The 72,089-nt window shown below is 36.8% G+C and overlaps 2 protein-coding genes across 3 annotated transcripts in view; one reads left to right on the top strand and one right to left on the bottom strand.

Annotated features, from left to right (window-relative positions):
- The window catches only part of ARG1 (arginase 1), a 19,744-nt gene extending 9,757 nt beyond the window's left edge, over nucleotides 1-9,987 (top strand). Inside the window, exons 3-8 of the mRNA XM_007535801.3 lie at nucleotides 632-806; nucleotides 6,155-6,314; nucleotides 8,216-8,310; nucleotides 8,990-9,094; nucleotides 9,275-9,411; nucleotides 9,605-9,987. Coding sequence (XP_007535863.1) covers nucleotides 632-806; nucleotides 6,155-6,314; nucleotides 8,216-8,310; nucleotides 8,990-9,094; nucleotides 9,275-9,411; nucleotides 9,605-9,771 — 839 coding nt within the window. The 3' untranslated portion in view covers nucleotides 9,772-9,987. The remainder of the gene's footprint in view (nucleotides 1-631; nucleotides 807-6,154; nucleotides 6,315-8,215; nucleotides 8,311-8,989; nucleotides 9,095-9,274; nucleotides 9,412-9,604) is intronic.
- A 2,407-nt stretch (nucleotides 9,988-12,394) lies between these two features.
- Nucleotides 12,395-69,357, bottom strand: MED23 (mediator complex subunit 23). 2 transcript variants are annotated; one of them, XM_060190445.1, is made up of 30 exons: nucleotides 69,150-69,357; nucleotides 68,115-68,146; nucleotides 67,894-67,981; nucleotides 63,547-63,671; nucleotides 61,009-61,120; nucleotides 58,707-58,805; nucleotides 58,042-58,143; nucleotides 57,532-57,601; nucleotides 55,474-55,586; nucleotides 54,115-54,210; nucleotides 53,524-53,541; nucleotides 48,511-48,711; nucleotides 45,960-46,103; nucleotides 40,856-41,001; nucleotides 39,975-40,220; nucleotides 38,485-38,627; nucleotides 36,795-36,969; nucleotides 34,369-34,532; nucleotides 30,868-30,992; nucleotides 29,279-29,484; nucleotides 29,006-29,186; nucleotides 26,500-26,670; nucleotides 25,666-25,882; nucleotides 23,085-23,321; nucleotides 21,302-21,467; nucleotides 19,885-19,957; nucleotides 18,482-18,696; nucleotides 17,249-17,369; nucleotides 16,071-16,202; nucleotides 12,395-13,572 (listed from the first exon to the last, which is right to left on the bottom strand). In XM_060190445.1, exons 1-30 carry the CDS (start codon nucleotides 69,195-69,197, stop codon nucleotides 13,405-13,407), a joined length of 4,134 nt encoding a protein of 1,377 aa, XP_060046428.1. In that variant the 5' UTR covers nucleotides 69,198-69,357; the 3' UTR covers nucleotides 12,395-13,404. The 2 variants fall into 2 exon arrangements, with proteins under 2 accessions (XP_060046428.1, XP_060046429.1); XM_060190446.1 differs by lacking the exon at nucleotides 53,524-53,541.
- Between the last annotated feature and the right edge of the window lie 2,732 nt (nucleotides 69,358-72,089).

Raw genomic sequence — 72,089 nt, 5'->3', positions numbered from 1 at the left:
TTTCCATTTCAAGATAATAGTAAAGCCTTTATTTGCTGAGTTCTCTGATTTTAGGTTCAGTACTAAGCACACATTCTTATTTAATTCTGACGATGCCACTAGAGGCAGGTTCAATGAACAAAGGAGGAAGTGAGCTGCTCCAGCAAGTTGCAGGGTAAACTAAAACCAAGAAATAAGAATTCAGGGAAAATACAGACTATTCATTGGTATATCTTCTGTGGATATATTTCTATTTTATTTTTAACTGTTAATCACAGTTATAAGACGTTTCCTATTAAAAGTGGAAAGTGCACACATAACCAGAGATAGAAAAAGTGATATTGCCCATAAATCTCCAACTAAAACCTTCCTATTGCTGTATTCTAGTGTGTAGTCAACTCGTGCAATACGTGTTTACTAAGCACCTGGTGCACAGTGAGCACCAGTGCCCAGCACTGGTGAGGTAATGCCAGGGAAAAGTAGACATGCCGTCTACCTTCATGGTGTTTAAAATCCGGAAGATATTTTCTTTTTGGCTTCACTTTTCTTTTGAACAGTTTGTAAGCACTATATATATATATATATATATATATATATAATCATATGATCTTTTTCCTAATTAGTAACCCAATACTTTTCATTTTAATTGTAGACTGTGATGTGAAAGATTATGGGGACTTGCCTTTTGCTGATGTTCCTAACGACAGTCCCTTTCAAATTGTGAAGAATCCAAGGGCTGTGGGGAAAGCCAGTGAGCAGCTGGCTGAAGTGGTGGCAGAAGTCAAGACGAATGGAAGGATCAGTCTGGTACTCGGTGGAGATCACAGGTCTTGTTGAGTGATTACCTCTCTGAGAGTTTGGTTCATATGACACATTAAAAAAAAAAAGTCTCAAGGGGCCAGGAGGTGGCACACCTGGTTAAGCACTCACATCACAGTGTGCGAGGACCCAGGTTCGAGCCCCTCGTCCCCGCCTGCAAGGGGAAAGCTTCACAAGAGGTGAAGCAGAGCTGTAGGTGTCTCTCTGTCTCTCGCCCTCTCTATCTCCCCTCCCCTCTCAATTTCTCTCTGTCTCTATGTAAGGATAAATAAATAAAATATTTTTAAAAGTTTTTTTTAAAAAGTCTCACTGAAATTAAGAAAAAAAGTGGGGGGGAATTTTTATCAGTCTTTAAAGCTATTTCCTGTCTTTATTATTTTTTTTAATTACTGCTTTATTTTGGAAACATGGACACCACTCTATTCAAAGTCTCACAATGCTGTATCTATTGAAGCAGAAACTATGCGACTGTGAATGAATTACAGAAAAAATACACACTATAGGATATGTTCCTAATTAAGCAGCAAGGAAATTCAAAACTTATGATATACAATTACTGAAAATAGAAACAAGTTACTTAGGTCAACATTGAACATGTTTTTAAAATTATTAATTAATTTATTTATCATTGAATAGAGACAGAGAAAATTGAGAGGGAAGGGGACGATAGAGAGGGAAAGAGACCAGGACCTGCAGCCCTGCTTCACTACTCATGAAGTTTTCCCTCTGTAGGTGGGGACCAAGGGTTTGAACCCAGTCCTTGTGCACTGTAATGTGTGTACTTAACCAGGTGAGCCACCACCTGGACCCCAACATTAAATATTTTTTATTATAACAATAATAATTATATATTTTGGAAATACACATATAGAAAAAGTGTTGTAGTTTTCCTATATAATTACTTATTTATTTACTGAGATAAGTTTTGCATATGAGACTACAAATGTTCAGAAATACAGTTTCACATATATTCAAAATGTTTTCTTTCAACACATCCACCAGCAAAGTGCTAAGATTCTTCAACCAAATTCTAATGGATCCTCTCTACCCTATCACCCTGTCCACCTTAGGAAATCTCACTTCTGCAGACTAAGAGGTTGTTTTTATTTGACTTTGCTTGTTTCTCTTGCTTTGTTTTATTACATAAGCTACAAGAATGTTATCACTTAGTATTTTCCAATAGCTTAGAAGATTTTTGGTTGGAGGCCTTTTCCACTCAATATTTTACATGTGTTATGCCATTTTCATCTTCTAACCTTAATAATTTCTATTTAGAACTCAACTGATTATCTTATAGGGGTTGCCTTATAGGTGACTCTGCTTTCATCTCAGTAGTTTTTGGATTTCTTTCATTGTCTTTGACCTTGGCCACTTTAATCATAATGTGTCTTGATGTGCACTGCTTTGGATTATTTTATATGCTAATGAACTTTCTGGATCAGGATGTCTCCTGGCTCAGTTTAGAGGAATTCTTAGTCCTCATTTTTTAAACCTGAATTCCATCCCTTTCTTTCTGTTCTCCCCTTGTAGAACTTCTATAATGCAAATGTTGCCCATTTTAATGTCTATCTCTTATATTATCTTTATGTTTTAGTTCTTTTTCTTTTTGCCGATTTATTTTAATATCTCCTTTATCCTCCAGCTCAAATTTTTGGCTTCTGATTTCCTGTTGTGTCCCTTTGCTATATATTTTTGTCAAACCAACATTTACTGCATTGTTAAGTTTTATGATTTTTGTTAGGACTTTTCTCACACTTTCTCTAATTTTGTTGAAGTTTTCCTTCATTTATCTCATTTCCGTGAATATCCTTGAAAATACTGATTTCAAGTTTAGGAAATTCACAGTTCTATTGTACTTGTATATTTTTAGGTTTTTGTCTTGATTCATCAGTACAGATGATTTTCTGGGTCTTTTCATTATCCTTAGTCTTCCATGAAAACCGGACTAGGAGTCCCTGCCTACACAAGCTTGTGTGGCAATGAAGGTGAAAACTAGGAGCTTGAGACCACTTGTGCCCACCAGCTTAGCTATGGGTATGTGGTTCAGATCTGAAAGACTGGAGTTTCAGTCCACCCTCCGGGACTGGCAGCGAATAGTCATGGATTAGCACGGGAGCACAGTAGAGAGTGTGCTGACTGACTTTGGGAGGTCTACAGGGTACTGGATGGCTGTAAGGGCACAGATTGTTTACTAACAATGAGATTCTGGTCTGGGTCTGTTCATCTGTCTGAAGTTAACATTTTTTTATATATAAAATAAAAATATCAACAAGAACACAGGATAAAAGGGATACAATTCCACACAATTCTCATTTACCAGAGTTCCATATCACATCTCCTCTTGAAAGCTTTCCTGTTCTTTATCCCTCTGGAAGCATGGACCCAGGATCATTGTGGAGTACAGAAAGTGAAAGGTCTGACTTCTGTAATTGCTTCTCAGATGGAGATGGATGTTGGCAGATTGATCCATACTCCCAACCTGTTCCTATGTTTTCCTAGTGGGGCTGGGTTCTGGAGAGGTGAGGTTCCAACTTAACATTCTTAATCAGTGTCTCAGTCCCCAGCTAAATCAGTTAATTGCTAGGGATGGAATCAAATCTACTTTGGGAATTTACCTCCAAGTTTTGGTTATTATGAAGACTGAATTTCAATATGCTGTCCACAGGCCTTACCCTCAAGGAAGCAGAAGTGGTAAACTCTCACCTAGTTTACAATCTGGAGTTTCTTTCCCATTCTAGTGTTAGAAATTTAGGATCCTGATAGGGTTGAGGTCCTGGGAGCTAGTTAACAACATTCTACCCTGCATTCTAAAGTTCTACACCTCAGAGATCTCTTCCAAATTATAGCTTAACCTCATGTGGTAGCATTGTCTCTGTGTTCTGGCCTTCTGGAAGGTGATCTTTTGTCCTTTGCTGTGGAAGCTTGCTCATGAGGAATTAAGCTGTATTTCTGTACAAGTTGTTCTGTTTTGGTGTAGCTTTGCTGTGATTGTGAAAGGAAGTATACACACATTTTCCTAATAACCATTCCAGATAAAAATTGAAAATCAATTTCCTTCCTGTCATTTTTCCCTATACAAAATTTTAATAGTTGTACTAGCCTATGTTTTGTTCTTAATCTACTATATTTATGCTACTTTTTGATATATCTAAGGATAATTTCCTGCTGCTACATAACCTTTCACTGAGGTAAAATATCAGTAAGTATGTCCATATAGTCAGATATTCAGATTATTTAAAAATTTGTTACCACTTCAAGTAATGTGAAAAAAATAATTTTTGTGCATGGGACCTTTTAATATTTACTCTCAGGATACAAGGATACATGACTAGAGATATAAATGGGTTACAATGTATATAAATACTACAATGGTTCATAGAGTTAATTCTATTTGTTCTGATCCCCCTTCAGATTTTTAGTCTACAGTCAGGGATTCTGTAACAAACCCACAACTGAGAAATAGACTCTCCATTTCTCTTCTTTTCCTTCCTTCCTGCCTTCCTTTCTTTTCTTCCTTTCTTTTTCCCTTTTCTTTCCCCTTCCTTTTTTTCTTTGCCAAGGTTATTGCTTACATGAAGAATCTGCCACTCCCAGTGGTAATTTATTCCTTTTAAAAATTACTACTTTTTTAATTGGTAATACAGAGTGTCAGGTTCCTTGGGGGGAACGAGCCAGCCCGGCTCCCACTTCTCCATCTAACCTGCTGGCCACCAGGAGACAGATGGAGATCGGGGAATCTTGGGCCAGCAGAGGCAGGGGTGAGCTCCCTGATGGGTCCCCCAGCGTACTGTGGCAGCGGACAGTAGGACAAACCTCCTCAGGGTACCATAGTGGAGGATGGAATGCTGTATTGTCTTAGTTACAAGTTTATAAAGTGGTAGCTGTGCAGGAGAAGTAGACAAGCTGGCCAATGAGACCAATATCTCCTTACAAGGGAAAAGAGAGCAAGACAGGGGAAGGTATGGATGGTGATGCAGGAATGGGGAAATAGAAATTTAAAGAAGGCAAAGCCCACCAAAGAGAGGAGAGGTGGGTTGATGCAGTGAGGCTGATAGGAAGGTTGGAATTTCCCCAAGTACTCTGGCCACATCTCGCTCGACCACAAGGCTGGGATGCCAATGGGAGTCTCATAGACAAGCTTCCAGTGTGTGTGTGGGGGTCAACCATCCATGCTCCAATACATTAGACCCACAAGAGAGAAATTGAAAATAGAGGAGAAATAGAGAGGGAGCCAGGCAGTGGCGCACCTACAGAGGGTCTACTTCACAAGTGGTGATGCAGATCTGCAGGTATCTATCTTTCTCTCATTTGCTATCTTCCCTCCTCGAGAGTGGATTCATAGTGCCAGCACTGAAATAACACTGGTGGCAATAAAAGGGAATGGGGAGAGAGAGAGAGAGAGAGAGAGAGAGAGAGAGAGAGAGACTGAGATTCCTAAGGTATTGCTTCACTGCTTGTGAAGAAGCAGGTAAGGAGTGGGGGGGTTTGAACCCTAGTCCTTGCATGTGGTAGCATGTACACTCATGGTGAATGGCCATAAAACAAGAAATCTGAAAGGAAAACAAAGCTGTGAAAAAAAAAAATCAGCGCTTCAGTGGAGGAAGATAGCATAATGAAGATAGCACAATGCTCGGGGGGGGGGGGGGGGGTTCCACACTGGAAGAAATCATGATGTTTAAGTGTTCTGTAAGAGATCACTGAGCTTTTCCATTCTGGCAAAACTTCTAAATCATGGAACATCTGCTGTGAATTTGGAGGGTCTGGACTAAAGAGTGAGTTTGCAGATGTTTGATCTAATTATAGGGGAAAAAAAAATTAAAGGAGAAGATCTGAATGTTGAACAGAATGAGATCTACCCAGATCTAGTGGCTGATGTCAACATGTGGATTTCTAAGTGAAGCTCTCAACAGCAATATAATTAAGATTTTTAAAAACAACTGAAAGACTCTGTCATAATTCAGCTGGAAGAACTAAGTATTTACTAAAAGATGACAGAGCAGAAAATGAATCAGATTGAACCCTAAAATTTAAGTATTAATTGCTTTATACTGAGTTTATGTGGCAAGCCCTTTTATAGACATTTGTTATTAAACTATAATTTGAAATTTTATTATAAGGTAATTTAGAAAAGTTACATTTTTAAAAGCAATGAAGCAATGCATCAGTATAAGCACATATTGTCAGTATTAAGTGTAAGCTATACTTAATCTGATGCTATAATTGTTTGATTAGTATCTCAGCTTATCAGAAACATCAGCCACTTTAAGCATAAAGGAAAAGTGAGAATATTAAATGAGTCAACAACATATACAATAATACTGTAAACCTGCTGCTCACACACTTTTTCTCCCCAAAGTTTGGCGATTGGAAGTATCTCTGGCCATGCCAAGGTCCACCCAGATCTCTGCGTCATTTGGGTAGATGCTCACACAGATATTAACACTCCACAGACCACCTCAAGTGGGAACTTGCATGGGCAACCTGTCTCTTTCCTTCTGAAGGAACTAAAAGGCAAGGTAAAAGGCTGAATGGTATTGTATTACAAACAAATAATCACTAAGGGATGTAAGAAAAATTGTGCGATTTTATTCTCGGTATAATCTCAAACCATGTCTCTGCAGTCAGTAAACAGGATTTGCAGATACAGGTGGTGGGGCTCTCTAACTCCTCCCTTGAACGCTTGCAAATTTGACTTCTTATCTATTAAAACATTTATTAAAACTTTTTTTTTCTAGTTCAACTGAGAGAGACCAAAACATCACTCTATTATCTACAGAGTTCCAACAGATTTATTTTTAGTGCTCATAAAAATGGGTTGGGTTGGGAATTGAACCAATGGCTTCATGCAAAAAAGAGATGTGGTCTCTTGAACACTACTGCCTAAGCAACAAGTCGTAAAAATTCCCAAACTACCTTTATTTTTTTTATTAAGTAAAGCAGAGTTACTCATTATAAGCAGTTAGGCAGAGGTCTAGAGGCTAACCACCTTGTCTAATACCACAAAGCAAATAGCAAACAAAAGCCAAGACTGATCTCTTAATGCCTACCTCTTTCCATGACATGCCAAAAAGCCTCTCATTTTTACCATGTATCCTTTTTACATCACTCAACCATTTTAAAGCTGGATTTTTGAAAATGAAGACCACAGTGACATTATTATTTTCATATCTTCACTATGAAAAGTACATATCTAAGTTATAAGAGGAAAAACTATCTACTTGTTCCCTGAAAATTCTTTTCAAGAAAAAGTAAGATAAAGCTTCAGATTAAATTTAATATTGTGATTCATAATTTTTGACATGCTATGGTTCAATAATAAAATGACTCTTATTGATATAACTGTAGTGTATTGATCTTTATGATAAACTTAAGGATTCAAACTTCCTCAGGTTAGATGCTCAGAAATAACATGTTTTGAAATGATGAATAAGTGGTAAGTTTGTAAACTTGCAAAGTGTCTAGTTAACACATGGAAACAAACTTGGCTGTAGAACACTCGAAAAGCAAAATTCTAGTAAAAGTTTTATTTCCTTGGTCATGTTAAGTTATTTTCTGGATTAAATATTCACATAGAGAAGTGAAGAAGAAGGAAGCACGAAAGTAATTAAGATGTAGTGATTGGGATGAGTGAAAAATGAAATAGAGCCCATCAACACTGACAAATGACTCAAGTTTGGTCTAGGTCACAGGGTGACAGAGGGTAAAGACAAAACAATTGGGAGTCAGTCAGCCGGTAGTGAAGCGGGTTTTAAGCACAGGTGGACAAGGACCAGCGTAAGGATCCTGGTTTAAGTCCCTGGCTCTGCACCTCCAGGGGAGACACTTCGCAAGCAAGCGGTGAAGCAGGTCTGCAGGTGTTTATCTTTCTCTCCCCCTCTCTGTCTTCCCCTCCTCTCTCCATTTCACTCTGTCTTATCCAACAACGACAACATCAATAGCAACAGCAATAATAACTACAACAATAAAAAAAGACAACAAAAGGAAATAAATATTTAAAAAAAGACAAAACAATCAAGGTCATACTAGGAGGCAGATTATGAAGTTTTGTATTGTACTTTAGTATTACTTTTAATATACTTATTTGTTATCAAATAAGAGACATAGAAATTGAGAGGGGAGGGGGAGACAGAGAGGGAAAAGGGACAGAGAGACACCTTCAGCCCTGCTTTACCCACCACTCATGAAGCTTTCCCCCTGCAGGTGGGGACGAGGGGCTTGAACCTGGGTCCTTGCACACTGTAATGTGAAAACTTTACCAGGTGTGCGTGCTACTGTCTGGCCCCTTATTGTATTTTAATTTCTCTCAAAATTTAAGTTCTGAATATAAGAAACAAGCAATTTGACAAGTGTCCTTAGCTTTTGATGTAAGATTTGCTCAAGAGAAACATATGATCAACTGGAAATATTGCAATTTTAGATCCCTGATCTACCAGGATTCTCCTGGGTGACTCCCTGCATATCCGCCAAAGATATCGTATACATTGGCCTGAGAGATGTGGACCCTGGGGAACAGTAAGTTTATTCTTAGGTGTGATTTACTTATTTTCATTTTTGTCTTTTTGAGTATGCTTTGTGAATCAGAGCAATGAGAAAATTTTAAGCACCAACTTTATACCTGTCCATCTACGTTTCTAATATTATCTAGAGATATAAATACGACAATAATAAAATCAACTCATACACATGTGCATACACATATATGCATGCATTCAGATGATTTTTTAATTTCTCTGTTATATATATATATATATTAATTTATTCCCTTTTGTTGTCCTTGTTGTTTTATTGTTGTAATTATTTTTGTTGTTTTTGATGTCATTGTTGTTGGATAGGACAGAGAGAAATGGAGAGAGGAGAGGAAGACAGAGAGGGGGAGAGAAAGACACCTGCAGACCTGCTTCACCACTTGTGAGGCAAACCCCCTGCAGGTGGGGAGCCAGGTGCTCGAACTGGGATCCTTACACTGGTCCTTGAGCTTTGCGCCTTGTGTGCTTAACCCACTGCGCTACTGCCCAATTCCCATTCAGGTAATTTTTATCTTGACTTACTGTAAAAAATATATACTCATAAATACAGTTCACCAATCTAAATAAAAAATCACCACAATGATTTTTCTTTAAAGGAATTAAGAATGTATTAAGTCAGCTTTCTTATTAATAGCAGACTTTCTTAATATTTTCTTTTTTCGTAGCTATATCTTGAAAACTCTGGGTATTAAATACTTTTCAATGACTGAAGTGGATAGACTGGGAATTGGCAAGGTGATGGAAGAAACATTCAGCTATTTACTAGGAAGGTATGATGCTTGTGTGATATAATTATTTAAGAGATCTGCTAATGACATTAATGATTTGTATTAAAGTCTTTATGTAAAATCATAGAATTTCATCTTTTATAAATCAAGATAAAAGGTGCATTTATTAGTAAATGTTAAACCACCATCTTTAAAGTGAATTTCTTTCCCACTACTTAACAGAAAGAAAAGACCAATTCATCTGAGCTTTGATGTTGATGGACTGGACCCATCTTTCACACCAGCTACTGGTACACCGGTCCCAGGAGGTCTGTCTTACAGGGAAGGTCTCTACATCACAGAAGAAATTTACAAAACAGGTAAGTAATTGTCTGAGTGAATAAAACAGCAAGTGTACACTAGGAATATCTGAAAATCCAGTCACAATTGACACTTCCACAATCACATGATGGATCAATGTGTTCTTGTTTATATTCCTGGATAGCATTTCAAATCAGTCTAAATTCATGTCAACTATTCAATAAATCACATCATTTCTATTCATTGTTACAGGGTTACTCTCAGGATTAGATATCATGGAAGTGAACCCATCTCTAGGGAAGACACCAGAAGAAGTAACTCGAACAGTGAACACCGCAGTTGCAGTAACCTTGGCTTGTTTTGGAGTTGCCCGGGAGGGTAATCATAAGCCTATTGACTACCTTAATCCACCTAAGTAAATTTAGAAGCATCACAGCACAACTACTAATTCATTTAAGCTTATAGTTATTCTCCAAAGCTTGCTGTCTTTCAGGAAAATACTTGACTTAAATATTGGTACAGTTTGTAAAAACTATTATCAATTCCTTCTTGATGTAAAATTCAAGATCTTGGGGGGGGGGAAATTGAGCATTTATAAAATAAAAAAAAAAATAAATACAATTTAAAAACTTTCATTTTGTCAAGATATTTATTAAAAAGAAATGTTTTTATTAATTTATATAAAATTTGCTGGCATTAAAGACAAGGGCTGGGGAGATAGCATAATGATTATGCAAGACTCTCATTGCCTGAGGCTCTGATGCCTCAAGTTCAATCTCCATTCCTACTATAAGCCAGAGCTGAGCAGTGCTCTGGTATCATCTCTCTCCTAATAATAATAATAATAAAATAATAATAATAATAATAATAAAGATAGCCACATACCTGTGTTTCTCACCCACCCCAAGAGATGCGTAACATCTGCAGATAATGCAACTCCAGAATTTTAAGCCATTTTAACCTTAATCCACTGTAGGCACTATGGATGCCCAAGATATTTTAATGAATTTAAGATAAGAACAATTATGGTGAAACTTAGAATTCCTTGTCTAATTCAAGATAAATGCCTACATGTTTCAAAATACATCTAAAATACAAGTATGTATATCTACTTTAAGGCTTCTACAAAGACTTTAAAAGCCACAGTGACATCATCCCTAAAATATTGCAAACTTGGTGAAATTTAACTGGCTCAGATCTCTTCATCTAAAATGAGCAACTGTAAGGCAACCTACTCATTAATGTTAGATGACTATGTGTACACATCCTTCTTGGTTGATATTTTAAGCAAGACTATCTATACAGTCTTTTGGGAGGTAGGAGAGAGAAATCAAATTACTATTTTTTCTTCAAGATCTGCCAATTCAGATAGGGATATCACCTCAAATTACCTGTGGCTTCCGAACACTTCATTCTTCCTAACTGCAATTACAGTTTTTATCTCATTAGATGAAATCCTTTAAGCATCCTAAAAACTCAACTTGGCTCTGGAACAGAGTGAAGAAAATAGAAAAAGAAAGTAAGAGTAAACTATAATTAAAAGAAGGGAAGCAAACTTCCTCCACCTCAACTTACAGAGGAAGTGGCCAGGGTTATAATGGTGAAGAGAGAGTTGGGTTGGGCAGTGTGCAGACACTGTCAGAGAGAAGAAACTACAACCATCCTGTAAACCATTACTTTCCCAATAAAATGGTTTGGGGGGGAGAATTTTAACTGTTGATGTCATAACAGTTACATGTCAAAGAGCCTTTACATTTGAATTTTCACATACAACCCCAGAATTTTAAAATTTTTAAAAAATATTTATTTTATTTATTTATTCCCTTTTATTGCCCTTGTTATTTTATTGTTATAGTTATTATTGTTGTCATTGCTGTTGGACAGGAGAGAAACGGAGCGAGGAGTGAAAGACAGAGGGGGAGAGAAAGATAGACACCTGCAGACCTGCTTCACCGCTTGTGAAGCGACTCCCCTGTAGTTGGGGAGCCAGAGGCTTAAACCGGATCCTTAACGCCAGTCCTTATGCTTTGCGCCACCTGCGCTTAACCTGCTGCGCTACAGCCGGACTCCCAAAACCCCAGAATTTTAAGTCATTGTAACCCTAAGTGTAGACACTATGGATACCCACAGTATTTTAATGGATTTAAGATATTAACATATGATGATAAATCTTGGAATTCCTTGTCTAATATAACAGCCACATGTGGTTATTTATATTAACTAAAGCTTAGTACAATTAAAATTTAGGTTTGCATTTCAGGTACAAGCAGTAGCTATCATATAGGCCAGAGGTACCTAGAATATTCCCATCACTGCAGAATCCATTGGACAGAATTGCTCAAACCATTAAAAGAAAACCTTTAAGGGTATAATAAACATGAAAGCATTTCTTTTCTTCTACTACATTCAAATCCAAAATTTGTCTTTGATTATAGACTGATGAATAATTCTTTAAAAAATCCATTTGGGAAATAAGCTCCCCTTTCTTGTTTTGTTTATTTTGTATTTTTTTTAAAATTATCTTTATTGGATAGAGACAGCCAGAAATCGAGAGGGTAAGGGAGATAGAGAGGGAGAGAGAGAGAGAGACACCTGCAGCACTGCTTCACCACTTGCAAAGCTTTCCCCTGCAGGTGGGAACCAGGGGCTCAAACCCGGGTCCTTGAGCATTGTAACATATGTACTCAACCAGGTGCGCACCCGGCCCAAGCTCCCCTTTCTTAAGCCACTTAAATTTTTAATAAATTACTTAGAACTTACATACCTTTAAAACAGTGATATTGATTTTTCATTTCTTCCACCCTACTTACATAATACTAGTTCTATAATTATTAACATTATAAGTTCTGTAAGTAGTATATTCCTTATGGCAGCAAGAATATACTGAGACTATGTTAGTAAAATACTTTAAATAATTTCTATCATGTTTTCTGAAGAATTTTTAGAACATATTACCTTATAAAATTATATACACATATCACTATATAATTTTTAAGTTTGATGTATATGGTAAAGATTAATTATAAAATGAATCACAAGATAAAAGTCTAAGAAGAATGTATTTATTCAAGATATTTTACTCATTTTTTGAGTCTTTTACAATCTTAATGCTGTTTCCCTCCCCAATAAATTAACAGTTTATCTCTCAAAAATCTACTAAGCCCCAAATAAGCCAAATGTATACTACATATAAAAATATAAATATATAAAGCTTTAAGATTACAAAAATTCAGAGAACACAGCTCTTTCCAAGTGAGAGTATCAGTCAGGAAAATCAATTATTAACATTTAAAAATAAGGATGGGAGAATCACTATTTAAACATAATTTTATTAAATTTATGTATTTCGGATGTTACTTTAATATGTGGCTCTCAACTCATTTTATGCATTAAATTCATGACCACAGGAAAGGCAAAAACTTGTCAAGCTATCTTGATAGCAGCAGTAGTCCACTAACTTAGAATCTAGAAGGTTTTTAAAGCTATTTAAAAATAGATACAACTGCATTTGCTCCTCTGTTTTATCTGGAGTCCTTGACAAAAAACAAAACAACAAAAAACCTCCTATCTCACAGCAAAAGAGAGAGATAAATGTCTAATAACTATTTTACATGTACAATGCTTTTAAAACAAACTATTATTATTATTTACTGGTGACTGTAAAACATTAATACCCCAATAAAGGGAAAAGTATTTTAAAAATTATTTGAAAATGGAGTCTGTCAATAATAAAAATCAGAGGCTAGCATAGGAAAGATTGAGAGTCTCGTGGAAGTCATTTGATCATATATGTGTTTCACTTTCTCAGTAGCTGTAATAAGTGGTTATGAATAAGAACATGTAACTTACTTGATCTCTTAGAGACAAATATATATGTAAGAGGGAGATGGGATTTTAAAAGTATCAATAGATTCACTATTTGAATCAAAATAAAGCAATCTGAACATTACTGCCTCTATTTATCGTCCTTCAGTATAGATGATGTTCAGATTTAACCGAGTTAACTTTCCGAGCTGAATGTACTTCTACTGTCACGACAGCAAATCCTGACTTCACTGAGTGACTGGTAAAGCCACTGGCACCTGACTAGACTGAGGTGCTGGAGACCCACTATTTATGGTTTGTGGAGGCACTGCTGCTGGTTCCATCTTGCTAATATGAGTGATGAATCGAAGACGTAGTTTCAAAGCTGGTTTTAAATTACAGATAATCTTCTCTACCTAAGAAATGAAAACACATAGGAAAAATAGGTGAGACAGAGAATTTCAATTTTTCACCTAAGGGAGTGATTTACTTGTATACTGTATACTGAGACAATAAGCTAGGTTGTAAGATGAAGAAATTTCTTTTAACTTGTCTTGAGGTTGTTTTTTTTTTCTTTTTCTTCTTATGATTTGTATTCTTTTTTTTTTTTTTAATTTTTTATTTAAGAAAGGATTAGTGAACAAAAGCATAAGGTAGGAGGGGTACAACTCCACACAATTCCCACCACCCAATCCCCATAACCCACCCCCTCCCATGATAGCCTTCCCATTCTCTAGCCCTCTGGGAGCATGGACCCAGGGTCGTTGAGGGTTGCAGAAGGTAGAGGGTCTGGCTTCTGTAATTGCTTCCCCGCTGAACATGGGCGTTGACTGGTCGGTCCATACTCCCAGTCTGCCTCTCTCTTTCCCTAGTAAGGTGTGTCTCTGGGGAAGCTGAGCTCCAGGACACATTGGTGGGGTCTTCTAACAAAAGTAGATAAGATGGTTTCTCTTCCTGAGACAAAACATATGCTCTCTCTCTCTCATACAAACACCAGACACACATGCGTATATGTATCTGAATATGCATATATTTATATTAACATACACACTCACCCAGGTAGCCATTTTTTACCAAATGCAAGAATAGTTTATATTGGAAATTTACCATCCTTATAAAATGCTATCTTCACAGAAGCATGATGTACAATTATATGTTGAAGGTCTTTGAACATATTATATCCACAAAGCTATTATTTTTGGTTTTGATTTACATTTAGAATTTCTTAAGTAGGTCTATTCTTACTTAAAATACTTTAAATAAATAAACACAGGAAGCAATTTCATTGCTTTTAAATTTTTGTTTTGTTTATTTATTTAATTCTTATTGGATAGATAGAAACTTAGAGGGGAAGGGGAACTAAGAAGGAGAGAGACAGAGAGACATCTGCAGCCCTGCTTCACCACTCGTGAAGCTTTCCCCCTGCAGGTAAGGACCAGGGGCTTGATCCTGCACACTATAATGTGTGTGCTTAACCAGGTGTGCCACCGCCTGGCCCCTCATTGCTCTCTTAGTCTTAACTCAGATGTCCTCTGATGTTCTCAGGAAATATTAGTTCACTATTAATTTTTCCTTTCTATATACCTCTGTGACAAAGTATCGTAAACCCACATATAAAAGAAATGCTAAATAAAAACATTTCTATACTGGTTACCATACAACTCTCCTTGACTACTGAGATAGAAATGAGTCACTGTAAGAAAGAACGAACCTTCTGTAAAGATCCCATTTCTCCAAAGAAACCAGAAGGCTAGGACTTATAAGATTATAGATCAATTTAACTTCATTTACCAACACAGAAAGAAGTAACATTAAAGCAGGGAGCCAAGTCACTTTGCTTTATTTACCTGTGCTAACTTTGTTCTTCTAACAGCTGAGAATTTTGTTTGCTATACACAGCAAACCCAGCTAAGACTTAAGGAGGTCCTTTGCATTTTTTTGACAGTTGTACAAAACAGTTCTTAATACTTTAAATTAAAGCATGCCTCCTTTTAACTCCATCATAGTTTATGTATCCTTTGAAGTGACAAAGAACAAATCTAATATTTATTTCAATTAAAAACTCTAAGAGTAAGAACATAATGCTCAAAATTCTCGTTAGTATGCCCCACTTCCTTCAGATGTCCATCCTAAGCTATTTTCCTGACCTTTCTATCTTTAGCCTTTTAGTCATGCTACACTCTGCTCAAGGGCTCCATGTTGTACACTAATCACAGTGAGGAATATAAGGACTCTTTCACTCACAGCACAACACACCTGGTCTTTTCAGTGACTATACTATGCTACTGCTTCCTAGTGATATTTCTGTTACTCAAACCATAGTTCTTTTTCACAAATATCCTATTGCAAATATCAATGGCAAAAAGTATGAGAAGTGATTACATATAACATTTATCTGCTTTTACTATAATGCCTAGGATAAAACCTAGAATAATACATTTATATAGCCTAAAAGGGTCCAACTATACCTTTCCTCCTTAAAAGAAAACACATGTTAAGTGAAAGGGAAATTCATGTTGAGTGAAATAAGTCAGAAACAGAAGGATGAATATGGGATGATCTCACTCTCAGACAGAAGTTAAAAAACAAGATCAGAAGAGAAAACACAAGCAGAACCTGAACTGGAATTGGCATATTGCACCAAAGTAAAAGACTCTGGGGTGACTGGGAGGGGGGTGGAGAATACAGGTCCAAGAAGGATGACAGAGGACCTAGCGGGGGTTGTATTGTTATGTGGAAAACTGAGAAATGTTTTGCATGTACAAACTATTGTATTTAACGTTGAATATAAAACAAAAATTCCCTAATAAATAAAAAAAACACACACAAACATATTTATCTAAACAAAAGATCGATCTCATATTCATGTTTGTATACACTAACTAGCATTTAACAGTAACTAAAGATAACTTACTTGCTCTTTTACGCTGTCACCGGTAAACATATACTTCATATGATACAGGAAGTCACAGATGGGATCCATGTAGTTTAAGTGGGTGCTACACTGGTCTACATTCAGTAGCATGTCATAAAATGCCACACCGATCTAATTTAAAAAATCATATAAATGGTTCAGTACTTTAGCATTATATAGCTGGGCCCTGCTACAAGGCTAGAAGATAGGCATACATGTTAAAAGGAACTGTCACTGACCATACAAACCTCTACAGATGAGACAGATAAAAGAAAACAGCAGAAATGGAATCCCTAGAATTAATGGGCTGTTGGCAAAGTGACGACACATTTTTTTAAATAAAAAGAAATATAGAAAAGCACATCATGACTTTTCCAACAACCCAATATAAAACACTATACTAGGTCTTAGTATTGGAATTTCTCTTTATAATTTAGTACTTTCTCAAAATCAGATAGACAACCCCCTTTCTAGCAATCACCTCTAAATTTCTGGGAGTAACTGTAGTCTCAGGGGCCATTATATTTTTTTCTTCTTCTCCTCTCTCTCTCTCTCTTTTTTTTTTTGGTCAAGTCAGGGCCTCATTCAGTGGTTCAAGCAAGATTTCACTACCTCCACCTGACTTTTCCACTCACAGAGAGACATCAGGAAAGAGACAGAAAGAGAAACAGAGCTTCCACTCTGTGTTGTGGCACCTTCCATGTAGTGCCAGGGTTCAAACATGGGCAAGGCATGTGCCCTACTGAATAAGCAGTCTTTCTGGCCTTGGGCCACAACTATTTCATGTTCATAAGAAATATTTCATAATTTAAAGTTTGATTCCTCATTCATTTCACTTTCTTGACACTTTCATTTTAGGTAACTTTATCCATTGCTTTGACTTTATTATTTATTTATTTTTATTTATTCCTCTGTACTACAGTGCATGCTCTTAAAACACATGGTTTCATTTTTACTGTATGTTCAACCCTGAGTATTTGTCCCTGCATCTCCAAGTCAATACACACTACACCAAATTCATTGTAGACTTCATTAATAGCATGTTAAGTCCTTTAAAACTGCCCTTCGGTCCCACTAACCTTATTTCTCTAGTTGCTTGACATAGCTTAAAAAACACTGGGGGAGATACCTAAATGAATTTTTTAGAAATCTATCAGAAAATCCATATTATATTTTACCTCTATCATGCATCGAGTTCTTTCTTGCTGAAATCTTTGTAAAAATGGTCCCACAAGATGATATACATAAAGCAATTGGAATTCTGTCTTCACTATAGGAAGAAGCACTTCTGTGAGAAACCTAAAATTTGAAAATAAAAATGAAAAAATCTCACGTGATTTTAAATTAATTTAATTTAATTTTGTTAATGAAACCTGCTCAAGTATATGTAAAATGTGTCACATTTCTTTTAAAGTCTCATTTAATTTTGGTAATTTCAAATTAGTTTCACATCTCTCACTGACTCACATTTTCATTTCATTACTGAGATAAATGACTAGATTTAGGAGTCTTTTTTTTTTTTTCTCCTGCCATCATTAGGGCCTCACTTTTCTGAGACAACATTTTCAGACAGAAAGAAGGTGAGAGAGACATCACAGTTTCAAATCTTCTTCAAGTACAGTGGAGACCGGGCTCAAACTGGGGTCATGAGTATGACAAAGCAGGTAGACTATCCAAGTGAGTAATTTCTGGTCCTAGGAGTCATTCTTAAACTTGAATCAAATGGGGTCTGGGCGGTAGTGCAGTGGGTTAAGTGTACATGGTGCAATGCGCAAGAACCCGGAGGAAAGAATCCCGGTTCAAGCCACCAGCTTCCCACCTGCAGGTGGGCATTACTTCACAGGTGGTGAAGCAGGTCTGCAGGTGTCTATCTTTGTCTCCCCCTCTGTGTACCCAGCCTCTCTTGATTTCTATCTGTCCTATCTAACAACAACAATAACAATAGCAACGGTAAACAACTAGGGCAACAAAAGGGGAAAACAATAGCCTCCAGGGGTGGTGGATTCATAGTGCAGGCACCAAGCCCCAGTGATAACCCTGGAGGCAAAAAAAAAAAAAAAAAAAAAAATCTAACTAACACCAACTTTATCCTCAAGAGAAAGAATCACAAAGTTGGCTGATAGCAGATATTTAATTTCAATGGCAACACTGGGGAAATATTCTAGAAATGCCATGCATTTGATTAAGCCTCCTGAAACTATAACTGAAAGCTAGATACCATATTAATATTTACATACACAAATTTTTTTTCAATAAATTTTGAAACTGAAAGGCCTCCCGATTTTCCAGTAACTACATAATTAAAACTCTTACTTTGCAAATTACTCTATTGAATGAGGTATATATTACATGTGTAAATGAGTTTTAAAAATGAAACAAGTCAAATCTCTCTGTGCAATAACAATACGTACTTGGGAATGAGAGAAAGTTGTCCAATGCTAGAATGGTGCCACACAGCATGTGCCAGAGCTAACGTATAACTACAGCTCATTTCAGAGTATGATTGATGACATGCCGTAAAATCAAAAAGGCGGAATGGATAGCCAACCCATTCTGTCTCAGATGTCAAGCTGCGACTGTTTATAACACTCACAATTCGATCGTGAAGAACAATCCAATATGGCTCCTTTAAATCCAAAGAAAAACTCAATGAAATAGATCACTTACCCAGCATTCTACTACATATTCAGTATTTTACCCAAAGACCAAAACAATGGGATTTGCTCACTTTTTAAACATTTCTACTTGTCTACCTAATGTCTTCATGTAAGATTATAAATATAGCAGGGTGATTTCAATGAGTCCAATTAAATCAATAACAACCTGGGGAAAAAGGTCTTTGAGCTAGAGGCTCCATACATGAATCTGCCCAGGGCAGATACTTTAAGATTTGATATTTATGATATAGGATATTAGGCACAATGGTACGCACATACATTTCAGAAATAAATGCGTGTATTTTGGAGGTATGTAAGGTAGAAATTATTCATAGATTTTTTTTTTTCAAACAGGCTTAGAAAATAAAGGCCTAGGGAGTCGGGTGGTAGCGCAGCGGGTTAAGCGCAGGTGGCGCTAAGCACAAGGACCAGCGGAAGAATCCCGGTTCGAGCCCCCGGCTCCCCACCTGCAGGGGAGTCACTTCACAGGTGGTGAAGCAGGTCTGCAGGTGTCTGTCTTTCTCTCCCCTTCTCTGTCTTCCCCTCCTCTCTCCATTTCTCTCTGTCCTATCCAACAACGATGACATCAATAATAACTACAACAACAACAAAAAAAAAAAAAAAAGAAAAGAAAGGCCTAGACATTATGGTTATTCAAAAATATCACAACAGACAACACTAGTGCTGGCTAGACACGTGGTGATCTTAGAAGGGAGACTTCACCTAACAGAGAAGTCAGGGAAGGCCCCACTGAGGAAGCAGATCCTCAGTTGGTAGTCATGGAGTAGTTTTTTAAGAAGCTGGTAGAAGAAAAGGGGTTCTGACACAAAATCTATTCACTAACATAACAGAAATACTGTCTCAAAAAGCATTATTTGTACAACATTCTAGATATATGACATTAAGTGATTCTCATATACAATTAGAAATAGGTAGGTAAGGTGGAGGTGTAGGCATGTCAGGTATATTTAATTAGATGTGATACACAGGTAAACAGGTAGACTCCTGAAGAAATAATGTAAAAACGCAGACAGTATAAAATACTTCACTAACTGCATACTGGAATTGTATAAGGGCAGCCTATCTGCACCTTATTATTTCAGTTAGTAGGGAACTGTGACATCCCATTATTAAGCACAAGACACCTATTCACTCACTGGTAAGGCAGTGATGATCAATCCAATTGCATTCATCCATGCTGTGATATTTTCTCTTGGCACTAAAGGCTGACTGTATGTGGGGGGAGGGGGAAATGTGAAATTTTAAAAACATTACAGGTGACAATGAATCTTATTTTGTGAACACATATAATTAAGCAAGTGATAATTGTTCTATTCCAGTAAAACTAAAATAAACTTTTATTTAGTAAATTGTTATTTAATATATACAAAATATATTTAAAAACAATTACTTTCATTTATTTATACCTTTCCAATCATCATCACCATCATAAATTTTTAGTACCACTATAATTATTTTATTTATGTATTGAACCAGAGCACTATTCAGCTCTGGTATATAGTGGTGGTAGGGACTGAAAAGGACTTCACAGCCGCAGGCATGAAAGTCTCTGCATAACCATTCTGTTATCTCCAGCCCTCATTATTTTCTATATTATGCTAATCTTTAAGAAAAGGATCTTCCTCGGTGAGGCTCTGTGTTCTATCTTTGGCACCATATAAAATAGCAGTGAAGAACTCCACTCTCAATAAAATAGAATAAAACTCTTTTAAAATAATTTGGTATATACTCCCAGAGAGATAAAGAATAGGGACGTTTCCAGTGGAGGGGGTGGGATATGAAACTCTGTTAGTAGGAACTGTATGTAATTATACCTCTGTATCTTATAATTTTGTTAATCATTATTAAATCACTAATAAAAATTAAGGAAAAAAAAAAAAAAAAGGACTCAGGGTTGAGCTGTTGAACCTGCACATTACCATGCACTAGAATCCAGGGTTGAAGCCCCCCAGACTCCAACTGCAGGGGTAAAAGTTTCATGAATGGTGAAGTAGAATTACAGGTGTCTCTCCATCTTCCCTGGCCCCCCTCAATTTATCTCTGCCCTATCAAAATCACTAAATCAATAAACTGAAGAAGTGAAGGACTCTCAAGAGACTTTTATTTAGTGGAAAACTATTATTCCTAAATTCACTGTCAAACAGCTAATAAGATGCACAAGTGGGGGCCAGGTGGTGGTGTACCTGGTTGAGTACACACGTTACAATGCGCAAGGACAGAGGTTTAAGCCCCTGGTCCTCACCTGCAGGGGGAAAGCTTCACAAGTAGTGAAGCAGTAACACAGGTATCTATCTCTCTTCCCCATACCTCCCGATTTCTCTGTCTCTGCCCAATAAGTAAATAAAATATATATGTACATATATATATATATATTTTTTTTTTTAAAGTGGTACAAGTGGAAATTAATCTAGGTCTTCAACTCAGTGCTAACATGAGACAAAATCTATAACCAAAGACAGTATAAATGTACACTGCCTTGTCTAACAGCTACCAATAGAATCGCTTTCTGTACAAATTAAAAGAAAAGTTTATTGAATCAAACAGGACACATACCTTTTCAGGACGACATTTAGAAGAGCATTCCCAACATCCTTCCCTGAAACAGACAAGGCCATGAGCTCCACACAGGTAACATGCAGTGCATGGGCAGCTGGGTTGGGGAACTCATTGAATCTCCAGTCACAATTTGGGAATGGACTAGGAGATTTGCCAGCAATTGGTGCAAATGGTTAAAGAAATAAGTGTTTGATCATTTTGAGATTAATGGTTCTTACTTGCACAGTGCCTTAAGATTTTCAAAGTGTTTCACATGTAAATAACTTTTTAACTTCTTAATTCTTTTTAATTTTTATGATTATCTGTATTTATTTATTGGATAGAGACAGCCAGAAATCAAGAGGGAAGGGGGTGATAGAGAGGGAGAGAGACAGAGACAGAGACACCTGCAACACTGCTTTACCACTTGCAAAGCTTCCCCCTGCAGGTGAGGACCAGGGGCTTGAACCTGGGTCCTTGCATATTGTGATGTGAGCACTCAACCAGGTGTGCTACAACCCGGCCCTCATGAAAATATTTCATTTGATGACTGCTCAATCTGTTTATGAACCTCTCCCCACCAAGAAATGAACTGTCACCAAGGCTAAGATATAAACCATATACAAGTAAGCTTGATATAACTGAAACATACTGACAGCAACCATATGTTGGTTTCCCAAGTTTTTATAACCACGGTATTATGATAGTTGCAAATGCTATTAAGGTATCTCTGGGATTCATCAATCCATTTCTTCATTTAGATAAAAATAGTTCTGATAAATAGCAACTTAGTGTACAGACATTAAATAACGTTTGCTATTAACTTAAACATAAAATTTAAATAAGGGACTGGGTGGTGGTATACTGATAAAGCATGCCCCTTACCACGTGCAAAGACCTAGGTTGATGCCCCTTCACACTTCCACTCACCCCATCTGCACCGGGGAAGCAAGGCTTCAGGGGTCTCTCCCTCTCTATCATTTTCTTTCTCTCAATTTCTCTTTGTCTTTATCCAAAATAAATAATAATAATTAAAATTTTTTAGAATAAGTTAAATAAAGAAATAAAAATAGTTGGGGGGGAGGAGGCAGTAGTGCACTAGGTTAATCACACATAGTACAAAGTGCAAGGACCCTATGCAAGAATCCTGGTTCAAGCTCCCAGTTCCCCACCTGCAGAGGGGTCACTTGACAAGAGGTGAAGCAGGTCTGCAGGTGTCCTGTCTTTCTCTCTTGTTCTTCATCTTCCCCTCCTCTCTCAATTTCTCTCTGTCTTATCCAATAAAATGGAAAAAAATGGCCTCCAGTAGTGGATTCGTAGTGTCAGCAGGGTGATAACCCCTGGAGACAAAAAAAAGAACTAGAAATAGTTTAATGGCTTCTTCACCAAAAAGGAAAAAAGGGAAAATACGCTTTATATCTTATTAATTTCAGTCTTTTCTAAAGTAGTCAAGGACTCAGAAGAAGATTATATATTCTTTAGCTAGCAGCAAACAGAAATCTGTAATATAGTACATAATATATTTATTTAGGAATAGGATTTTTTTCTCAGTAACAAATCTCCAAATATGTCTTTTAAATATATGTAAATACTGTAATTGAGTAATTTTTAGTCTGCTTTGCAAGGTGGTACTAATTTAAGATTTCAACATCTTTACTGAAATGAAAATGAAAACAAGCTTTAAAAACAAAACCTAGTTTTAGCATATGTAAAAACATTACTGTGAAAGCAAAGCATGTTCTCACAAATAGATACACTATGATTTTTAAAAGAGTATACAGGAGTAATATAGAAAGGATATTATCTACTAGTCGGCCGATCAATCTGCAGTAATAGGAGTCCTCTGGGATCCAAGGATTATCTTCTCTTGCATTCATAGCGCACTTTAAGTAAGTGTCACTTAGACACCAACCCTGTGGCCGATTATCCTTCAGTGAGCCAATAATTGCATGGACAAGCTTACGTTTGAGAAAATCACGTTCTCTTAGTTGCATTTCATAATAGTGCAGTGTATTGTACAAATAAGTCACAGGGCGATCTTCCAAGAAGAAGAAGAAGAAAAAAAAAGATCACAACAATTATCTGTGAAAAAACTGATCTTTTAGTTCTAAGATTTCTGAAAAAACTCAGAAGAGTAAGAAATCATGTTTGATATTGGACAATTACATACAATGAGCATTTTTATTTTAGGACAAAGTAGTTTTAAATATCCACAGTTTGTACTAAAAGTATCTGTCAAACTCTGAGCTAGAGATTTCACCTTCTAATTTATTTTTTCACCTCTTAATATTTATCCTGTAAAAGTGGCACAGGTTTAGGGCTAGATGGTGGTTCACTACCATGTGCAAGGACCCCAGGTCAAGCCACTGTAGGCACTGAGCTTTAGTTATAACCTTGGTGGTCAAACGAGCATTGTAAGTATATATGAATACAAATAATTTTGTGAGATTCAGTTAGCTCTATGAAATTTATAATACAGCATATCATAAAGATGGGGGTACAGCATAATGATCAGATAAAAAGACTTTCATGTCTGAAGCTCCAAAGTCCCAAGTTCAATCTCCCACAGCACCAAAAGCCAGAGCTGAGCAGTGTTTTGGTAAGAATAAAAAAAAAGTACAAATAAAAAATGATTAAAAATGACACAGAATCAAGAAATACAATTTCTGCTCAGTTTACATCAGCAAAAGGTTAGAAACACACTACTGTCAGAAAAACAGGGAACTGGTTAAGGAAATCATGGTATATGTAAGTATTTTTATATATTGATACAAAATGATTACACAGTACCACTATAGAAGTAGAAAAATAAGATACATGTGAATTTGTGAAAAACAAACAAAGAATAACCCAGATTATCTAAGGAAGGGCACACAAGACACTGGTAACAGTGGCTGCTTACAAGGAAAGAAACTAGTGAACTATGGGCAGGGGTGACACTGAGTAGATCATTTCTTCCTACATACCATGAGCACCTAATACAAACTTTTTTTTTTTAAAGAATTCTCACTTAAACTTCATATCTATCTGCAATGCCAAAATGTGATTTAGACTTTGGTTTTAGGGAAACTCATTTTAAGGACTAAGAAATACTCTCCAGAAATACCTTGACCCCATTGTGCTGCTCCTGGACACTCACACTTTGTCACTGGCTCTGCCATTCTCCAGTTACCATGATAGAGGAACAACTTTCGACTTGTTTCTGATATCTGTCTTTCAAATAGCATCCCTCAAACTAGCTGATAGTTTTCTTTCTTGACTATACATCCCTTCTTTCTCATTTCCAATGCTTCAGTACTTGCTTAGACACTAATGAGGCTTTTTCAGGAGGAAAAAAAAACAAACTCAATGGCATCTCTTATTTTTCATCTCAATGTCAGAGAAGGAGAAGGTGAGGGAGAGGGAGAGGGAAGGAGAAATACCACAACACCATTTCACCTTTTGTGAAGCCTCTTTCCCTGTACATGATCCTCCCATGGAGGGTTTGGGCTCACAACTGGCCTTTCATGTATGCTAAAGTGTGAGTTCTAGTCAGTCAACTATCTCCCAGACTTCACCCCAAATTTTGACACGAATCTCTGAAATGACTTCCTTCTTCTAAAACTACCAACTACAACTGGATTTATTTTTCCAAAGTAAAAGTTTTTAATGCCATGACCTTATTCAATAATTGCTAGTTAAATCTTGATGATTGGCAGGTTATAAAATCCTAATTTCTAACTTGGTTTTTAAATGATATGACACCAGGTACATACATAAGTTCTAACTTTTCCCCACTGAGGCAACTGTTTTCCAAATGTCTTGTTTTAAATAACTCTATATAATTTTCCATAGAAAGGCAGGAGATAGCATAATGATTGTATAAAAAGACCCAAGGCTCCAACATCCCAGGTTCAATCCACACTACCATAAGCCAGAGGTGAATGGTGCTCTGGTAAAATAAAAAAATTCAGAAAATAAAATTCCACAAAGAATTACTTCTATTATTCTCCCTCTTTCTGCCTTTATATATAAATCTTATGCAACACAGTTCAGCCCACCTAGGGTCACCAAAATCCACTTAGGTAATAGGAGCTCCAATTCTAAACGCATATTTCTCTCTTTCTTTTCTCATCTGGCAATTAATCACACTCTATATAAAATAGGGTTACTCTTGCAATCAATTTAATTTTTACCACTTAATATGTTTACTATTATCAACCTATTTCTAATTTTATGTCATCTATTTTATGTCATGGCAACATCTCAAAGCAGTTACCTTTAAAACAATCTCATTTTAAATGAAAACTGAAATAAAGTGTTCAGAAGCACTATTACCAATACTCTTGTGTAAAGAGCACTATTAGATGAAATAAAATTTTTGGAAAAAAAAAACAACTCACCATGAAACTTATATAAGCCTCCTAGATGATCCAGCAGAGTTTCCAGTGACTTAGATACTGGATTCAACTCCAAAAATCTATGGATTACAATATCAAATACTGGAAGAAATCGGAGGCACACATTTCCAAAATAGATGGGGAGGTAAGGGGACTGAATCTGTACAGGAGGATCAACCTGCTCTGCGAGGCCCTCAAAATAAAGTTTCTCTGGATATTTCTGTAGAGGTGAAAAAATTGTAAATGTTTAAATTGGCAATTTCAATTTACTATTAACATTAATGATTACTTAGAAACTTGAGAAAGCTAATTTATTACTTTACAGACTAGGAGAAATAGAAGAACTAGAAAGTCAAGCAGTTAGTCAAATATCTAAGTATGGCTTAAAAAAGAATTAACTGGGAGTTGGGTGGTAGCGCAGTGGGTTAAGCACAGGTGGTGCGAAGCGCAAGGACCCATGTAAGGATCCTGGTTTGAGCCCCTGGCTCCCCACCTGCAGAAGAGTCGCTTCACAAGTGGTGAAGCAGGTCTGCAGGTGTCTATCTTTCTCTCCCCCTCTGTCTTCCCCTCCTCTCTCCATTTCTTTCTGTCCTATGCAGCAATGACAACAATAATAACTACAACAATAAAATAACAAGGGCAACAAAAGGGAATAAATAAATAAATAAATATCCTCAGGCAGAAAAGTCTTTAAAAAAAAAAAAAGAAGAATTTGCACTATTGCACCAGGACACAAGAGAATAAAAATCCTTAAGCTTGTTTTTTTGACGGCCCAGACTGAATAAGCGAATATATCTGCAGAAAAAAATGAACTAAAGCACTAATTAGAAAAAGTACCTTGTGATAATTCATGTGCTTGGTGTGCCAGTCATTCTGTAGCCAGTGTTCTGGGGAATTTTCCTTCACAAAGTCACTCACTCGATTTCTGAAGTCATTTGGTTTGAGTAATAGCAACTGAATTATGAAGTAGCAAACCTGTGCTTCATTTCCTTCATGGCTACGCATGGCCTTCGGAAAACAACATAAAAATTATATGAGGAAGTGCAAAGTCATCACTTGATGGTCTAAAGTGTAAGGCAGTAAAATCTCACTCTTATTAGAATTTTCTTGTGGGGGGGGCGGGTGATGGCGCATCTGGTTGAGTGCACCAAGTTCGAGCTCCTGGTCCCCACTTGCAGGGGGAAAAGTTTCACAAGTGGTGAAGTAGTGCTGCAGATGTCTCTCTACCCCCTTCTTGCTCTATCTCCCCCTTCCTCTCAATTTCTGGCTGTCTCTATCATATAAATAAAGATTTTAAAAAAAATTCTTGTGTATCTACTCTACCCCAAGTCAATAATTTAGTGTTCCACAAACATATCTGACCCTTTATTTCTGGCTCTTGTCATTCTTTCTCTCTGCATGTTCATCTTCATTCTTGCAATTAACCCACCCTTCAGATCAATCATGCAGATAAATGTGACCTAGAGTCATTCCCTGGCAATATTTTTCTGTACTGCCATCATATCCCTTAATTTTACTGTTTTATAGACTTATCTCCCCCACCAACTGATGACCACATTTATGTCTATACTCTACAACTAAAAGGTTAATGTTAGCTAACTTAGAAATCACAACATGACCACTTTAGTATTAAAAACACACCCCCCCCCCAGGGCTGGGTGATGGTGGTGCATCTAGTTGATTACACAAATTGTCATGCACCAGTGGGGGGGGGGGAGGGGTGACATAGTAGGGTGGGGAGCTTCAAGAGAGGTCAAACAGTGGTACTGTTATCTCCCTTTCTCTCTCCCTACCTCCACCTTCAATTATCAGTTCCTGTCTCTACCCGATAAACGAAAATATTTTGTAAGAGATGTTCGTAAAAAATGTTTTCCAGCCTAGTACAATCTTTACATAAAATCTGATTAGACATCAAAGTTAGAAAAAACAAATGGGAGGGGGCTCGGTGGTAGCACATCTGGTTAAGCACAAATGTTAAAATGTGTAAGGACCTGGGTTCAAACCTCAGGTCCCCACCTGTTGGGGGAAAGCTTTGTAAGCGGTGAAGCAGGGCTGCAGGTGTCTCTCTGTCTCTCTCCCTCTCTATCACCCCCACTCCACTCGATTTCTGGCTGTCTCTATCCAATAAATAAAAATACACAGTAAGAAAATTAGAGGATACTGGGTAGTTATGAGAAGCGCTGCACTGCCGAACTACCGGACAACGGTTATTTTAGCACTCTGTCACGCAGTCACTTGTTACTATCTCCTATGTCTAGTGGAAGCCTTTGAGAATCAACTCAGTCTAACTGCTTGCATTTGCAGAGTAGCATTACGTCAAGGCAATGTCTGTCTTAGTTATCTTATGCTTCTTATGTAACAAACATGACAGCTATTCAATACATTTTTTACTGAATGAGTGAATTAAATTGGAAAATCTTAGGGCCAGATGTGGTGTACCTGGCTAAGCACACATATTACAGTGCGCAAGGACCCAAGTTCAAGCCCCTGGGCCCCACCTGCAGGTGGAAAGCTTCATGAGTGGTGAAGCAGGGCTGCAGGTGTCTCTCTGTCTCTCTCCCTCTCTATGTCCCCTTCCCATCTTAATTTCTCTCTGTCTCTATCCAATAATAACTAAATAAAAGTATTAGAAAAGAAGAAACTGTTCCATAAGCAAATGATAGAAATGCTTGGTGTCCCATCTAAGTATTGACCAGGACTGACCCTCCTTAACTTCTATGATCAGATGAGACCAGGTGTATTCAGGGTGGTATGGTCCTAGACTCAATGCTTGGTTATAGTATAAATTCATTAAAAATTTTGTGATTCAGGAGGCAGCACAGTGGATAAAGCATTAGATTCTCACACATTAAAAATTTTAGAAGGAATAAAGTTGATCCAATATTCATATACCTTGATCCAAAAGAGAATGACAGTATAGAAACTTGATCTTGTGTAAGTGTATTTTGTGTATGTGTGTATGCACAGGCACATGTGTGTGAAAACAGACAATTTATCAAAAAAGAGTTAAGGGGCCAGGTGGTGGGGAACCTGGTTAACCACTCACATTACAGTGTGCAAGGACCCAGGTTAAAGTCCCTGGTCCCCACCTGCCAAGGGGAAAGCTTCAAAAGTGGTGAAGCGGGTCTGTGCCTTTCTATCGCTTCCTTCACCTCTATCTCTCCCTCTCCTCTCAATTTCTGGCTGTCTCTATCCAATAATAAGTAAAATAAAAATATTAAAAACTAGAGTTAAGGGTTTTTTTTTTATTATTAGAAAATAGTACACCCTCCATCAAATAGAGTGGGTGCAGGGGTAAGACAGTTTATGAGGAAGAGAAAAAAATAAGTAAGTGTATACATACCAGGCAGAGAATCAATCTGTCCAATGTAACAATGTTATACTTCCATACCATGTCATTAAGAATTTCAATGCATTTGTTGAGTTGCTGACCTCCAGCTGAAGTTGAGAACTCATATACCAGGAAATCTGCAAATGTTCTCACATGGGCTACCAATGCTCTTGCTCCAATTCTTTCCAATACTCTGGAAAGTAGAAAGTAAAAAAGCAAACTTTTGTTACTGTATGGACAAAAGTCTAGTCAAGTGAAATGTAGATCTAAGTTTTGTTGGCTTACCTATATCCAATCTGATTAATGTGATCTGTTTCTAAGAGCATTTTCCAGAGAAGACACAGGAAGAGAGGAGGAGAGCCTTGCGTAGAAAAGTGCGTAATGATATCATTTTCAATGGTCATTGATTTCCACTTCCTATACTCCTCCTCTACATTTTTTTTCAGATTAAAGCGGCTTTCCTGAGGTACATTATTTTGTTTGAAGAATGCCTAGAAGAAAGACTAGAAGTTTATTTCAAAGGCTGCAGTAAAAAAAAAAAACACTAGCTATAAAGTTAAAACATTTCGGGCAGGGGTAGATAGCATAATGGTTATGCAAAGAGACTCTCATGCCTGAGACTCTAAAGCCCCAGGTTTAATCCCCTGCACCACCATAAACCAGAACTGAGCAGAGCTCTGGTAAAATAAAAAATAATAATAATAAAAAAAAATTTCTAGACTTGTGCCCCAAGTTAAAATTCTGAGTGAATCAATTTAGTAATTAAGGCCTGAAATTCTATGTATGAAAATATGTAGGCTTTCCTAGATTAGATCTATGATTTTTTTCCCTAGATTTGTCTTAAAAAAAAAGAAATTTGGGGTGCGGTTGGTGGCACACCTGGTTGAATGTACATGTTATAATACACAAGGACCCAGGTTCAAGCCCCCAGTCTCTACCTGCAGGGGGACAGCTTCATGAGTGGTGAAGCAGTGTTCCAGGTAGCTCCCTGTCTCTCTGTCTCTGTCTCTCTCTCTCTCTCTCTCTCTCTCTATATATATATATATATATATACACACACACATATATCCTCATTCCTCTCAATTTATGGCTGTCTCTATCAAATAGATAAAGAATAAAAAAAAATTCTTGAAACCTAAAAATCTCATGCAAGCCCAAACTCAAAACTTCAGTCATCTGCCAATGCTTCTACTCCTCTTTGAAAAAAGAAAATGAAAATGCACACATACATAGTTACATATTTTAGCAACAATATCTCAAAAAGGCAAGTCCACTCTTTACCCTAACAGTTCCTAGTGCAATCCTCAGATCTGAAAATATCAGTATCATTTGGGACATGTAATAATTACAAACTCTCAAATCCCAGCACAGATATTGTGAATCAGAAAGTCTGTATTCCAAAAAATCCACAACTAACAGCTTTTCAAGTGATTCAGATAAATCTACAAACTATTGCTGTAACCCTCTAGTTACAGAAAAAGAGATGCTCACTATGTTTATATATATTTTTTAAAGTATAAGACAAATGAAGTCTTTCTTTCCCTACATTATAGTCAAATTAATGTTTCTTTCTGTATGACTTAAAAATATATATTAAGTCTGTGACACTACAATAAATTATACTTTCCCAACTTCAGTTTTATGAGAAAGAATTACTTCAGGTTAATTAAGATGAAAAACATATTAATTAACTTTTAACATATCCAGAGCCAGGATTGACAAAGAACCTCTGAGACTTTGGAATTAACTGGAGAGATCATTAAAGTAAACAAAAACTAATTTTTCTCAGATTACACCAAAACTGTCTGGAATAACACTATAAATAGGAAGAATGAGGTAATACATACTCAGTGTCCAACTTAGGACCAAATTACCTGCAGAGGGCCTGGAAAACAGCTAAGAGTGTGAGAAGCCCAATTATGAGGAGTAAAACTCATGATGGTCTGAAGTATGTCTTTACACCAAGTTCCCTGAATTGAGTCAGAGCCTGTAAAAAAATCTAAATATAAACAAAGAGATGTCATCCAGATAGTGGTTAAATCTATAGCTCCTAAACGATATACAAAGTTCACAAATGTATAAACCACCAAAATTTCCAGTCACACATAACTAGTTGTAGACAGATTTATGGTCTCAATTTTTAAATTAATTTACAAATTATGTGAATTATTACATGAGTAAATATGAAGACAACTAATGACCAATGGATATTTGGGGAAAAAAATGACCTAGATGTAGAGTTAAGGAGAAAAAGACCATTTTACTCATAAACAGCCTTGATGAAGTATTAAAAAAATAACTAAGCCATAAGGTGTCTCTGTCTCCCCTCCTCTCTCCATTTCTCTCTGTCCTATCCAACAATGACAACATCAGCATGAACAATAATAACTACAACAATAAAAACAACAAGGGCAATAAAAGGGAAAATGAATAAATATAACAAAATTAAAACTTCATCTGATACACAACATAGATTTATAAAGTGGGGGTTGGGCAGTAGAGCAGTAGGTTAAGTGCAGGTGGCACAAAGCCCAAGGAACAGTGTAAGGATATCCCAGTTCGAGCCCCCCGCTCTCCACCTGCAAGGGAGTCACTTCACAAGTGGTGAAGCAGGTCTGCAGGTGTCTACCTTTCTCTCCCCCCTCTGTCTTCCTCTCCCCTCTCCATTTCTCTCTGTCCTATCCAACAACGAACAACATCTACAACAACAAGGGCAACAAAAAGTGGAAAAAATGGCCTCCAGGAGCAGTGGATTCATGGTGCAGACACTGAGCCCCAGCAATAAGCCTGGAGGTAGAAAAAAAAATCTATCTATCTATATAGATAATAAAGTAATAACATTAGAGAATTAGGTAGTCAGTAAGCTCACTGATATGATTTTTTAATTACACAGTACAACCTTTACGAAACTATCACTCCACTATGGAAAGATAGAAACAGGCTGGGGGTATGTATCGACCTGCCAATATCCAAGTCTAGTGGAGAAACAATTACAGAAGCCAGACCTTCCACCTTCTGCATCCCATAAAGAATTTGGGTCCATACTCCCATAGGGGTAAATGTAAGGGAAAGATGACCAGAGGACTCTGAACTCCAGCTCCATCAGAGAGAGAAGGCGGAGGGAGAGTATAAAAAGGACACAGAAGTAGTAGGTGTATCTTAGAAAGGAAGAGAAGGCAGGATCAAAGAAAACAAATGGGCAAATGTATACAAATATAGATAGAGAGTTATAGAAACAATAGTCAAACCATATCTGTGATCTTAGGAAAACTAATGCAGTTTCCAATGGAGGAAGTGGGGACACAGAATTCTGGTGGTGGGAAAGTTGTGGAATTATATCCTTGTTGTCTTATAATTTTGTAAATAAATATTAAGTCAGTAATAAAAAAAAAAAAGCTCAGTAAAAACACTGAAAAAAAGAAACTATCCAGTTTTAGAATATCAAAGAATATTCATAATTAACTCACAAAGTTCCCATTTGTTTGAGGTTATATTTTCCTTGCTTCAACTGAAATAGCGTATTTTAGCACATTAAATGCAAAAGCAAGTAAGAAAATTCAGCAATCTTTATAACAGACATTATAGGGACATGCAAAAATATAAAACAGTAACACCTCATGAAAAGTTTGTTTTAGAGAAGAGACGGTGTGTTTTTCAAAAAGTATATAATTTATGTACGCAAGTAATAACTAACTTGCTAGTTAGGGAATAAACTAGTCTATTTTAATATCTAATAAATATGGATATAAACAGAAATATAAACAGAAAATATACACAGATAATATAAACAGAAAATCTTTGTGAATGTCAATTATTTTTCTTAAGAGGATAAAACAGTCCTAGTACCAAAACTTAACTACTTAATTACCACAACTTAAAGAAAAGTAAGTAACAAGGTAAAGGACAACTTCCAGATAGTTTCACTCATATGTAGAAATACAAAGAGCAAAAACTTGAACTTGCAAAAAAAAAAAAAAAAAAAAAAAGTCTCTTGGACTCTGTGAAAACTGAAGGGTGGGAGGCACAGAACAGTGACTTACACACACTAAGAATGAATGTGAAGTTATGCCCTTAAAAATGTGTAAAGTTGTTTAAAAAAAATACTAATAAAAAACATGAAAATTAATAGAAAATGGATCTAAGACCTGCATATTAGACCTGAGACTATAAATAAATAGAACATATCAGTAAAACATTTGAGAGCCTCCATATTAAAGATATATTTGGAGGCTCAACCTGATGAACAAGTGAAACTAAAACAAGATTAAACAGGACTACATCAAGTTAAAAAATTTCTACACATCAAAAGTAAATTCTATAGGGATAAACAGGCAACCCAGCAACTGGAGTTGATATTTTGATATCAAACATCTATAAAAAACTCATACTACTCAACAAAAAGAAACAAAAAAAAAAAAAGAGAAAGAGAAAAGAAAAAAGAGAGGAAAAGGAAGGAAGGAAGGAAGGTAGGAAACACAATAGGGGCCAGGTAGTGGTGTCCCAGTTGAACAAATATATTACAATACACAAAGACCAGCGTTTAAGCCACTAGTCCCCACCTGTAGGGGGGCAGCTTCACAAGTGGTAAAACAGTGCTGCTAGTGTCTCTCTCTCTCCCTTTCCTTCTACCCTCTCATCTTGTCTCTATACAATAAATAATTTAAAAAAAATATTCTTCAAAAAAGAAAAAATCCAATAAAAAAGTAAGCAAAAATATGTGAGTTGTTTTCTGAAGGATAAACATGACCCATAGACATATGAGGGAACACTCCACTCATCATTAGGGAAATGCAAATTAAAACCACACTGAGATTCTACCTCTCACTGGTGAGAACTGCCTACATATCAACAAAATAAGAAATGTGTTGGCAAGCATGTGGAAAATGGAACTCTGTTACACTGCTGGTGGGAATGCAAACTGTGCAACAATTATGGAGAACAGTATGGAGAATTCTTAAACAAATAAAGTGGACATACTTAATGATCTGGCAATAGTACCACTCTTAGGCATTTACCCAAAAGACATGAAAACACTAATTCAAAGGGACAGAAGCACCCCCCTGTTCATGGCTGCATTTTTCACAGTAGTCAAAATATGGAAGCAATCTAAATGTTCAACAGATGATTAAAGTTATGGCACATATACCCAGTGGAGTACTACCTGGCAATTGAGAATTAGAGAAAAATCACTGAAAACTGACGTTCAACTTCATTGAAGTAGTGCATTAATAGCTGAAATAGTGAAGACATCATATACCTGCTTTTTTTTTTGAACAGGTGAAAAGTAAGTTTTCAACATGTTATTCTCTTAATATCCATAAGAACAGCACAGTTAAATTAATCTGATTTGGGGGGTGGGTGCATATTCACTGTACCTGTCACGTGAGTTGCTCTAGCTAACGTCAAAATCAAGGCTCGGTTCAGTTCTTCAGATTCAGCTGATAGCACTGTTTTGGGATCACTAAGGAAGCGTGTAAACTGTGGCTGTACCTCTGAGCTACCTAATGCTGTTATAAGCCTGAGAGCAGTGCTTTCAACACTGAAAGGTGGGAGAACAAAAAGAAACATGAAAAAAAATTCAGTTATAAAATTTAGTAATTTTAAAACAAGCAAAGCAAGACTGATGTACATGCATATACTAAAAAGTATAAAAACATGCATGAGAATGATAAACATCAAAATCTGTCTGGCTTGTTTACCTCTGGAAATTGGAATTGAGATATATACAGAGGAAGATTTAATTATGTCTAGAATATGACAGTTCATAAAAAAATTGAACAGGAGAAAAGTTTATGTTAGTAAGACTGAGTGATGGGTCATTTTCTATATGTTTTGTCATATGATTGATAGATTACAACAAATCCATTCTAAAAAATTTTAGAAATATGAAATTAAATTTAAAACCAGGCTAATTAAAATTTAAAAAAAAAAACTTCCAACTATGACACCTTCTTCCCAGACAATACCTTGGGTCCACCTGCATGTGAGCTGTCATACTCAGGCAAAAACTAGTTAAGTCATGGGCCCCATGGAATATACCTAAAATAGACCTACTAGCTTTTTCCAGATGGAGACCTCAAATCTTCATTTGCAACATATTTGCCTTTAGGTTCAACAATTTGTTCTGCATTATATCTTAACTCTTTTTCAGCCACCAGGTTCCAGATGCTAACATGGTGCCAACCTGACTTCCCTGGGCAGAAAACCCCACCAATGTGTTCCGGAGGCCTACCTCCCCAGATCCCTGCTGGCCCACAAGGGAAAGAGAGAGACAGGCTGGGAGTATGTATGGATCTGTCAATGCCCATATTCAGCAGGGAAGCAATTACAGAAGCCAGACCTTCCACCTTCTGCATCCCATGATGACCTGGGTCCATACTCCCAAAGGGATAAAGAATAGGGAAGCTTTCAAGGGATGGGATACGGAGTTCTGGTGGTGGGAATTGTACCCCTTTTATTCTATGGTCTTGTCAATATTTCCATTTTATAAGTAGAAGTTAAAAAAAGGAAAAATAGGGAGTTGGGCGGTAGCACAGTGGGTTAAGCGCATATGGCGCCAAGTGCAAGGACCAGCATAAGGATCCCAGTTCGAGCCCCCAGCTCCCCACCTGCAGGGGTGTCGCTTCACAGGCGGTGAAGCAGGTCTGCAGGTGTCTGTCTTTCTCTCCCCCTCTTCCCCTCCTCTCTTCATTTCTCTCTGTCCTATCCAGCAACAACAACAACAATAATAACTACAATAACAACAAGGGCAGCAAAAGGGAATATTAAAAAAAAAGGAAAAATAGGAAAAAATTAAAAATAGTAATAAAAAGTAATTTGTTGTTGTTAGAAATTTTAAAAAATCCCCTGAATATATAAATCTTCAAAAATTAAAAATTTTAGCCTGAAACAGTATTTTCACTCAGCGCAAACTCAGTATGACATACTTTATTCATAACTGGAAGTATATACAAATTCAGTATTCTAAAGGATAAATTAGAACAGAGTTATGGCAAAGGCTTCGGAATTACTCTCTACCAAAGACTCAACCATCTTATTAAGTTTTTGTCTAAAAACTTGGGTTCTTATGCTGGAAAAAAGATGCTCCATAAATAGAAAAAAATTTATTACAAATGAATTAAACAAATTTTAGAATAAAAGATTAAGTTCCCCAGTTTCAACAAAATACTTAACATCATAACAAAAGGTAGTTTAATGCCCAGGCACACCTGGTTAAGCATGCACACTACAGTGTACAAGGACCCAGGTTCCTGTACCTTGTCCACACCTGCAGGAGGAAAGCTTCTCAAGTGGTGAAGTAGGGTTGCAGGTCTCTCTCTCTCTCACTATCTCTCCTTTTCCCTCTCAATTTCTGTCCTATCCAATAATAAACAAAAGAATTTAAAGCAAAAAAGAACTGTCTCAGACACCAGGGGGTGGCACACCTGGTTGAGCACATGTTACAATGTGCAAGGAACCGGTTTCAAGCCCCTGGCCACCTGCAGGGGGAAAGCTTTGCAAATAGTGAAGTAGGGCTGGTGTCTCTCTGTCTCTCTCCCTCTCTATCCCCCCCAATCTCTGGATGTCTCTATCCAATAACTAAAGATTAAAATTTTTTTTTTGAAGAACTGTCTCACTTTATAAAGAAAAAAAAAAAAAGGCAGTTTACCCCAGCTATATGGGAGAAGCTTCACTTGGAGAAGCATGCTGCAGGTTATCTTCCCCTCTCCCCTTCTCATGCACTATTTCTCTCTGTCTCTATCTTAATAAAAAACAAACTTAAAAAAAAAAAAAAGAAGAAGATCATTTACAATGAGCTTACCACAGATGGAGCTGATTCTGGTTTGTTTGTGCAACTGCAGCCAAAGTATGAAGATGACTCAAGAGCTGAACTCTGTAATGAGGCTGAATATGGTGCATCCGGTAACTGAACATCTCAAGAAGTGTGTGCAAGATCCCCCAGGCATGAGACTTGAAAACAGTCGGCAAAAGTTGACCTTGAGGAACAAGACAATGTAATACACTGATTATTCAAAACTATGCACTTAGAGATGTGGAGAAACATGTTACTTTGAGTAAAATATGTGTATTTGATCACAAATGTACACAAAAAACCAACCTCATTATTTCCCATAACTGCTATTTTAAAAATTATTTTATGACAAAGCAATTCTTAAAAGAGCATCACCCCATCACATGTAGTGCCAGGGATGGAACCCTAGCACTGACACATACAAGGAATTTGTTCTACCTACTGACTCACCTCAGCAAAAACCATTAATTTCTAATTTAGCTATAACTTAAAAAAAAATCTAGACATGGGGGCTGGGTGGTGGTGCACCAGGTTAAGCCAAGGTCCCAAGTTCAATCCTCAGCACCACCAAGAGTCACAGCTGAGTACTATTCTGGTCTGTCTCTATAATTACTCTCATTAAATAAAATAAATGAAATGTTTAAAATAGAAAAGATTACCTTCCTCAAATCTGTTACCTTTTTTTTAAAAAAAAAAATATTTATTTACTCCCTTTTGTTGCCCTTGTTTTATTGTTGTAGATATTACTGTTGTTACTGATGTTGTCATTGTTAGATAGGACAGAAAAATGGAGAGAGGAGGGGAAGACAGAGAGGGGGAGAAAAAGACCTGGAGACCTGCTTCACTGCCTGTGAAGTGACTCCCCTGCAGGTAGGGAGCCAGGGGCTCGAACTAGGATCCTTATGCTGGTCCTTGTGCTTTGCACCACCTGTGCCTAACCCGCTGCACTACCTCCAGACTCCCCTCAATTACCTTTTAAGCCATATTTATAAATTGACCTAAATCTTACTGCATAGAAACTAGCAGAAATTGTAGTCTGTCTTCCGCAGCATGACGAAAATTTCCCTATTACTAATTAGAGTAGGTGTTCAGTGTTGCCCTGGGGCAAACAGAAAAAGTCATATAGCAAAAAAGGGCAAACTGGAACATGAGTTCTTACATGAGGACAGGGACCAGGTCTGTCCTCACTGCATCTGAAGCACCTAACACAATACTTAAAAAGTAAAAGGAAAAAACTCAATCCACTGACGTTCACTTTCTATCCTTTTTTTTTTTTTTTGCTTTATTCCATGAGACAACATCTGACAAACACCATAATTCATTTATTTATCTGATTCCTCATCAGCAGTTAATCTTTCTTTTTTTTTTGCTGAGGAGTTATTCTTTTTTTTTTTTTTTTTTATTTAAGAAAGGATTAATTAACAAAACCATAGGGTAGGAGGGGTACAACTCCACACAATTCCCACCGCCCAGTCTCCATATCCCACCCCCTCCCCCGATAGCTTTCCCATTCTCTATCCCTCTGGGAGCATGGACCCAGGGACATTGAGGGTTGCAGAAGGTAGAAGGTCTAGCTTCTGTAATTGCTTCCTCGCTGAACATGGGCGTTGACTGGTCGGTCCATACTCCCAGTAGCAGTTAATCTTTCTAATGTCGATGGCTTTGGTATATTAGAAAAAAGCATAAAATCCTCTCTTACTTATAAATCCTTTGATGCCCAAAGACTCAATTTCCATATATACCAGTAAACGGCTATACGTTTCCACAAGGGCTGGAGCCAAGGCCAAACTGGACTTCGTGTGAGCAAGTTTTATTACTCTGGTTGCAATGCTGTGAATAAGGCTGGGAAGAAATGAAAGGAATGGAAATTTTAAAATGTTATGTTATATACAAGTACAGGAGCTACTCCATATACTTTGTATAAACATGAACTTTATATTGCATCATTTTGCTTTTTTTTTTTTTGCCTCCAGTGTTATTGCTTGAACTTGGTGCCTGCACTATGAATCCACTGCTTCTAGAGGCCATTTTCCCCCCATTTTGTTACCCCTTGTTTTTATTGTTGCCATTGATGTTGAAAAGGATAGAGAGAGAGTAGAGGAGGCAAGACGGAGAGGGGAAGACAGACCTGCAGACCTGCTTCACCGCTTGTGAAGAGACTCCCCTGCAGGTGGGGAGCTCGTGGCTCGACAGGGTCCTTACCCCAGTCCTTGCGCTTTGGGCATGTGTGCTTAACCCACTGTGCTGTTGCTCGACCGTTCTTTTGCTTTTTTTAAAGAAATATTCTTATATTTATTATTGGATAGAGAAACTGAGGATGGGGGAGACAGGGAGGAAGTGAGACACCCGCAGACCTGCTTCACCACTCATGAAGCTTTCCCCTTGCAGGTGGGGACCAGGGGCTTGAACCTGGGCTATTTAGCATTGTTAACACCTGTGCTCAACCAGGTGCACCACAGCCTGGCCCCCTAAACTTGATCTTTAATACAAGAAATGAATCTGCTCCACTTTTAAGTATTCGAGTTGTGCAAGAACTTGGTAGTGGTGCACTGCATAACTGAAGACCAATTCTGGGTTTCATGGGCCTATCAATATACACCAAGATTCCTCTGTTCACATCAAAACAAAATTTGGGTACAACTAGAAAAAGCATGACTGAATGATTTTACTTTCATTACTATTTATTTGTCCAAATATGTAACACACCATTTGAGAAATAATATTAACTGTGACATACAGAATTACTTAATCACTGCTAAGATTCAAGCAGTAGGTTCTAATAGGGCTTTCCTCAGATAAGTCACTCATGTAGTTAAAGCACGTGTAACAATGCCAGTGCTTACTGTTTGAAAGAGAACTTGGGTGTGCCATACCTCATGCTTTACCTGGAGATCCACAGATACAGTCTCTATAGTCAATATTCATTTTTATAACAGACTATTTTTAATGTACTTGGTCATAAGTGTACATGATCACAAAATCCAATCTATACTATACTGACATCACATTTCCTGACGTGGGATCAAATAAAAAGAGCACATAAGGCGAAGGTATATAGCATAATGGTTACGCAAAGAGATTCTCATGTCTGAGGCTCAGAAGTTCCAGGTTCAATCCCCTGCACCACCATAAGCCAGGGATGATTTGTGATCTGGTAAAAAATGGAAAAAGAAAAAAAAAAAAGCATACCTCATTTTAGCATGAACTGTCAGTGAATCCAGAAGGTTCATTGGTAAGGGAGTAATAGAGCTTGAAGCCAGACAGCTTGTACCAGGGAGAGGTATCCTCATAATTCCATTTCCATAAATAGTTTCTACCAGAGCTCCCATGGGTAACGTAAAGCATTCTGAATTTGTAGAGTATGCATTACATAGCAAGGCAATCTTATAGTCATTCATCTGTAAACTTTTATTTCTCAGACTCTGTTGGAGGAACCTGAAATTTCAAGTTTCAGCAGACAAAAATTATGAAAATGAAATGGTTTCCAGGAAGTGAACTACTACATGTATCGTTTGTATTAAATACTGACTTAAAACAAATGTAAAAATGTAAGTGGTATTTCAGAAGAAATTTAAGTTTCTCTGAAGAGATTTAGTTCTAGATTGGAAGTTATTAAGAACACACTTGACAAAAGTTCAGCTCTATCTAAAGAGGGCACATTTTTAAAGTTATCACAAGATTTAAAATGATAGAAGGGAACATATTCACAGAACAGCTCAGTCAATACTGACTGAAGATATACCAGTGAGATCATGTTCGAATCTCAAGTATGTAAATTTTAAAATATTTTCACATACTTTTGGAAACTAGATTAGAATACAGAAAGAGACCTGAAAAGTATACTTTATAAATATGAATATGTATTTCCATGTGCCTATAACTGATTAGTTTCTTTTGGTATAATATAACGTACACATTAAATATTCACTTTTAAAAAAATACTCATTTTTATCTGCAGCTGAAGTAAGGAGTTTTCCATGCTTAACATTAATACTAAATTGTAAATGTTGATCTACAATTCAATGTTTATTAAAAAAAAAAAATCAAGCATCAGGCTATCAATAACTTACTCATGGTGAAGTTTTAGGGAATGAGGTATTGGGATCTGTAGATTGGAGTCGTCATTTTGTGCTTTTCTATTAAGGTGAATCCAAATGCAAGTCATTGCAAATGCATGAGTTGACTGGGGCTTGTTAATGTCAGGGACTGGGATGAACTAAAGAGAAAAAAAAAATAAGCTGTATGTTCTAAGAATTAATGACACATATAGTAATCTACATCTGATATATATTCTTAAACTATTCTGTATAATTTAACTCTAACTGTTCTTTGATTATTAAGCAATCCACTTGGAACGTTCCTACTCATTACCACAGAATGTGGGTCAAACCTATAGGGATGCAGAGGTCACATAGGCTCCTAAGCTGAATATGGGCCCCAGATCACAACAAATCGATGGGGTTTACAGTCAACAATATTTATACACCTTTCCCATATTTGGGAGCTACTCTCTTCCCTGATCCAGCTTTCTGGTCCTTCTGCCAGCCATGACATCATCTCCCCAGACAATAATTAGGATCCACCTGCATATCAGATTTCAGGCTCAGGCAAAACAAAACAAAACAACAACAACAACAAAAAAAAACCCACTAATATAGCCATAGCCCCTTTGTAATATAACTAAAATATGCCTACTAGCTATCTACAAAACAAAGACCCTCCCCCCCCCAACTCTTCATCTGCACTATTCCAGCCTTTAGGTCCATGATTGGTCAACAATTTGTTCGGCTTTGTATGTTAACTCTCTTTTCAATCACCGGGTTCCAGATGCTAGCATGATGCCGACCAGACTTCCTTGGACAGAAAACCCCACCAATATGTCCTGGAGCTCCAATTCCCCAAAGCTCCTCCCCACTAGGGAAAGAGAGAGGCAGTCTGGGAGTATGGATCTACCTGTCGACACCCATGTTCAGCGGGGAAGTAATTACAGAAGCCAGACCTTCCACCTTCTGCATCCCACAGTGACCTTGGGTCCATACTCCCAGAGGGTTAAAGAATAGGAAAGCTATCAGGCGAGGGGATGGAATACAGAGTTCTGGTGGTGGGAATTGTGTGAAATTGTATCCTCTTAATAGTTTAGTCAATGTTTCCTTTTTATAAATAAAAAGTTAAAAAAGGGTAATTATCAACATATATATGTTTTATTCAAATATCTTATATAATACAAACAGTGCAGGACAAGCTTGGGCGGGGGGAGGGGATGTCTAAGAAAGATATTTCAGAATGCCATGGCTCACAGGCTTGTATATCCCATCTCTTAATTAATCTGCATGGCCAGCAGAGCTGTAACTCCCCAAACATGGACAGGTATCAGTGGAACTAAAACTCCAGGCACCAAAGCACTTGGCCACTGCCAATTGGTATCTAATGTGGATGAAGGGGTACATGATTTGCTGTCATTGCAGCCAGAAAATCTCTGAGATTCTCTTAAGAATACAACTTAAAAAAAGAGCTTCAATCTTACTTAGAGGAGACTCTTCTTATAAGTGGCACCACCCTATGCAGATTTAACCCCCCAATTGTTCCCCTTATCAAACTGTTCTGCTGATATGAACAGTCTTAAAATTCCTGTGACTGATTTTGGGACCTAACTAAAAAAAGGTAGGGGTTTCAAAAGACGGGGCCTCACTACTTAACCATCCATCTTCGGGGAGTGAGTGAATATGAGCTAAGCTGGGCCTCTTAAAAGCAAGCTGGAGTCTTAAAGTAATTATTGTTCCTGTAAGAGGCTATGAGTCACGTTATACATACTCAATTGGCAAACAAACAAGCAAACAAAAAGATTAAAAAAAAAAAGGTCCTGTGTTTGTTGAGACCCCAGAGCCATCACAGTGGCTGTCTTGCCCTGGATACATCTGATTTTTCTCAGTCGGTTCCTCATTCTAAGAAGGTCTCTCAACAACCAGGCAGTATGGACCAGACACCAAGGTGGCCAGCTGAACGCTCCTGTCCACATGAGTGTCCCCAAAGAGAAGTTTCTAGAACAAGAGTTCCTGATGTTTCTCTCCTCTCCTCTTCCGGGTCAACCAGGAATACCAAAGGAGACCACCTGGGACCGCAACAAGACTGGACTAGAACGACTTCAGGAACCACCAAATCACCAGTGAGTGCAGACACGTGTGGCTCATGGACAGAAAGGAGCCTAGGGAGAGATTAAGTGGCTAGTAACAGTCCAGCAGTTTACCAGTTGAGACAACACCTCCAGTCTGTTTCACCAACAAAAAGACAGCTGAAGGAAGGAGAGAACTCCTCTAAGACTCACCAAATGCAACTGTGAGTCTCCATTGCTACTGCCCTCAGATTCTGGAGCAGCGGGGAGGAGGCCCTGTGCTGACACCAGGGAACAGAGAACTAATGAGGAGACTCAGGAGATCTATACCTCGGTGGCCTAGCGGTGGGATGGTGAGAGTCTCTTTGCATAACCTAAATACCTACGGACTTCCAAAATTAAGTAAAGAGGAATTAGATAACATGAACAAGCCATCACAACTAATGAAATTGAAACAGTTATCAAAAATCTCCCCAATAATAAAAGTCCTGGACCAGATGGTTTTACAAATGAATTCTACAAAACCTTCAAAAAAGAACTAATACCTCTACTTTTAAAAGTCTTCCAGAAGATTGAAGACACTGGAATACTCCCTGACAGCTTCTATGAAGCCAACATCACTTTGATACCAAAAGAAGACAGGGACACAACCAAAAAGAAAACTACAGAACAATATCTCTGGTGAATATAGATGCTAAAATATTGAACAAAATTCTAGCCAACCGGATACAGCAGTACATTAAAAAGATTGTTCATCATGACCAAGTGGGGTTTATCCCAGGCATGCAAGGTTGGTTTAATATATGTAAATCAATAAGTGTGATCCACCACATCAACAAAAGCAAGACCAAAAACCACATGGTCATATCAATAGATGCAGAGAAAGCCTTTGACAAAATACAACATCCCTTTATGATCAAACCATAACAAAAAAGATTAGATGGAAAGTTCCTAAAGATAGTGGAGTCTATATATAGCAAACCTACAGCCAACATCATACTCAATGGTGAAAAACTGGAAGCATTTCCCCTCAGATAAGGTACTAGACAGGGGTGCCCACTATCACCATTATTATTATTCAACATAATGTTGGAAGTTTTTGCCATAGCAATCAGGCAGGAACAAAGAATTAAAGGGATACAGATTGGAAGAGAAGAAGTCAAACTCTCCCTATTTGCAGATGACATGACAGTATACATAGAAAAACCTAAGGAATCCAGCAAGAAGCTTTTGGAAATCATCAGGCAATGCAGTAAGGTGTCAGACTACAAAATTAACATTCAAAAGTCAGTGGCATTCCTCTATGCAAACACTAAGTTAGAAGAAGTTGAAATCCAGAAACCAATTCCTTTTACTACAGCAACAAAAACAATAAAATATCTAGGAATAAACCTAACCAAAGAAGTGAAAGACTTGTATACTGAAAATTATGAGTCACTACTCAAGGAAATTGAAAAAGACACAAAGAATTGGATATTCCATGTTCATGGGTTGGCAGAATTAACATCATTAAAATGAATATACTATCCAGAGCCATATACAGATTTAATGCAATCCCCATCATGATCCCAACCACATTTTTTGGAGACTAGAACAATTACTAGAAATGTTTATCTGGAACCAGAAAAGAACTAGAATTACCAAAACAATCTTGAGAAGAAGGAACAGAACTGGAGGCATCACACTCCCAGATCTCAAATTGTATTATAGGGCCATTGTCATCAAAACTGTTTGGTACTGGAACATAAATAGACACACTGACCAGTGGAATAGAATTGAGAGCAGTAAGCCCACACAACCTCTGTGGAGAGTCTGAAGGACTCGCAGAAGGCTAGAAATGGACCTACTCTATGATCCTGCAATTCCTCTCCTGGGGATATATCCTAAGGAACCCAACACATCCATCCAAAAAGATCTGTGTACGGGAGTCGGGCTGTAGTACAGCGGGCTAAGCGCAGGTGGCGCAAAGCACAAAGACCGGCATAAGGATCCCGGTTTGAACCCCGGCTCCCCACCTGCAGGGGAGTTGCTTCACAGGCGGTGAAGCAGGTCTGCAGGTGTCTATCTTTCTCTCCTCCTCTCTGTCTTCCCCTCCCTCTCTCCATTTCTCTCTGTCCTATCCAACAACAACAACACTAATAATGATAACTACAACAATAAAACAGCAAGGGCAACAAAAGGGAAAAAATAAATAAAATAAAAAATTTTAAAAAAAATTAAAAAAAAAAAAGATCTGTGTACATACATGTTATTAGCAGCACAATTTGTAATAGCCAAAACCTGGAAGCAACCCAGGTGTTCAACAACAGATGAGTGCCTGAGCAAGTTGTGGTATATATACACAATGGAATATTACTCAGCTGTAAAAAAAATGGTGATTTCACTGTTTTCAGCTGATCTTGGCTGGACCCTGAAAAATTCATGTTAAGTGAAATAAGTCAGAAACAGAAGGATGACTATAGGATGATCTCACTCTCAGGCAGAAGTTGAAAAACAAGATCAGAAGAGAAAACACAAGTAGAACCTGAACTGGAATTGGCGTATTGCACCAAATTAAAAGACTCTGGGGTGGGGGTGGGGGTGGGGGAGAATACAGGTCCAAGAAGGATGACAGAGGACCTAGTGGGGGTTGTATTGTTATGTGGAAAACTGAGAAATGTTATGCATGTACAAACTATTGTATTTTCTGTTGAATGTAAAACATTAATTTCCCAATAAAGAAATTTAAAAAAAAAAGATAAAAGACACTGATGTTTTAGGTCATTCAATGATATATAGAGATTAAAAAAGCTTTAGTGGTTTTAAAAAATACAAATTTATGAAGAACGCAGATAGAGAGCTTGAAATACTAGATGTGTACCTGAGATTTATTATAAACTTCAGAATTTATATAACAAGTACATACTTTTACATATGAGCAAACTAATGTCAAATGCATACAGAATGTTCACCCCACCAAGGCTTCCAAACTGCAAATCCAGTGCTCTTTTCTCAAAATCACACTAAGTCCTTAAACATCAATTAGGTACCATTAAGTCAACACACTGCTGTTTAGTAAAACACACCTCTTTTTCTGGGTATAGCAGGTCAAAAAGCTTCATGACAGGAAGAAAGTCAGCTAATGCATTTTTCTGAATACTTCCAGATATGAATTGCAGGAGAACCCACATCAGATGATCTCTACCTTTAATTAGTCCTCGTCCAGCTAACTGTAAAAAAAAAAAAGTACAAATGCACATCTAATGTGGCTAATTAAAGAGATAGATACAGCAACACTGGGGAGATAATAGAGGGGTAAAGTGATGAGACTAACTTTCAGAAAGTCAACAGCCTAACTTAGGCATGTAATAGTCAACTGACCAGCACACTAAGAAAATATTTTACATTATTCTGATACTTTGTGTCTCCTTCCTAACCCACCCAACAACTACATATATCCACAGCCAAATATTTTAGAACATAATTAATTGTGTATGCATGAGAATCAGGTTTAATTTGAAATGAGTACTAAAAATGTCTCATCACACGGGTGGTGAAGTGGTGTTTTGGTCTCTCCTCCCTCTTCTTTTTCAAGATTTAATTTATTTATTAATGAGAAAGATAGGAGTAGAGAGAAAGAACCAGATATCATTCTGGTACATGTGCTACTGGGGATTGAACTCAGGACCTCATTCTCGAGAGTCCAATGCTCTATCCACTGCACCACCTCCTGGACCACTTTCTCCCCTCTTTAAAATAAATGTAGAATAGGTGTATTGCATCAAAGTAAGACTCTGGGGCGGGTGGGTGGGTGGAGAGAGTACAGGTCCAAAAAGGATGACAGAGGACCTAGTGGGGGTTGTATTGTTATGTTGATAACTGAGAAATGTTATGCAAGTACACACTACTATATTTACTATCGAAGGTAAAACATTAATCTCCCAATAAAGAGTTTAAACAAAAAATAAATATAGAATAAAAAATGAACCTGGGATGCAGCTCAGTGGCATCGTATATGTGTAAGGCTCTAGGTTCACTCCCATTTTTTTTAACAGCACAGCATTAGAAAAATGTCTCATCAAAACATCAGGAATATTTTTCTATATCAAAAGAATTAAAGTTTTATCTTTCGAATTTTTTTTTGTGATTCTCAAGGGCTCAACATAATTTTACCTGGTTTCCTGAAGGTTCTAGCAAAAACCAATGGAGAGGAGTGAGTGGTAGTTGAAGGAATTTTTACATATATATTTACTTATCTACTTATTTAAGTATATATTTACTTATTTATTTTTATTTAGCAATATATATTTACATATTTATTTCAATATTTATTTATTTAAATATATATTCACGTATTTATTTATAAATCGAGATGGGAGAGAAAGAGACACATGCAGCATGACTTCCCCCCTGCAGGTGAGGACTAGAGGTTTGAAGCCAGGTCCTTGCACATTGTTAACATGTGAACTCAATGGGGCACACCACTCCCAGCACCCTAATCGAAGGAATTTTTAACAACTTTAACAATAAAAATGTTCTCCTAAATAATGCAGACTGTAGAGATACTATGTATATGATTAACTTCATTCCAACTGTTTTTATTGTCCTTTCTATTATTACTTTTATTCTCATTTAAATAGAACCTTACTATTTACTATTAATAAAACCAACTCTTCCCATTAACACTTGTTCTTCATTTGTATTCCTTTTTATGGACTCCTTATCCTATCATTCTATTTGCTGCCAAAGCAGCAACCAGTGAATTAAGTCTCTATTTAGCTACTCCCTCTACTACCTAGCACCACCAAGTTCTTTCAGTATAACTGGACTATGCCTCCTCTTCTCACTTCTGGATTAAACCTTCAGCATCTCTTACCTGGATCACTGAAGTAGCTCCTTTGCTGATTTCCTTGCTTCTGCCCTAGCTTACCCCCCAATTCAACACTATGCCACTGTCTACCGACATGCTAGCATGAATAGTCATTTTTCAAATTTGTATATTCTTAAGTTTTTCCCTTCATTATCTGGCCCCTCAAAAAAAAAAAAAAAAAAAGAAAGGAAGAAAGAGAAAAAGAAAAGTCTAGCACCAAACACTTGGCAATATAAAGTTCTCCATGTCTGGTCTTGCCCTCTTTAATTCATTAGTATTTTCTCTCCTAATCTTTTTTTTTTCATTTCAGTTTTCATACAGGTCTATTTATCCCTTTGCAAACATCTAATTTATGGCTATGGAAATAATTTAGGATCTTTTCCACTTAGCAAATTTCCATTTGCCCTACAAGTCCTACAACTTCAAGCTTTTGTTGATAAAGTCAGTTCTTACGTCTACTGTAGGAACTATTCTTCATCCCTATTCCATGGAAAACTACTTCTACTATGCAAACAATTAGAATGTTAACCTAGAGTTTTCCTTTACTGAGGGATTCCTTGCCTTGCACTGTGAGTACATGAATTAAATCCAGTTTTTTAGAGTGATTTTTTTTAATGTGAAAATTTAAATTATATAATCACAGAACAAAACAGATTATTAGGGCTCTGAACTTCTGCCACTATCAGAATTACCAGGCAATGTCTATACCATACTAAAACATACCAATCAACAGGTGAGGTGGTGTGGACAGAAGATTTAGTACATACCTTCTGATGAAGAGAAAGGACCATGTGTGGGAAACTGGCAAATTGGAAAAGCACAAAGAAAATGAGCTGACTGGAGAGATGCTGCCACAAGAGTTGGCTTGTTCCCCCATCATCAAACTTCTCTTCAGTCTCCGATCGCTCCATAGCATAAACCACCAGATCCACCAACTGATCCTCCAGCACAGGGCAGCGCTGCTTGTGCTGTAGGGTAGAGACCAAATACAGTATTCCAAAAGCCTCCCAGTTAGTTTCAGAAGTTACCAGTTAATGGGCATTAATTAACAGGAGGCTGAGAAGCATGGAATGAAGTTGAACTTAGAAAGTTAAGGTTAGATTTAGTCTATTAAAGCTGCATCACGTTATATTATCAGAGGATAAATTTCATTACAAAAATTATTTTTTCTAGTTTTACACAAAATATACTTCCCGTTCTCATTTTTCACTTTTACTACAGATACTATGGTTTCAGTTTGATAAGGGGCATTGCATATTAGAGGATTTTGTTATTTATCTTTTGGGAAAAAGCAGCGCATTTGGAAAAGTAGATGAAATTGAGATGAATACTATTAATAATTCAATCAAACTCAAAATATTAAATTTCTAAAGATATATACCTAAATAGCTCCCAGATTACTCAGTCTTTTTAATGCTTAATATTGATCTTTTTTTTAAAAAAAAATTATCTCAAAAGTTAATTTCCGCTCTTCCTTCTTAAATGTAAAACATAATGCAGCTTTAATTTCAAACTAGACTATTTAAAAATCTAAAACAAGAAAGAACTGAATTGAAACACTAAAATGAAAATGCAGCTTCCCTTTCTAGAGGCAAAAATATCATGGTTTTTAAAAGTGGTTTCAAAAAATATACTTTCACCAAAAGAGATAGGTTAAGCTATATTTTAAGCCATTTTCATATGTACTTTGTAACTATTATTATAACTTAGAAGCCAGGCAGTTGGAAGCCTTTCTAGTAAAAACTGCTACCGATATAGATATTTGCATTCCAAACTTCAGACAGGATTATCAATATTTTGCCATGAAAAAGGGATATGACTTTTTAACCTTAGGGAAAAATGCAAAATGGGGACAAATTTGGAAAAAGAAAAATACATAACATAATGAACAGCAATCCCCTTCTATTTTGCATGCTCTTTGCCAGCTCCAAACTTTGTATAGCTCCAATATAGCTGTACTTTTTTAAAGCATGCAGATACAACAAAACATCTGTCCAAAACAGTAAGCGTCAACGGTTGTTTCATATTTTTTTCCCAAAAACACAATGCCATGATCACAGTTCAACCACATTACAAGTTTACAAATAGCAATATTAACACCACCAGTTGAAACTACAGTACTTTTCCTCCAAATGTAATTATCATTATGAAGCAGAGCAAAGTGCAACAGACAACACTACAAACTATTTCTTAAACCAGCATGCAAAACTACTGTGTACAGGGCTTGAAATTCACTAGTTCTGCCAACCACCAACAACCTAAGAAATGTGTCAGACAACACAAATTTAGAGTGAGATCATTCAAAGAGTCAGAAAAATTTGTGAAAAGAGGGAAAGCCAGAATTTCCAGTAGGAATTTTTCACTTATGATGGGAATTTTTTTCTAGTTTAGAAACTAACCAATTTGTCATTTATTCGTCCTTCCATAATGGTCTTCCATCAATCTGCTTCAGAAAAAAAGAGCAAACTAAATAAAATTGGTTTTTAGCACCTGAGTTACTTTGGTGTAATCTTTGGTAAAAAGTTTTCTTTTTCAATATAGCTATTTAACTTAAAAAAAAAAAAACAGACTTTTTAAATTTTTTACCTACATATTTTAAAAGGGTAGTGATGATCATACAACCAGTAATTTAAGGAAAAAACATATTAATATTTTGATACAGTAAGAACTAGAAATCCTACAGCTACTGTTGCTGATTTTTCAATATTCATCATAACTCAAGATTTTTTGTTAATAATTTAATCACTAGGGAATCTCTATGGTGCACACTGTAATGTTGTATTAAGGGTAACAGAATAATGACCAGGATTAAATCTGTTTGTCAAGTGTTTTTGGTTAAAGCCAAGAATATTTCTCAAGTCAAGCTTAAGAACAGTCTAGACATGTTGCTTTGTTTATCTGCCAAACTTCATATTATCAAAAAAGTAAGACAAATAAAATATAAAATGATGTGAGCTGATAACTACTTCAGAAAGAGTTCACTTCAGTACTCAATTAATAAAAGACAAGTACATTAAAATTGACACTCTCCATCACATAATTATTTTCACAAAGTGGAATTTTAATGATCTGTGAATCAAGGTTAATTATCAATCACTAGAGTACAACAATTCTGTAAGTAAATGGTTATTCACAACATGCTTTCTGAAAACTTGCAAATTTAAGACTTTATGATACAGGGATACAGACTGAATCAGGTTGTTGACATCATATTAATATGGCTATTTAAACGAAACCTATTCTAACAATTCAACTTCTTCATAATAACTCAGACTGTAGTGGAAACTTATTTTACTAAAGATGAAAACCAGGAATGGAGAATTAATAGAGTGGTTTACATTAACTTCCATCCATGTCACTGATTCCTTTTCACCTTTATTGCAAATGGAAAATGATAATGACTTTCAGTCTTAGTAATACATATCCTTTATCAAGTAGTCCCTAACACTTTTCATATACAGGTTTGGTGGTAAAATTTTAACACATAGTTCTTAAGTGGGTTTCTTCAAATCATTTGTTTCAGTGCTAGAAATCAATTTTAAAGCAATACTTATTCAGAACAAGTTAGGAAGAAAAATCCTGTGTATCATTTATCACATGCTCTGCCAATCAAAACTAGGACAGTACGTCAGTTAACATCACCTTAAAAGGTGTCTCTGAGATATTAATAAAGTGCTATCTCAAGAGTTCATACACCACATACCAGTGTGAAGAGTATCTGTATTCTGAAATGTTCTTACACAGTAGAAAGAACACAAACTTTTGTGTGAACACACAAAACAGGATTTTTCCACTGTGCTCATTCCACCTTACTGGTCACACAAGTGGGCTATTTAGATGCTCTCAATGTGACCTATTTTAACATGACATAGCGCAATTCCTACTGGAAAATGCAAAATGAACAGCTCTCAAAAGTTTTCAAGCTTTCAGTAAATTGTTGCATTGCTAGAGAAAGGACAAGAAAGTATAGTGCAAGATACAGTTCTATAATGATAAAAGATGTGGTAAGATATTGTTTCTTTTATTTATATGCGTCTTAAATTGTGTTTTCTCATTTTCAACTCTATTTTCAGGTGGTAAAAATGATATATCAAATCAATCCAGCATATATTTTCCACTACCAAAACAGTTACTGATGAATTGTGAATTTTTGACAATGTTTACACTACAGGGGGACCAATACTAATAATGTTCTGTCAGCATTTCCATTATAAACTTTATTTTTTATGGATTTATGTCTTAGTCATAAACTTCTTTTAGGTTGAAACTTGTTATTAAAAGGATCAGATCAGAAGTAGTCTTTTCTAATTTTTTGTCAATTTTAGTCTAAGAGCTGTCCCCCAAAGAAAAAAGTTAATGACTAGCTAAAGATACCTGGGGTGAGGTTGGGGGTGGGGGGACGACGGGACATTCTTGCAGCTCAAATGACAATGAGTAGTACATTTTCCACAAAACTAAAAAACTAAGTATCGTATGACTAAAAAGTTCACTGCAAAAATTGGTTTTAAGACATAGCATGAAACATTTGTTTTTTCCAAATTAGCTGAATACTTACCTCTAACTCAAGTGAAAGTTGATCAGAATGAGGAAGTTGAAATTTGAGAGGGAAATTTGACAGATTATGGAGGTAACTGTCAGATACCGTAGTGTGAAATAATTTCAGTTTCACAGGTACAAAAAGGCTTGTCCAAATAAGAAAACATGGGTAAATTTTTAAGAAGGAAAAACTTAAAATAATAAAAGAGATACTGCTACTAGGGTGAGGTCTGGCATGCAAAGTTTCAACACTGAGCAAGTTTTATGGCCAAGCTATATGTCCTTAAAAATAGGGCTTTATAAATGGAAGCACTGGCACAACCTTCACTATAGTATTGCAAACAGTAACGCTATTTTATATAACCTGGAGAAGAATGTCTTTTTAAAATCAAAAAGCTGGTGTATTTTAATATGTTGGGCTCAAAAACTTTTAACAAAAATAATTGGAACCACTATTTTGCTTAAAATCTGAAAGGTGAAAATTCTTGGAGCAGACTTGGGACTATGTAAGAGTTTGGTTTGTAAAGTTTGGCCATCAAGATTTTCTCTCACCATAGGTAAGCTTCAACTGAGAAGAGCTCACGCTGGGAGGAGAACCCTCTTGGCAAATACAGACAAACAAGGGTGTTTGTCAAGCAGGTACAGGATTGCTTAAATCTTAGTCAATCCCCAAGTTTCAAAAATACCTGCCCTGTTCAAAGTTTACCACTCCAGCTTTTAAAAGTAGCAGATTTCTTTTAAAGTGCCCCCCCCACTTTTGTTTTGTTTTGTTTTTAATTTGGTTTTTGTTTTAAGGCAAAGCAACATAAGTAATTTTATTAATGCTGTTGTTTATTTGTGTATTAATAATCTGGAAAGATATTGGCCACCACAAATCTTTCCATCTCTGAAAATTCCACCAGGCTTGTTGTAGCCCTAAAGCATGAAAAACGGTAAAATGGAGTGGGAAGGAAAAACAATCCATCAAAACATAACAGGCTTTATGTGCCAGGTGTTGTCTTGTTAAAAAAAAAAAAATTAAAAATATATAAAAACAAACAACAACAAAAATACAAAAACAAAATCAATGCACCAAAAAATAACTCTCATATCCCAAGAAGAAATTCATTTTAGTGGCCTTGGTCTCAGCATGGTCCTGCCAATTTCAAGCCCCGACCATACATGTATTCTCTAAGTGGAATCAGTGGCTACAAAGCGGCCAGCGTATCGTTAGTCACAATACAACAGTAAGGTTGTGAACATACCTGAGCAATGTTCAAGGTCTAGAGCATTGGAGGATGGGCAGGACAAGACAGGACAGAACAAAAATAAAGGAAGAAAAAAAGAAAAGACAAAACAGTGACTATGAGGCCAGCCTCAAGGAACCCAGCGTCAGCACAAACCCTCCCACATGTTCAACCACTAAAAGCAAACATCAAAAAAGAAAAAAAGAAAAAAGAAAAAAAAAGCAGAAATGAGGCCACATTAAAGCTACCAAGGGCTATAAAAATGGGCACCCAAACAAACAAACAAAAAAAAGTCAAAAATTGTGGTTAGGTCATGTGTAGGTTTCTCTGGCAAAGGGTATACTTGAAACTGGCCTTATAGGAAAAAAAGCAATGCAAAATAAACCAACTTTCAATATATATATATATATATATATCCTTTTTAATTTAAATATTCTAAAGCAATATATAAGTGATAGGAAAATACATTGTTTAATAAATCAAATGAATCATTTAAAAAATCATCAAATAATTCTTAACTGTTTTGCTCAGTTAGCTATAGCAAAAGAAAGAGAAAGAACAGTGCAGACTCTATGCAGAATTTACTAGGTTTCCAGCATAGTACAGTACCTGCTTATTTAAACCTAGCATATTGCAGACCATATCCCTGGAATAAGGCTGCTCCAATACATATCTCAACAAAGCAGTCTGTGGTTCAAACAGATCCTTTAAAGAAAATAAAGAAAATTATTGCTTCAAAATTAAAATAAATGTCAATTCAAATAATTTAAAATTGGGATCAAATAATCCTCTACAGGCATTTGTTACCTTCACACAGTAGGCAGTATCTAGTGGGAAAAAATCATAGGGTTTTAGTATTTATAGTTAGTATGTTCCCACCCCTCATTTGGAAAGCTGTAACTGAGGTGACAGGACTTGCCTAAAGTCACACAAAGTTGATAAACTTAAAAAAGACTGTAGCTATAGGCACATTCAAGTCCAAAACATCACTGCATAGAAAATAACTTTTTTTGCTCAGACAACTAACCAAAGAATGGAGGCAGTTTCCAGTCACTCTTCCACAAGTGCAAACACAAACATGTTTGCCAAATTTGAGAGGACAAATGACTAAACAGCACAGGATATAAATATAGACTCCAGATTCAGACTGTCTACCATCTCTTAATGGAAATAGTAAGGTAACAGTTACAACAAGGATTGTTTCAAAGCTCTTTGACAGTGTCTGTCACTTATTAAGTGAACACTAAGCTTATCTGTTTCCACTACTATTGGTGATTATGAATTCCATTTGGTTTTCTTTTTTTCATATCACAAGATTGTGCTGACTAATAGCCCATAACTGTCAACTTGCTTTGACTAGTTTTTCTTTATGATATTTGGAGAAGTTTCCTCACCACTCTGTACATTATTTTAATTAACATATTTACATGAAATATTAAGCGTTCCCACATGTTGCTCTGCTACCACTTGAATACCAAAAATAATATGTATTTATCAATTTTTTGTAGATTTGTCTTTGTAGATTACGTTTCATTTTAATATTGTTTTTTTTTTTTTTTTTTTTTTTTTGGTGTGTGAATTTTCACTTGTATCATTTACCCTCCTCCCATTACTATCACTTAAAGAAAATTAACAAAGAGCTTACTTTTCAAAACTTAAGGACACTGCAAATGTACTTTTGGTCCTTGCTTTTTAGTGGAAGAATGAAATTAAGGTTTCAAGTTAAGAGCTCACATTACTAATTCCCAAGTACTTTACCACAAGTGGGTCACTGGAACATAAATAAATACCCACAATAAAAAAAAAAAGTTATACTTAAATACTGGAGTCACTTGATAATCTATAAGCTATCTTTCATGAAATATTTGTTTATTCAATCTATGAAGAGACAAGTTAGTATCACACAACATACATTCCAGGACGAAGATTGTTAGATGGACTGAAAGTTCTATAATATTTAGCACATACCTTATCATAAGGCAAAAGGCCTTTTAATGGAAAACGAAGAGTAGCTGGATCCAGTTTCCATGAATTACAAATGGCTCCTGAGTTATTCACAACTGGCAGAAGGCTACATCGACCTGAATGTATTTAAAACTGTATTTAAGTAAACTTAAATACATAAATGCAGCAGTGCCTGCTATTTCATTCTGTAAGTACCATCCAACTGTAAACTTAGTTAATGAATAGGCATTGGCTTTGAAATTTAACTTTGAAATCTGGGAGAGAAATACTGTTTTGTTTTGTTAAGTCCAGATAGTTAAGATCAACTTGTACAATGCACCCCTAATGAAAATTATATTGCATTTGTTGAACTGTTTAGGGCAGACTAGAGGTCAACAAACTATAATCCATGAGCCAAATCCAACTTGCTCCCATCTTTGTAGTTTTACTAAAACACTACTTCTGCACAACGGCAGGGGTGAAAAACTTTGTAACACATTAACTCATAAGATCTAAAATATTTACTGTGTGGCCATTTATAAAAAACAGTTTATAGATCTATAGTTTATAGTTTACATATCATTACTAACTGTACTCAGGATTTTCCTAGAGACCTTAGATGCAGCATATAAACATCAGCCCACATATCTAGCTGCTTAGCACCTTAAAATCAACATCTTAAAGAAATGTTTATTTTAATGAAAGACACACACCAAAAAAAAAAAAAATTAAATTAAAAATACAGAGACCAGAGCACTGTTTACCTCTGGTTTATGGTGGTACAGGGAATTGAACATGGAACGTCATAGCCTTACATATGAAAGTCTTTTGTAATATTTAGTTTATGTTAACAGTTCTAGAATCTAGAATGACATTTGGTTCAAAGCAAGCACTTAATATTTAGTTACTGAGTTAACAGTAGTTGGTACATATTTCCAAATCGCTTACCATAGGTTATCATAATTTCTAGAAAGAATTCAAGAGTTATTTATTAGAATTGCAAAACCTGACAAATCACAGGCTAATTTGAAGGGGAAAAAAATTCAAAGAAGTTAACGAAACATGAAAAGATGGAAAGAAAACAAAGAGTGTATGTATGACTGTCAGTGGTGTGAGTCTGACAGTCTTCTGCACTATCGCCAGAGAAAAAGGCAGATTGCTGAGATTTCCAATCGCTTGATGTCTTTACCAACTCTAATAAAAAGTTCCCCCAAATCACCAGAAAACACATATACTAGAGTAGTTTATACCCAGTTGCTTTTCTCTTCCTACACTTAGAGCAAAAAGTATCTGTTGTATCATTATTTTCTAAATTTTACAGAAAGAAACTATGTGTTCTATTTATTTGTTTATTTATTTTTACCAGAGCACTGTTCAGCTCTGGCTTATGGTGGTGCAGGGGCTTGAACCTGGGACTTTAAAGCCTCAGGCATGAGAGTCTGTTTGTATAACCATTATGCTATCTATCTACCCGAGCAAAAAGTATCTGAAAACAAGTAAAGGGTTATTAAGTTTCCAGAGTTACAGAAATGTGAAGCCACCATAACATGTACAAGATGGCATCCTTCAACCCAGTTCAACAGTCAGATCACTTCTTATTTATATATTTTATCTTATTATTTAAAAAAAACAAAACATTATTTACTTTATTTCATAGAGCAGAAAGAAATAGAAAGGGAGGAAAGATGGAGAGAGAGACAGACACCTGCCACCCTGCTCCACCACTCATGATGCTTCCCCCTGCAGGAACTTGGTTCCTTGTGCACAATAATATATTCAGTCAACCAGGTGTGCCACTACCCAATTCTCATGCCTACATATTTTAAGTTATAATCCTGGGCTACCAAGATAGCTCACTTGGGAGGTGAAAGCTTTGCCATAAACACAACCCAGGTTTGAACAGGGCCCCCACCACCCTGGGGGAACTTTTGGTACTATAGTATCTTTCCCTGTATCTCTCTATCTTCCCTTCTACCTAAAAAAAAAAAAAAAAAATGCCTGGAGGAGTAAAGCCCCTGTGAAAGCAATAAATAAATAAATATGAGAAAGAAAAAAAAAGAAGTAAATAAAGTGCAATCCTACCACAAATGGAGTTTATCCTTGCTGTAGGCCTGAAGGTATCCACAAAGTCTGAGACCAGGTTTCCAAGCAACTAAAAACAATCAAACAGGCAAAAATACTAAGTAAGAATAAAAATAAAGTCAAGACTGTTGTAAAGATAATAATCATTTATATATAGTGAGGTAATAAGTAAAGATTTAGGACAATGTCTGGCACACAATAATTGAACAAAAGTTAGTTCTCCTCTGCTTCCTTCTGAACAATTATCAGTGCATCTAGCCTGGAGCTAAACCATGTGATATCACTAAATTCTTAGATATTTGATGAGATGATGCATATTTTTTTATCACCTAATATGTAAAGTGTCTCAAAAGAACATAGGGGAAACAAAATAAATACATCAAAATTATTTTTAAAATATACCTTACTCAATGATAGAAGTGTCAATTTAAAAAATAGCACATAAAAATAGAATATCAACTTTTTTTTTATTAAAACTTTCATCATTACTTTACAAAATGTAAAATTTACCCAGTGTGGAAGCTTTCCTTCAGGATATAGTTTCCTGATTTCTGTGACTGCAAAATAGGCTGGTAATAAACAAGCATTTCTCTCCAAGATATATGCTATAACCTAAGAAAAATAAAACACAATGTTTTTTTATCTTGAATAGTCTCACATGTAAGTACTTTTAAATGCAATAATGGCAATCACAACAAAAGTACTAACAAGTCAAATATTTTCATGGATTTACTAGGCTTAAATTCTAGCATAGTAAAAGTCATCCACATGTGAAGAATGTCAAAAATGAATTAACAAAAGACTAAATTGTGAAAGATTAGTAAATAATATTGGAAATGCTTTAAATATTGGTAGGCTCGAGAGACTAATAGGTCAAAGCAACAACTTTTGCAGCATTACTGGAAAAAAAAAAAAAAACATCTTTTAAAACCATGGGTTAAAAAATAGTTTAATTTCTATATTGTTGTTTTCATAATTTAAAATCATATTAAAATTTCCACTTGAAATGTTCATACAAATAACTGATTATAATTATCTATAAAGATAGAAGTGATTCCTATATAAATTAGCATATGGAACATTCCACAAACCACCAAAATTTTAACAGCAAAAACTATTTAAAGCCAGACATTGCCAAGGTCATGATCAATGAACCGCAGACATGTCTAAATTACCTCTTTTGCTGCCAGAAGCTGTTGTACAACAGCTGAACTCACTGTATTGGGAATCGTCAAGATTTTCTCCAAAATCACTTTTAAGAGATCTCTAACACCCTGATAACAGGAAAAAAGACAGGGGTTAACACTAATGTCTTCTGTGCTAGTTAAAATATATACTAAGTTTTCAAGATTCCATATTCAGAAAAAAAAAAAAGCTATCCTCAAGCTTACAATCTTCCTCTTTTATGAATAGTTAAATCAAGTCCTTCCTTTCTTTCCCTTCTTCCTTCTTTCCTTCCTTCCTTTTTTATTTATTTTTTACCAGAGCACTGCTCCACTCTGGCTTATGGTGGTACAAGAAATTGAACCTAGGGCTTTGGAGCCTCAGTCAAGAAAGTCTGTTTGCATAACTATGATGTTATTTACCCCCACCCTTAAATCAAGTTCTTAACCCAACCAAACAGAAATCATGATCCAAAACAGAATTCTAAGAATGTCTTATAATTTGAATGAAAAATTAAGCCTTCTCTGCTCACTAAACTTTGAGTTTCTATTTTTAAAAGAATCAAAAAGGCTTAATTTGTACTTATGGAAAAAATTATTTGAATAGGACTAAAAACATGAATGATAGTATTAACCTTTTGAATAATGTCCCTATCTGCACCTTCCCTTTGTTATAATCTGATTTTATTTTTCCTTGTCATCCATCTAGCAATTCAATCTCTTAAACATATAAAACAAGACTACTCTATTAGTTGTGGTTTTTTTTAACTTATTTTTTTTTAAGATTTTATTTATTTATTAATGAGAAAGACAGGAAAGAGAGAAAGAACCAGACATCACTCTGGTACATGTGCTGCCTGGAATGGAACTCAGAACCTCATGCTTGAGAGTCTTATGCTTTACCTACTGCACCACCTCCAGGATGATCACCTACTCTGTTGTCATCTCGTTATCTAGTACCAATTGCATTATTTCAGAGCAGAATTTGATGTATAAGAAATCTCACTTAACTCGTAATTACTGAGTAAACTTGGTGATCAATCTTATAAACAAAGACAGACCTATATGTATAGACAAAATGAAAAGCAATTACAAAGTACCATAGCAAAGTAAAAACTGTGTTTAAACTACCAAAGAAAACTGAGGTATGAGTAAGGTGAAATTAATAAGAAAGGGCTAGTTAAATTCAATTTTGTGTTAAATCTTAGTGTGCATCAACAATTATCCAAGTCATTATCAGTTAAGAAATTTAAGGTTAAACAAAGTGCAGACATAAAGCACAAATCTAAGTTGATTGAATGAAGCGTGCTTTCTGCTAATATGGTATCTTGAAGTATATTATGAGATAAAATGTATACAATTGCTTTTGATCAAGAGCACAGTACTTGAAAGACTCCCAAGGAAAGGAACCAAACACACCCATCCAAAAAGGTTTGTATATACCTATATTCATAGCAGCACAATTTGTAATAGCCAAAACCTGGAAGCAACCGGGTGTCCAACAACAGATGAGTGGCTGAGTAAGCTGTGGTATATATACACAATGGAATACTACTCAGCTATTAAAAATGGTGAATTCACATTCTTCACCCTATCTTGGATGGAGCTTGAAGGAATCATGTTAAGTAAGATAAGTCAGAGAGAAGGATGAATATGGGATGATCTCACTCATAGACAGAAGTTATAAACCAAGATCAGAAGGGAAAACAGTATGCAGAACTTGAGTTGGTGTATTGCACCAAAGCAAAAGACTCTGGGGTGGTGGGGAGGGTTCAGGTCCTGGAACATGATGGCAGAGGAGGATCTAGTGGGGCTTGAACTATTTGGGGGGAAACTGAAATATTATGCATGTACAAACTACTGTATTTTACTGTTGACTGTAAACCATTAATCCTAAAATAAAGAAATTAAAAAAAAAAAAAAGTACCAAGGAACTCAAGAAAGGTGAAGCAGGTGTTCCCTTCAGTACCTAGATACCTACCTCCCTTCTCAGTTCTACACCTTGCTCTGTGCTCTTACATTGGAAAGAGGACCCAACATCTCTAAGATTAGTGACATGAAGGGATTCAGAATCTGTTTGGTGAATCACTGACTCATCATGAAAATGGTAGTCATCTGCACTTTTAAGAATGTTGGGAGGGGAAGAGAGGTTTGAGAACCACTGAGCAATTTTAAATCTCCTAGACAAAGTAAAACAATAAAACACAGATTTTATAAGTGCTTCCACTTAATTTATTCCATCTGAAAATAAGACCTATGCAGTAGTAAATTATGTCTGAAAGTGATTTACTTTTATAATTAGAAAAAAAAATACCTTGTAATCCACTCCTCCAATTATTTTTCGAACCAGTTTAAATGTTAAGGCCCAAAGCTGTGTTCTTTCCCATTCAAGTGTGTCCGAGTTTATCAAGGATTCACAAACCATTCTAAACAAAGAAAGACCCCATTCTAGTTACAAAAAAAAGTTTTTGCAAGTTCTAATAACATCTAAGATCTCTATATTCTGAATATTATTTTGTCATTGTATTTTCCTAAAGATACATCTTTCTCATGTATGCTTTTTTAAAAGCATGTACACTCTTATACATTTTTTACTTGTATAGAAGATTAAACACAAAATAGAACTAAGTAATACATTTTTGCTAGAGGGAAATATTGATATCATTTTGGATCCGAATATTTTCTTTTCTTTTTTTGTCCCCCCACCAGCATTTCTCCCCACCCCAATCCCCATCCCAAGCATTGCTCTGCTCAAGCTTATGGGACTGTGGGGGACTGAACCTGTCTTTTTGCATAACCATTATTCTATCTCCCCTGCCCAGAATGTATTTTTACTTTCTTTTTTTTTTAATTTTTAAGGGTTTTTATTTTTACTTATTTTTAAAGATTTTATTTGTTAACAAGAAAAGAGAGAGAGAACAAGAACCAGATATCATTCTGGTACATGTGCTGCTAGGGGCTGGGACCTCATGCTTGAGAGTCCAGTGCTTTATCTACTGTGCCACCTCTAAGACCACCAGATTGTATTTTTTCTAAGATAACTGCAGTGCAATTTTTGATCCCAAATGTACTTCTGTGACACTGACACTCCTTCCATGGGAAGCAAAAAAAAAAAAAAAAAAAAAAAAAAACAACAAACCCCAAAACTAAGTGTTAAGTAAGGCATTCAAGGCAAGACTTCTATAGTTTTTGATTAGCCCTCTTGAATGGCTGGTCTTTGATTCATCAAGATGTAAAAAGTCTAGGTCACATGGAAAAGGTATGTGTAGTTTTGCCTGATTGTCTCAGCTGAGGATCCAGTTAACAGCAGGCACTAACCATCAGACATATGAATAAGGAAGTCTTTGTGATAACTCCAGTGATAGCAACAGTCTGATGATAATCACAAGACCTTGAGAAAATACTGCTTACTAGACTGAATCAACAAACATAACTATGAGTGTTAGTAATAAATTGATAACTTGTGCACTATTATATTTGCATGCCTGAGACCTCAAAGTCCACAGGTTCAGTCCCCAGCACTATCCTATGTTAGAGCTGAGCAGTGCTCTGGTTTTTCTCATGAAAAGGCAAACATTTATAAAGTAGTAAAATGAATATGATTATTACATTTTAAGGGGTAATTTATTAATGAAAGACTGGAGGGAGAAAGAAAAAAACTAGAGCACCACTCAGGCATATACAATGCAGGACTGAACTCAGGAGCTTATGCTTGACAGTCTGACATTTTATCCATTGTGCCACCTCCCAAGTCAAAAGAATGATTACTATTATTATTTTATTTGTTTATTTATTTATTTATTTTTACTACCACCAGGGTTGTTGCTGAACTCGGTGCTGGCACTATGAACCTACCACTCCCAGTGGCCATTTTTTCTTTCTTTCTGTTTTTTTCCCTTTATTTCTATTATACTTGATAAGACAGAGAGAAATTGAGAGAGGAGGAGAGGAAATAGAGAAGGAGAGAGAAAAAGATAAGACACCTGCAGGCTCGCCTCACTGCTCATGAAGCGTCCTTCTGCAGGTGTGGAGAGGAGGCTCAAACTCAGGTCCTTGAGCATGGTAATAATATGTGTGCCACTGCCTGGCCCCCTAGGATGATTATTATTTTAAGCCATAGTGTTGAAGTAGTTCAAGCTTAGCAAAAGTTAACTAGAACAAGCTCATCAAAGTAAGTGATCTTAGCCCCTGAACTGAAAGCTGGAGTTGTGACGCTTTCAGTTTACAATTCTAACAGCACTGTATCCTAGAAACTAAAAGAAAGTCTAATTTCCTTACTCATTCCATCCTTTTTTTAAAAAAATATATATTTATTGGGAGTTGGGCGGTGGTGCAGCAGGTTAAGCGCACGTGGTACAAAGCGCAAGGACTGGCTTAAGGATCCTGGTTCGAGCCCCTGGCTCCACACCTGCAGGGGAGTCGCTTCATAGGTGGTAAAGCAGGTCTGCAGGTGTCTGTCTTCCCCTCCTCTCTCCATTTCTCTCTGTCCTATCCAACAACAACAACATAATAACAACAATAATAACCACAACAGTGTTAAACAGGGGCAATAAAAGGGAAAATAAATATAATTTTTTTTAAATCATTTATTTATTGGATAGAGATACCCAGAAATTGAGTGGGAAGGAGGTGACAGAGAGACACCCACAGCGCTGTTTCACTACTCACAAAGTTTTCCCTCCGTAGGAGGGGACTGGTGGCCCAAACCCCAGTTTTTGTGCATTATAACATGTACCCTCAACCAAGTGCACTACCACCTGCCCCCCATCCTTTTTTTTATAGCAATCTTAACTAATTTTCAAACATTAATAAAAGAAAAGAAAATCTTCTATATTGTTCAAACCCACCATACCTGGGAGGAAGAAGGCCAGTCTCAACTGCCACTGCTAAGCAATCATAAAGAAAGGAAATTCGCTTAGGACTATGCTGGCTATGAATGAATTTAACAATCCACTGGATACACTGTTCATGAGATTCCTGAAAAAACAGAAAATGATCATATTTTATATAATCTAAGATACAGAACAAATAGTTAACACAGCACATGGAAATACAGCAAGACTATGAATGAGACACTCCACTAGAGGCATACATGGACATGACAACTTTTAATTTTTTTAAATTTTATTATCTTTATTTATTTATTGGGTAGAGACAGCCAGAAATTGAGAGGGAAGTGGGTGGCAGAGAGACAGAGAGAGACCCCTGCAGACCTGCTTCACCACTAGCAAAGCTTTCTGCCTGCAGGTGGGGACTGGGGGCTCAAACCCGGGTCCTTGTGCATCGTAACATGGATGCTCAACCAGGTGCGTCACTACTAGGCCCCATTAATTGGTTTTTTATTGCCACCAAGTTACCACAGGTGCTTGGCGCTGGCACTATGAATCCACCACTCCCAGTGGCCATTCTTTCCCTTTTCTTCTTTCTATTCTATTGTATAAGACAGAGAGAAATTGAGAGGGGTGGTGCAGATAGAGACAGTCACCTGCAGACCTGCTCCAGTGCATGTGAAGCATACTCTTTACAGGTGGGGAGGGAGGGTTCAAACCCAGGTACTTGTACATGGTAATGTGTGTACTTAACTTGGTGCACTATTGCCTGGCCCCACAAGACAGTTTTTTTTTTTTTTAATCGCAATGAAAACCTTCAGATTTAAGTTTTCAGTAATATTAAGCTTAACATGTTTAATCATATAAAAGTCCCTCCAATTATACCACATGGGAACCAAAAGGAGTTAGATTTTTTTTAACCTATTCAGTCAATAGAAAAACTTAACAGATTGTGTAAGACACTGTAAACAGTGACATGAATGGAAAATATAATATATAAAATATAAGTAATTTTGTCACTGGGGGGTGGGTTTATAATGGGATAATACTTTAGAATCAGAAGAATTTAGTATGAATCTAGTCGTTAAGTGTTCAATTAACTATGAAAGAAAAAAACAGATGAAATGTCTAGGTTGACATAATTTTAAATGTGACAGACTCTTATCAGCTTATTTTCTAAATTAACTTCAAGAAGAAACTATATGCATTGCTCCTCTGCACTACCACTGTTATCTATACATATGGATAGCTAAACATGTAATGCTGACTTAGAAATACCTTTACAAATACTTCCTGGTTCATCCAGAATACAATTTTTAAAAATTACTGAAGTGTAATGAATTATTATTTTGGAAAGATGTTCAACATGCATTCAAAAGAGATGTTTTGGACAGACAACAATGTAAAATAATTTGTTAACATCCTCTTGTGATTCTATAAAAAGAGATCATCTCAGACATTGCCAAAAGATATATGAATTGGTAACTTTCTTGGAAAGATATCAGACAATTTTTATTACCATTACAGACAGATATACCCTTGGTGTAGTAATTCTATCTTAGAATTTCTTCTGTGTCCCATATAAAATATTAGTCATTTAGCATTTCTTTAAATAGTAAAGGAAATACATATACTAAATGTCTACCAGTTAGGGATTTGTTAAAGTAAGGTACAGTTATACAACAGAATTCTATGCTATAACAGAGGAAGACAGGAATATTTCTTAATGGATCAATGTAGGTTTTCCTTTCTACCAAAGCATGACTTAGCTCTGGTTTATAGTCATGCTAAGGACTGAACCTGGGCCCTTCGAGCCCCAGGCATGAACCTTTTTGCATAACCAATATGCTATCTCCCCAGCCCTAGAATTACTTTCAAAATGTATTATTAAGGTGCAAAAAACAATGTACTAATGAATACTGTATGTAGCATGTGGTCACTGTCCAAAATTACTCTACAGACAGCAAATACCTCTAGAGGGAAAGAAACAAATGTAAGATATTGAATACAGGGAGTCAGTGGTAGCACAGTGGGTTAAGCGCAGGCCTACACTACAAATCCACTGCTCCTGGAGGCCATTTTTTCCATTGTTGTTATTACTATTGGATAGGGCAGAGGGATGCATTGGATGGACCTTCTCGTGGTGCATCCCGTGAGTACCCATTCATTGGGGAAACTGACGATCCTTCCTAGCCGACTGAATCCACATGGATCCCAGTCACTTTCAAAGCCAGCAACAAGCAGCTCCTGACAGCTTTCAACCTGACCTGTTGACTGGCTCCAGAAGAAGGGCAAACGCTAGAAGAAGAAGGGCAGAGAAATTGAGAGGGGAGGGGAGGGGAAGACAAAGAGGGGGAGAGAAAGACTCCTGTAGAACTGCTTCACTGCTTTGGAAGTAACCCCCTGCAGGTGGGGAGCCAGGACCCTGAACTGGGAGGGAAATGATGATTCGTTTGCAAGACTGTTATTGTCATGTGTAATCTGCTTATTCCCATGATAGGTGTTGGTCCACACCCTTCACCACCACTTTGTCTTGCTCCACCATAGAACACTCAAGCCCCTTCTTTCCCTTTTACAGTCCTAGGCTTTGCAGCAATTGACCATAGCTAATCCACCCTGCATTTTCCCTTTCTCTGTTCAAGTCCCATCCATTATCCATTATTCCTTCCTTTGAAGTATGACCCTGTAAAGAATCTTACATTTTGTCTTTTTTTTTTTTTTTTACAAATATTGACTTATTTATTTCCTTTTGTTGCCCCTTTTTATTGTAGTTATTATTATTGTTGTTATTGATGTCATTGTTGTTGGCTAGGACAGAGAGAAATGGAGACAGGAGGGGAAGACAGAGAGGGGGAAAGAAAGACAGACATCTGCAGACCTGCTTCACCGCTTGTAAAGCGACTCCCATGCAGGGAGAGCCGGGGGCTTGAACCAGGATTCTTAGGCTGGTCCTTACGCTTTGTGCCACCTGTGCTTAACCCGCTGCACTATGGCCCGACTCCCCACATTTTGTCTTTTTGATGGATATACTTTATTGGTAACTTTTTTATTACTAGATATTACTGTACCTTTCCCTTGTTTTTATTATGGTTATCTTTTTGTCTTTGTTATAGCATGGATGTACCTTTATTAATTTTTATTGTTCTACTAGTGATTTAATAATGATTTACAAAATGAGACAACAGGGGTATAATTCCCTACCTTTTCTACCACCAGAGTTCTGCATCCCTATGCCCTCCATGGGAAACCACAGTATATTTCCCAAGATCACAGATAAGAGCTGACTACTACTTGACAACGCCTCCTCTTACACACACACACACAGACAATTTTTTCTACGGTCCTGCTTTCTCTTCCTTTCTATTTCACACCTACACCTCTTACTACTTCTGAGTGTCCTTCCTTTTGTTCCTCTTCTCTCTCAGGGTCCTGATAGAAGTGGGGTTCAGAGCCCTCTGATCATCTTTCCCATCTCTATAGAAACTTGATTTTTTTTATTTATCTAACTAAAACATTGTTATAGGACTTGCTAAACTTAGGCAATCTTTTCTCTAGGTAAGATTATATTTTAGTACACTTTCAGAACTATGAAAAGGAAATTTTAGAAAACCTAGAGATGACAGTTATTTGCCTAAGGAGCTTTACTTTCTCTTCAATCCTTATCAGATATCCAAATGTTCCCTGCACTTCCTTGGTCAGCTGCCTGAAGGTGGGTTTCTTTAACTGTATGAAGAGTTTAATCCCAAGAGGTGACTTTGTGGGCTGTGTTTTTTTTAATAGTATATCTGTATCAATTATGTTCCAGTCCTTTTTTTTTTTTTTCTGGTATTATCTTTATATACTGGATAGAGAGAGCTACAAATCGAGATGGAAGGTGGTGATAGAAAGGGAGAGAGAAAGAGAGAGAGAGAGAAAGAGAGAGAGACCAGCAACACTGCTTCAACACTCATAAAGCTTTCCCTCTGCAGGTGGAATCTGGAGGCTAAAAGCCAAGTATTTGCATATTGTAGCATGTGCGCTCAACCAAGTGAGTCACCACCTGGCCCTTGTATCAAGCTTTAATAGTAAAAAAGTTATTCTCTCTTTTGAGGTGGGCTAAATAAGTTAGAAAGGAATGCAAATTATTTTATATAATCTAATCTGTGGGAATTCTTGAAAGCACCCTATCTTGTCTGGTCATCAACCTGACTTCTCAATCTAGGTTTTCCACCGGAAGTAGACAGATTGAGACAAATAGACTCCAGAATAAACAAATAAACAGCAGCAGCAGTTTCATTTCTCCCTTTACTGGAACACCATAACAGTAACATCAAAGTAATGTGGAAAAAAAAAAGTCAAAAAATGACCAAGGATTGAATGCAAGTACTCACCTGAGAAAGGCCACCCCAAAACTGTCTGAAGGCCCCTAAACAGCTAACGAGTTTTGTTCTTTCATCTTCCGGGGTGTCCATAAACATACTAAAGGAAAAAAAATATTCACCACAAGTAGTTTGCAAAAGCATTTCAATCAAAAACTGAAAATCTTGCAAAAAGACTTATATAAATCACACACACACACACAAACACACATCTAATATGCATATTCACTCACCCAGGGAAGGCCTCTTCTATTATCTCTGTCTTCTGCAAATAATAAAAAAGTAAACAATATCAACTTTAAAAAAATTATTTATAAAATGGAAACAAGAACAAGACCATAGGATATGGGGGGTATAATTCCACACAATTCCCAACTATTTTTCTTTGTTCCCCCCTGAAGGAGGAACAGACTTCTGCTGAAAATGATACAACGTAAGCTAAGGCATTTCATTATTAGTGAATATCCCACTTAGCTTACACTGTGATCATTTTTACCGGCCCAGGCAGTAGCGCACCTAGTTAAGCACCAGCATCACAGTGCACAAGGACCCGGGTTCAAGCTCCTGGTCCCCACTATCATGGGGAAAGCTTCATGAGTGGTGAAGCAGGGCTGCAGGTGTCTCTCCCCCCCCCCAATTTCACTCTGTCTCTATCCAGCGATAAGTAAATAAATATATTAATAATAACAACTGATTTTTGTGTAAAGATCTCTTGAGTATTAACTTTGCATACAAAAAAAAATGAATCCTGCAACCTGGATAACTCATTTTTGAATCCTAGTCATTTTTTTAGACCTTTACCATTATCTATTACCATAATGATCTGGTCGTACTTTCATCTTCAAATGAGGTTGTTCTGTCTCTCTCTTATGTCCTGTTGCATGCTTTCCTGTACTAACTGGAACTCTGAGCAGTACAAAGCCACACCCAGAGAAGAACATTTTTTTCCTAATCTCGGGGAAAATGCAACTAGTCCTCTTAGTCCCCACCCAAGCACCCAAGGAGGGACAGGTGGGAAGGAAGCTGCTCGCCTGTCACTCAGCGCTATGTGCTCCCAGGAGACTTTGAACTTGACACCTGACAGGACCCCCCCTAGCCCCACCCCCAGATCTCCCCCAGACCACCCCCCAGCCCCACCCCCAGATGCCCCCCAGACCATTCCAGTCCTGAGCCCGCGCATACTGGGCTTCACAACAAAGAAGTGCGGGCCGAGGCCCACTCCCTCCCTGAGTCGCTCCCCAGACCCGACATCTCCGGGTCCCACTCACCACCACCTCCTCAAAAATGCTCTGCAACTGCGTCTCCATCTGCACCATCGCCCCCACCACTCCCCGGAGACCTCGGCTACGCCCGGGTCAGGCCGGAGCTCCGAGACCCGAGCGGAAGATGATTATAGAGACGCCTGCAGTGCACAGCGACAGGTCCGCACTCCGGGTACTTATCCCTCTGATCCCTCCACCAAGACTAGCCCTCCCACCCCCAACCCCACCCCCAGTCCTGGGGCTCAGCAGACAGCAGGGAACCAGGAAGAAAGGCTCGTTCCTCAAGATTACAAAACCCCCCGCGAAATTTAAGTCCCCAGCTGGAAGGTTCCGCCGATGGAAAAGGTCCGTGATTTAGATAAAGGGGCGGGGTTGACTACAGGTCTCCACCTCCCAGGCTGCGGCCAGAACTGGTTCTTGGCTATTTCAGATTAGGCGAAAAACAAAAAAACAAATAAATAAATAACCATAAGGCTGCAGCCTGCGGGAAGTGCTTTTTGCTTATTAAGTCAATCTGATGTCTGTGAGGGTCTGACCCAGTGGTGCAGTTAAAGCCTGCAGGCAAGAGTTGAAATCACACCTTCCTTGACCACAACAATCCAGTGTATTTAGGGCATTTGTACAGTACTCCCTCACATCCTACTTTCAATGAAGATTGAAAGGAAATCTCCATTGAATTGTCTTCTGTTTGTAGGAGTCTAGTGTTAACTTGCTGGTTTTGTTCTTTTGATTCACTTATCTGTTTTTATGCCAACATATTGTCTCAGTTGCTCTAGTTTACGTGCAAGTCTTGACATAGATAATATTTTTCCAAAATCATTTTAGTTATTTTCTGTATATCATTCTGATTGCTACAGTAGGCCTTCTGAATTACCGCATGCACTTTAGGATCAGTGTCAGGAATAGGAATATTCAAGCATTCAGTTAAGTGTCCCTTGCATATACCAGATGAAGAAAACACGGCCCCTTCAACACAAGGGCTGAGACCTCAGATTCCTGAATACATTCCTAAACACATATGTTGCGACCAATGTCCAGAGTTGGAGTGACTTTCAATTGCAGTGAAGTTAGAATGTGAAAATATCTATTAAAGTGTGAAAATGTTCCTTTGAGTTTGAAGTGTTAAAATAGTTATCTAAGTTTGACCCCTGAACAAATATGTTATGACTTATGCCCAGACTTAGAATAGAATAATATTAATGTATTAGGAGCGTGGACTTAGAATAATACTGAAGTGTGTACTTAGAATATATATAAGAAGTGTGAGGATATTAAGTGTGAAAGTATTTCTTTGCGTTTGAAATGTTTAAATAAGTTGGAAATATCAAGATAAGTTGTTTAAGTTTAGAATGTTGAAATATTTGTTAAAGTGAATATGCAGGTGTAAGAATCTTATTTTGAGTTTGAAATGTTAAAATAAGTCAGGAATGTTAAAATCCTTATTTGAGTGATGAAGCATTGTTAAAATTAAAGTGCTAAAATACTTCTTGAGTTTAACGTGACAAAGTAGAGTGAAAGATAAAACTTAAAACCCCAACCCCCAAGTCCTGCAGGCCTGCATAAGATAAAGTACTGTACAGAGCAAGCCTTATGTGGCCCCAGAGTTCTCTGAAACGCCCCTGCACCAGCATAAGATAAAGTCCTGTGCAGAGCAAGTCTTGCATCTGTGTAGCCTGATAAAGTTTAGACCTACAAGTCAGGAAGACCCCAATCCTTACTGGCTGGAAGTGATCTAATCCACAACCCAGCCTAGCTCAGGGATAAAAGCCCAGGACTTTTGAACATGGTTGGCAACTTTTGAATTGCATGCTAGTTTTTTTTTCCCGTGTTTATTTCTAACATATAGAAATAAAATTAATTTTTGTAGATAGACCTTTTTGTATACACAAAATTGACTTAGTGTATCTAGAATCCTGCAACCTTGATAAATCATTTTTGAAACCTAGTCATTTTTGTACATTTTAGGATCATCTATTATCATAATGATTATACTTTCATCTGCAAATGAGAATATTTTATTTCTTTTTTATTTTCTGTTGCATGCTTTATTGTACTAATTAGAACTTTTAGTAGTTCTTCTTCTAGTGTTTGCCCTTCTTCCGTAGCCAGTCAACAGCGTCAGGTTGAGCCTGAAGTAAAGTTTCGAGACCTCCTTTGAATCTGGAGAGGTGGCAGTCGTAGTACAACGCTGCATTAAAATGAGAACATTTTTTTTCCTAATCTCATGGGAAATGCAATTAGTCTTTCACCAGAAAGTCTGAGACTGGTTTTTCATAGGTCTTCTTTAGCATTTCATGGATGCTTTTTGTCAGATTAAAGACATTCTAAATCCTAGTTTATTGAAGATTTTTACCAAGAGTAAAGTTTGGATTCTCTGTATCTATTGAAATTATTCTCTTTTATTGTGTTAATGTGGTGAAGTTAATTGACTAACTTATGAAATTTCAACCAAATTTGCTTCCATGGGATAAATAGTACTTGGTCTGGATATGTTACCCTTTTGAAAAAGATTTATTGTTTTATAGGCCAGAGGGAGAAAAGAATAGAAGAGGGGGGTAGGAGGGAGAAGTGAGAGAAGAGGAGGAGGTGGGGGGGGAGGGAGAGCTAGAGAGAGAAGAGTAGGGGAAGAGAACAAGGAGAGACCATGAGCATCACTCTGATACATGTGATACTGGGTATCCAACTCCAGACTTTATACTTGAGAGCCCAGTACTTTATCCACTGTGCTATCTCCTTAGCTGCTGTTATGCATTTATTTATTTATTGTATGTTAGCCTGTTTGCTATTTTTTTGAAAGAAATACTTACATGAGAGAAAGACTATATATCTTATCAAGTCTAAGTTAATTTTGTGTGTGTGTGTTTTTTTTTTTTTTGGAAGTTCATTTGCATCAGTGGAACCATCTGGTAATTAATTGTCTTTATCTTTCTAGTTTATTCACTTAGT

Source organism: Erinaceus europaeus, chromosome 4, assembly GCF_950295315.1.
Source record: "Erinaceus europaeus chromosome 4, mEriEur2.1, whole genome shotgun sequence".
Lineage (NCBI taxonomy): Eukaryota > Metazoa > Chordata > Mammalia > Eulipotyphla > Erinaceidae > Erinaceus > Erinaceus europaeus.
Note: the sequence above shows the minus strand (reverse complement) of the source record. Positions and strands in the feature narration are given on the sequence as shown.

What these genes read in the sequence shown, in the direction of transcription:
- MED23 (XM_060190445.1), bottom strand. Translation starts at nt 69,197, where the DNA reads ATGGTGCAGATGGAGACGCAGTTGCAGAGCATTTTTGAGGAGGTGGTG. An exon ending in ATAGAAGAGGCCTTCCCTGG is followed by an intron (nt 67,982 to 68,114) that starts GTGAGTGAATAT and finishes TTTTTCCTTTAG; the next exon opens with TATGTTTATGGACACCCCGG. An exon ending in ACAGATTGATTCTCTGCCTG is followed by an intron (nt 26,671 to 29,005) that starts GTATGTATACAC and finishes TGTTTTCCGAAG; the next exon opens with GCCATGCGTAGCCATGAAGG.